Below are 71894 nucleotides of genomic sequence, written 5' to 3' on the forward strand. Positions count from 1 at the left end.
CTGGGTTTAACAAAAGCAACCACAGATGTATGCTGGTTAATTACCACATTTAATTGCTTAATGCCATTTTGAAATAGAAGGACAGTGGAACCTCAGTTCACAAACGTAATTTTGAAATTCTGTTCATAACCCGATTTGGCCATATACCGATTTAGATTTTTCCATAGGAATATATGTAAATGGAATTAATCTGTTCCCAAACACTATAAACTATATTTAACTTTTTATTTATTTTGTTTGTATCAAAAAAATATAAAGCAAAGTATGAAAAAGCCTTAATTGTGCAAAAATAATACAGTACCAAATATAAAAGAAACTGTACAGGACAGAGCGAATACATTTTTACATGTACTGCTAACATACCTTTCTTAGGGAGACTTCATGATGTGAAGGAATTTTTTTTTATTTTTTTAAAGGAATATAATGTTCTTTTAAAAATTCTCCAAGTTCACCAAGAATTGCATAAAGAATGTGAGGGTGCATGTCCTTGTTTTATTTTTACATGCAGCTTAATAAACTCCTGACATAATACCTGAGCACACCTTTATATTTCACGTTTCAAATATCCTTAGTCGTTTTCTGTCCCTGACTCTTTTGAAACAGCAACCTTTTTTTGACCAGGCAATCTATTTATGAGTTAGGACAGATCTGCACCGAATAGTTTTGCTATCAGCAATACCATGTAATATACTGTCAAATCCTCATTTCTCAAATGTCAACTGTGAGATATAGGCTTTGCATAACTATATCCACTTAAGGCTCTAATGGAAATATACAGAACTTTCCTGACTCCACATTAATTAGGTATTATCTGTAATAATTATTTAGTCATGTTTATAAGAATTTGGTAGAAATCTTCCCTGTAATGATTCATAGTCTCTCTGTTGCATTAAGAAACACAAGAATAGGATGTCTCATGCATGTTGTTTATGGTAATGTTTTCTAAATGACATTTTATTATAACAAGTCTTAATCAAATGACAATCAGTACACTGATTAAGCGCAATGGCAGTGTGATACCTTCGGCCTACTGTCTTACTACTGATCCACTGTCATCACTTCACCTTTCAGCCAGAGGCGGATCTGTGTTCGGTTTCTCACCCTTGTTTAGGATGTGATACCTTGTGATGATGTAGCTCCGCCTTCCTAACTCCCCTTTGTATTGTAGTATGCCTGATGAAACAAGAGATCTAGTGGAAAATCTTGCATGTATACCACTTGATTTATTGTTAAATCCTCATTTCTCACTTATCAGCAGTAAGATACCCAGTGCTTTGCAAACCTGGAGCTTTATCGGTGTACAGTACTTCTCTTCAATCAGGTTGAGGCCACAGATTTAAAGGAAATGTTGGAGGATTATGTTAAAGATTCAATTGTTTAAGCCTGTTCTTAATTATATAATGGACATTTTCAGTTTTCTGTTAAACAGCAGTACCATAAATGGATGCAGTTTTTAAAGCACATTTTATTATTTAATGTTTTTTTTTTTTTTTAAGTAGACCGAATTTTCATTTTAACAGTTTTTTAAAATTCTTTTTGTCCTCTTTTTTGCCATTATAAAAAAAATTCCCTAACAAATAAAACATTTAATAAAGTTTAGTAATGGGCTTTACAGGACTAAATCCTTTCCAAATTTATAAAACATTGCATGAATACGAATCGTCTAAGCAAAATTATAATGATGTTGACTACACAGTAAGACATATCATTCCACAGCGATTTTTTCATAAATTAGTTAGTTAAAAGAAACAAGCGATTGAATAGAACAGTAACAACCTCAATACTCACTTGACCTTGTGACAAAAATTATCTGAGAACAGAGGCACCTCTTTTCAACAGGCAAGGCAGGCACCAATTTGGGGACACAGGCCATTAGGTGGCACTCAAGTGCTGACAAACTTTAAACTTCAGCAGTGGCAATGTGCAGGCTTTCAGATTACTGATAAGATAAGGAAATTTTTGCATAGGGTTTTCAACATAGGGCGTTCTGCACTGTCGCCCACATTCAAGACCTTTATCAAGTTAATCAGCTTTTTTCTTTGATGCAACACACAGAACACAGTCTACACAAGGTTTTCATATTTACTGAAATATAAAGGCCCTTCTTCACTTCACTGTAATCAGGTATTATCTGTAGTAATTATTTAGTCATGTTCATGGGAATTGGGTAGAAACCTTCTGTGTAATGATTCATAGTCTCTCTGTTGTATTAAGAAACACAAGGACTGAACGTCTTGTGCTCTTTCTTTATGGTAATATTCTCATAATGACTTTTAATCATAATAAGTCCTATTTAAATGACAATCTTTACACTGATTGAGTGCGGTGTAAATTCTACGGTCTAATGTCTTACAGTAGATCCAGATACACTGTTATCAGTGTCTGGTCCCTGCCTGACTCTTGCTCAGGATGTGATACCTTGTGATGATGCAGCTCCGCCTTCTTAACTCTCTTTGCACTATTTTGCAATGCTGTATATTTCAACCAAGAAGAGATTTTTGGTTAACTGCAAAATCTGGTATCAGATTAATAACCATTTCATTTGCTTATATGTTCAGACCTCATATACCTTTTGACACATCCAGCCACTGGTAGTTATTACATTTTCTACATATTTTTATCATTAAATGTTGAATACACATTCAGTACATTGAAAGCCAGTGCCAATTATGCAACAATTTGCAGGGAGCCTTTATAATCAGCGTTCATCACCATTATCTTCAAAATAATCTGAAGACCTGCATATATTTACACTGATGTAGTTTAATGTTTCTTAGCTCTTGGGTGCCCTACTGGCGTAAAAGTCATCTCACGTTTTTGGCCTCTCAGGCTACTCGCTCATGCTTTTAAAATCACTGTGACACCAATTGAGAAAAAACATGGACATTTTCCCTTGTCTTTTTTGTTGTTGTTAATAATGGTGTGCCAAAATGTTTTTTAACTTTAAAAAACAAATAGGTCATTAAGAATGTATTGGCTAGTGGAGACAGATACACACATTAACATGTTATACATTGGTGGATGTGACTGACATAAAAAAATAATTATATATGAGCTTATTCTTTAATGAAGAAATAAATTTAGCCAACAAACCCTGTATCTACTATTTGAATTTGTATAATGTTTACATGCACAAAATTCTTTAGCATGGTATACAATACCTTCCTTACTGTACCACCTGTAATCATTTGCTCATTTCCACAGATTGTAACTAATCTACCTCCTTGTATACTATTTATATATGCAATTTTTACCTACATACCTACATGTGCAGGGACAATAAAGTTGAATCTAATCTAATTTAAACTAATCCTCACACTAACTAGATGATAATGCTGATCTTTAATCATAGCCTTACACCAAAAAAAACTTTGACTTTATATTATGTGAATAATATGTCTTTATCTATATATGTATTTATAAAATATTAACTTTATATCATGCGAATACTTATAGAGTGTATGGGTTCCCAAAACATATCTTGCCTAAAACATTTGAATAAAAAATCCAAAGCAGAAATTAATATTAATAGTTATTTATATAAGGTGGCACAATGGCGCACAATGAGCAACATTTGATTAGCATTTTTGATTCTCTTGAAAGAATCGGGGCTGCTGAATGTCTCTCTTAGCAGGTATTGTCAGTCAGGATCATGCTGTTCAACCAAGGCCTACTCCACACTGTAAGGGTGCATTCATGAGGCTTAAAGGAGGTGACAAAGAGGCAGAAGATTTAGCATTTGTAGGAAGACAAATGCATGTACAAATTAAACATGTGCATAAATCTGAACATTTTATGTAACTAACTTGTGAAATCGCTGGTTCTGAATTCATGGCACACTGGCTTCCAGGTTTTAAGTTGAACGACCTGACCATCAGAACAGTGAAGATGTACTTCTCACCCGCAACAACCTAAAGCAAGAAAGAAAATACTTTAGACCACATGTCAGTTAGACTTTTCCTCATATAGTAAAGTAACACATTAATTAATTTATCTTTTGTGAATAATTTATCATTGTCAGGGATGTGGAGCCTATCCTGGGTAAGCAGATACACAGACAGCAATGCTGTGCTCTTAAAATACAACCATAACTTACTCATAACTTATACTTGGGCCATTTTTGGTTCAAAATCTAAAAGCCAGTGTGCATGGTTGGTTGTAAGTAAAGTATTTGGGTCCCTGCTTGGTCGAGACATCATATTCCACAACCTGAGCCTTTAGCCTGACATCTTTAGCTTGGATATTTTTGTGTATTTGAGATCCAAATATCCCCGTATAGGAATATCTTACAGTTTTGACGCCAGTTTTGTTTGGACCCTGTTATGTTTACTTTTGGTTACTAAGTATAAAGTCAGATTTAGGCTAGGTGTATAGGCACAGTGTTAATTAGCTTCATTAATAATTAGGTAAATGGAAGCTTCTTGTTGTAAAGTAAAAAAAAAAACAGAAAAATATCTTACCTGTTTCTGAGCCTTGACCACTTTAACAAATTGGCTGGTGTATGGTTTGTTGCTCTCTTTATTATACTGAGTGACTGCGAACTGCAGAGCATCTCGAACATCTGGACAGTTTATGTCTACCTCGAATGGGGCTCCAACGATAGCAACGCTCGCCACAGCCACGGAGAATGCCAAGAGTAGGGCTAGAACCTTAACAAACATGATTACTAAGTTCCAAGCTTAATCCTGTGAAATGAAACTGCAGTTCCCTTGGGAAACTGTAAATATTTATAGGATAATACTAATAATAATGGGAGGAGCATGTCTGGAAAACACAGTGGAATGTGTTAGTCTGTTTTTTTTTTTTTATCATTTTGCTAAGGACAAATTGTACGTATTATGCCGATCAAACAAGAGATCTAATGGAAATTCTTGCATGTATACCACATGATTTATTGTTAAAACCTCATTTCTCACTTATCAACAGAAAGATACCCAGTGCTTTGCAACCTTAGAGCTTTATCAGTGTACAGTACTTCTCTTCAATCAGGTCGAGGCCAAAGATTTGAATGAAATGTTAAAAGATTATGTTAAACATTCAATTGTTTTAATTATATAGAGGACATTTTCAGTTCTCTGTTTAACAGCAGTACTATAAATGGATGCTGGTTTTTATCACATTTTATTACTATGTATGTTTTTTTTATAAAGTAGGTTTAGTTAAAATTTTTAACAGTTTTTTTTTTTAAATCTTTTTTTAAACACTTTTTTGCCATTATTAAAAAAAATACCCTAGCACATAAAACATTTAATGTAGTTATAATAATTTTTTTGCATAGGGTTTCCAACAGACTCTAGAATTGGCTGTCAATGTACTGAAAGTGTGTACAAATGATAAAACCATGAAAAACAAACACTGTGAACCACATCAGATGAAAATTGCTGAGCAACACTCTATTACCGACACACAACATAAATGTCAATCATTTAGTCAAAACAGCCGAATGTTTGGAGACATATTAAAGACTGGTGGTTGATAGTTGAAGGACAATAAGAGATAACCGTCAAATCTCAGATTGATGTTTGTTATTGACCAAATATGTAAGACCATGCAACAGTTGCTGGAAATGCACATTTTTGGCAGTCATTTTGGTTACATGCATCAAAACAGCTAGTGACAGTAACATCAGTGAAGCGAACCTTGGCAACGAAAGACATCTGTCAGCAGTTTATTTGCCGATTCCACACAACTTCTCTGATTTTTGTGATAATCAAAGGTCATTTTGTCTGCTTTATGTTCTACTTTATCAAAGTAAGATATAGTACCTTTTTTTAACAAGCATAACCATTGTACAGCAGTTAAACCTTCTATTTTAGCAGTAAATAACTTATTACAATGCCATGTGTTCTGAACTGTGACCTACAATATGTTCAGTAGACCTTTAACACTTTGACCAGCTTTACTTGTGATGCAACCCTGACCAACGTCAAAGGATTTTTATGCCTCCTGAAACACACTTTCCAAACACACTTTCATTACATATCTTTATTAGTATTCATTATTATTATTTTTTGTTTTATTTAGTGCATTGAATCCTGTCGAATGGTAGTTTTATCTATAACATTAGAAAATACAAAAAAAAAAAAAAACAGTTATTTTTATTATTACTGCTCTATTGTGTGTAGATTAATAGCAAAAAGGTAAATGTACTCCACTTTAACAATAACATTTATAAATTCAGAAAAGGTCTGAATACTTTCAATTCAATTTGATTTTATTTGTATAGTGCTTTTAGCAATTGTCATTGTCGCAAAGCAGCTTTACACAATCGAAAGAATTATTTAAGTTTGTATGTAATGTGAATGTGTACAGTATGAATCAAAATGGTCAGTTTGTCCCTGGTGAGCGAGCCGAGGGCGACACTGGCAAGGAAAAACTCCCTGAGATGGTAATAGGAAGAAACCTTGAGAGGAACCGGACTTAACAGGGAACCCATCCTCATTTGGGTGATGATGGATAGCAGGGATTGATCTGCACTCATACTGTGTGTTAGTTGGCAGGCAGTTCAGTATAACAGTTGATGTTAATTGATGTTAATATGGAGTCCAGGTGGTTATTGAAAACTCATGTAGACTTGTATGAAGTTCCAGTCCTGAACTATCGAACTGTCAAGTCCCCAGAGAAACAGTTGCCAACACCAGTCGAGGCCAGAACCATCTTCTAGATAGAGAGAATCATCCCCAGACACCAGTCGCATCCCAGAGAGACACACGGGGCATCCATGTGACGAGATCTCAAACCAGAAGCGGGGCACCAGGATGGGTCAGACAGGATAAAATAGAACTTTCCAAATAGAATGTACAAGTACTGCAAATACTGTACATGTTTTTTCACATAATCAGATTTTTGTCCTTGGTTAAAACAATGTGTCAGATAAATCATACCATATCCTATCTGCAGACATGACCTTGAGTCGCTCTGACTAGACATCGTACCACCTCTAAAAGAAACATTTATTTATAACCTTACCATTAAAATATGTGCATGAGTCATTCTACAAAAATTGTGGAAAGTGCTGTTTTGCTAATGCTAAAATCATTTAAATGTATATAACAAACACATAACTTGTATATGTTCAGAAACTATAGTATCTACATGTTCTTACTTTAATGTTCAATATTTAATTCAAGCATTAAAAAGAGCTTGTCACTATGATCATATATACATAGAAATGGAACCATATACTTCTTATCTAAAGATTTTTTTCATAAAATATACAGTATCTGATTGACTGTAACATCAATATCTTTTTATATAAGTGAAACACTAAAATCATGAAACAATAATAGATTACAATAAATAATATGAAATAAATATGTTATCCCACACTATGTCACTAATGTTACTGTCACACAGAAAGCGCTTTCCTTTAAAATACTTTTGACAATTTAAAATTGTTCCTATGTGAGAGGACACTAGATGAAGAGCACTGGACAAATGCAAAAGGTATGTCAAGTTTCTCGCTTCAGCTGCCAAAAATCGGATTACATCTAATAAATAATTGTTTTGACAGGATTAGAAATCATGTGGTCTTACACATGGAAGACATGTTGTTAAATAGTTTTTAGAAAGATTTTTCTCTAAATTGTCTATTACCAGGAAGAAAAGTAACACCAGTTAACGCTAGTTGCATGTATGTAACAAATAAACCGCATTAAGCCCTACTTTGTGTGGATTCATAAAGTTATTGCTATTAAACAATTCTAGGTGTGAAAGAAGAAATACATTTAAGGAGTTTTTTTAACACCCAAATTCCACTTTTCTGTAGAATGACCCATTTACTATTGAGAAAAACATAATGAATTTAGTAAAATAACATAATTGACCAACATATTTGATTAACATAATTAATCTTCTAAAATAAATCAAGTCCATTTTATTTTATTGCTTTTAACAATGGTTATTGTCGCAAAGCAGCTTCACAGAATCAAAAGAAAATGATGGAAATATGTATTAAATGTGAGAAAATAAATATGAGGTATTATACGTATTATATAAAGAGTTTCACTATGTGGATTTATTTAATACTACATTTTAACCATTAATATTAGTTTTAAAGAGTTACTTGTACTGTATTTCAGGACACATGATTGAAAATTACACGCGCGCGCGCACGCACACACGCACGCACCTATGCACGCACACGCGCGTTTTTGTTTATTCCGATTCATGATTTGTTTCATCTTGTTAAATGTGGCCAGTATTGTCTAAAACAACAACAATAAAACTTCCTTAAAACAAAAAGCAGCAGTCGTGTTATTATTATTATTATTATTATTATCCTACATATCCCATAATACAGCCTGTAAACATAGCAACGGAAACCATTTTGAAGAAATTACTTTATGAAGATGGTTTTATTTCTAACCAGGAACTATTTAATTTAATCTTTTTTCCTTCCCAGTATTTTCTTTTTTACTTTATTGGAAACCGCTGGCGTGTTTCGGTAACCTAGCAACGTGCTGACGTACTCGCGGAACTGCACTATGTAGTGTCCTAAATTATAGGAGTCGGCAGCATAGGTCTCCGGTTTGAGACACAGCCTAGACGTTTGCGGCTCCAAAAAAAAGCACTTCCGCTTCCGTGTTTCCCATGATGCATCAGCGGGGGAAATTCAATTCAAACACTTGGAGCTATGGGCGAGGAGAGATTCGGAAAAGAAGGGGAATTAGAAAAAGTTATGACTGTTATCCCAGAGCCGGGGAGTCAGGGCGAAGCTCGGGTGGAACATACAGCTGCTGGGGAGGAGGACAAGTCTAAAAATGGACCAGGGGAGGACACGAAGGAGAACAGAGACAGCACCCGAGCGGCAGAGAGCCAACAGGACAGGAGTGAGTCTGCTGATTTTAGATTGAACTTATCTAGCCAGGTGTTTAAACTAATCCCAGGTGTGTCACGTGGTGCACACTTATTTTTAACTAATTTAAATCCTAAAATGTTTATTCTGAACATGTTCACACTCAGCTTATTTCCCTTTTCTTTTTGGTACAATTCAAACCTGAAAATGAAATTAATTTGTATGCCAGTTTTCCATCCTGGATTTGTGATTCTATTATGATTTTTGTTTTAATTAGAATCAGAAAGAGTTTTAATGGCAAGCACAAGGAATTTGTTTTGGTGACAGAAGCTTTTAGAGACAATAACATGCACAACAAACACACAGAAAACATTTGGCCATTTGTCTACAGTAAACTCACACTGTCATGTTCAAGAAACCAGTCTGAGATGACTTTAGCTTTGTGATATGGCGTGTTATCATTAAGGGATGGACATGGTCCGTGGTCAGTAACAATACTCGTGTAAGCTGTGGCATCTAAAGAACCCCTAAGTGCACCAAGAATATATCCCCCACACCATTACACCACCAGCATCAGCCTGAACCGTTGATACAAGGCAGGATGGAATCATGCTTTCATGTTGTTTAATCCAGATTCTGACAATACCATTTAAATGTCAGAGCAGACATCGAGATTCATGATCAGACAACATTTTTACTGTTGTTTAATTTTGGTGTTCATATGAATTCACATGAGCCTCAGTTTTCTGTTCTTAGCTTACAGGAATCGCACACATTGTCGTCTTCCGCTACTGTATTCCAACTGCTTCAAGGTTTGCCGTGTACAGAGATGCTCTTCAATGTACCTTGGGTGTAAGAAGATGTTATTTAAGTCACTGTTGCCTTTCTATGAGCTTGAATCAGTCTGGTCATTTGCCTCTGACATCTAATCAACGAGCCATTTTCATTTTGAGAACTGCCTCCCACTGGATATTTTCCCTTTTTTTAGAACCGTGTAAACACTAGAAAAGGTTGTGCATAAAAATCCCAGTAGATCAGCAGTTTCAGAAATCGTCAGACCAGCTCGTCTGGCCACAACAACCAGACCATGTTAAAGTCAGACAGATGGATTTCTTTAAACACAGATGGCTAAAAGTTTTCTGATAAAAAAAAACTCACTGATTTGTTGGTCAGTATGAAAATGACTGATAATTTAATTAGCTGCTAATTGTACTGTAATAACCAGTAAAATTATTTAATATCACATTAGATACTGTCACGTTAAAGGTACTGTGGTACTAGAGCTTTGAAGAGGGTCCTATACAAGCATTTGAAATAATCAATGCTTTTATTAATACAAAAACAAACCAATCAGTTTGAAAAAGTAATATTTAAAAAGTAATAGCTATTTTAAGCATACCAAATATTAAGAGTGTCACGATCCTCCAAATCCTCGATTCGATTACATTTTCAATTCTAAAGTCACGGTTTGATTCGATTCTCGATTTAAAAAAGAAAAATTTGAAAGCACAAGCTATGCCATTTTAAGACTTTTATGCAATATAATAATATCTGACCTTTGTTCACAATGTACCACACACTACATTGTCAAATTTTAAATGTTTATTAACAATATAATGTAACAATAACTTATAATCTTCAGTCAATTTCCAAACTTATACAAAATAACCTGCCATCTAATTTCTCTTTTGTAACTGCTGTTTTCTTCACAGATGATGACATTCAAGTTCACAAAAAAAATTGCAGTTTCAAGTTCTTGTTAAAGAGGAATATGAAAAGAGAACTGCTAAAAATATAGCAAAAATATTAACTATTTACATTTATATGGGCAGAATTTTTTTTTTTTTTATAGTTTCATGTTCTTCTTTAAGAAAATGAGAATGTCCACATTCTCTGTGGAGAGGGCTGCTCTTTGAGATGTCACAATGTCCCCAGCTGTTGAGAACACTCTTTCACTTGCCACACTTGTTGCTTGTACAGCAAGATAACGTTTGGCAAGCTTGGACAAATTTGGGTACTGGTTCTCATTATCTTTCCACCATTTCAGTGGATTTGAATCCACAGAAATTACTTTAACCATTTTGTATAGCTGAATCTCATCTTTTACAACATCAGGCCATGGTTTGGTTTCTGATGATGATGCAGTGGAGGCTGTGCTGAAAAAATCACTAAACAGTTCACTGAGTGCTGTTCTCTTTGTTGGGGGGGCTGCCTCCACTGGTTGCTACAGTGTCTGTATCCTCTGCAGGGTTTTAGCTGGATCCTTCTCCTGAGGCATGAGACTGAAATAGTCACACACAAAACACTGTTGTTTAAGGTAGAAATTATATTTAAGTGTGACAACAACAAACAGAAAGGATATTGTGATTAGTCCTATTCATGAAATATTATGAATGTGAAATTATGTAAATACAAAAAACAAACTACTTTTTAACTTAATCACATTAGCCTATTAGAATTATTTACCTGTGTGGAGTGCTCTTGCAAGATTTTCTTTTCCAGACAATTGAAGATCTCATTCCGAGATATGTCATCCAGGTGGGGTAAAGTTTTAAACCTAGGATCCAAGGCAGTGCTCTCATTCAGGAACTGTTGAAGTCTTGGGTCTGAATACCTCTCTTCAAAATTTGCCTCTATAGCAGATTTAACATCCTTTACAATTGTTGAATCTGTGTCACTGTGTTTCAAAGATGTCGGAACTCCACAAGGTTGTAACTGTTTTCAGGGGCTTCAGTACCTGACATGCATCTTCCAGAACAGTCACATCTTGATCAGAGAGAGTGATAAGGTCTTTAGCATTTTTTTATGTCTTTTTCTGCAAGTGCAGAATAGATAGCAGCTTGTTGCTCTAAATAGCGTGTGATCATGTCATAGCTGGAGTTCCACCTTGTAATGACATCTTGAACCAGCGTGTGAGGAGGAAGCTGAAGCATGTCTTGTTTTGACTTTAAGACAGCGGCTGCAGTGGTGCTTCTGTGGAAAAAGTGACCACCCTCCTGACTCTGCCCAAAAGACGGGAAATCTGGTTTACTCCCAAACCCTTCTGGGAGGCCAGATTTACAGTGTGGGCAAAACATACAATGTGTGGAGACAATCCAGCTGCATGTGAGGCATTGACAATGTTCTTTGCATTATCAGTTGTCACAGGAATTGTTGCATTTTGCCTGTTCAACTTCCATTCCAGTACCACTTCCCTCAGCACTTCTGCTAAATGTTTACTTGTGTGGGCTTCATATATGGGGCGAGTTTGAAGTACTGGATTTTGAATTTCCCAGTCATCATTAATGTAATGCGCTGTGACAGTCATTAAGCTCTGTGTTGCTCTGGAGGTCCAGCAATCTGTAGTCAAGGCTACTAAATGTGCACTGCCAAGACCTTCAATAACTTTCTCCTTCACATTATTGTACATGGAGGGTATCACCGTAGCTGTGAGATGCGTCCTACTTGGGATTTCGTAGCGCGGTTCTAGCACGCTAATTAAATGCCTAAAACCGGAGTTTTCTACCACTGAATAAGGTCGCATGTCCGCGGCTATAAATTCTCCTACCGCGCTTGTAATTGCCTTTGCACGTGGTGAGTTACTTGGAAGTTTTATTCCAAATGAAGACGGGAGAGTAGTTTGTTACACTTGTCGGTTTAACAGACAAATTATGTTTTTGTGGTGCCTGCGGAGATGCCCTGCCATGTTAGTCGTGCTGCCGGTGGAATAATGTGGTATACGTACATAGCAGAGCTTGCAAACTGTGTTTTTTTGGTCGACAACACGAACATTGTCAACATAACTCACTGGAAATCCAAAATACTTCCACACCGGCGACTTCAGTGAATGAGGAGGGGGTTCAAGTTCTGTCGACGAGTCTCCTGCGTCTGCAGTTGCCATGCTATCTTTTGGCTGTTGTAGCTGTTAGTTTGAGCACTTCACAGCACTTCGCAGCACTTCAACAAGCATGTTTTTTTTTCTTTTTTTTTTTTTTGCTTGGCAAGAAAAGCTGACGTGACATGGGGGCGTGGCGGCATCGACAATTCCATTTTTTGATTCGATAATCAAGATTGAGCATGAATTTCGATCGATTTCGATTTAAAATCGAAATCGTGACACCCTTACCAAATATCCTAAACTAAATGAAATACATTTGTGACTTGAAGGTCTTCACATGACGTGCCAGCAGGAGTCTGATGATAGGCAAGTGTCTGCGCAGCAGTCCACATGCGAGACCGACGATGAGGAGATCGCGAGGAGAGCCCGGGAGGAGGGTCGCGTGGACGTGCTATTTCCAGGGAGCGTGACACAAGATGGCTGTTGCAGATTTGTCTGTGAGCTTCTTAAATGTGTCCTTTACCAGAGACAACAGTTGCCCATGACGTATGACCAGATGGTCTTCTTCCAAAAGCAGCAGCTCGCTAACACTCAGGTGAGAGAATCAAAAACACCTAAACAGAGATTAAGCCAAACAGTACTGTAAAAAATCATATATATATTTTTTAATTATTAAGTACAAATACAAGACTAATGAGGACAGAACTAATATTTTCTGCCCACAGTTGGAGGAAGGAGTCGTTAGGAAATCCATCAAATCAGGACACTGCCAGCGGACACTGCGAGACCTGGATGAGGTGCTTGGTCACTTGGAGGTGCTCTTCTCTCTCAGTTACGTCCCCCGTGTGCTCTTCATGCTCGGAAGCTCTGGGATTCTTCCCACAGAGGTTTACGAGATCAACATGGAGGCTTTGGTGCAGGGAGGCAGTGACAGGAGTTTGAGAACTTCCCTGTGTTTGAGGCGGCTGTTTCGCACCCTTTTCGTTGCGGATTTGCTTTCTGACGTTAAGCCAGTCCGCCTTACAGGCACCACGGTCATGGCGCTTGCTCATCGGGACTGTGGCGTAGAATGGTTCAAGCCTAAAGTTGATTTCAGACTTCCCGCAAAGGTAAAGAGGCAGGTGATAGTGTTAGCCAGTGATGGGTCTGAAAGTGGCCAAAGGAAACCTGACATTACAGACTGTGATGATTATATCTGGTTTCAAACCCCTGTGACTATTAAGGGTTTCAATAAATGACAGGACTAAAGCCAGGTAATATCATGGTGCTAAAATTTCAGGGATTGATGGATTCCACCTGATGGAAAATCTCAACCGACTCAGTTTTATGTTTCAGGAATTGAAATTTAATAAAATGTCATGCACTCACATACGGTTGTTAAGCAGTTACTGTCAACTTTAATGTGTGTGCCTACTTACATTGTACTTACATTTTATTAAGGAAAAACATATCTTTATTATGGCAGAAAATAGATTTACAATGTCTGTTAACTCTCTGAGAGAGCAGTCAAAATGTGTGATCAACGTAACATGTCTAAATTATATGACCATCTGAAGTTTTACTTTTATACCATGTAGTTTTATTTTACCCAAGGTAACATGTGCAACTATTCTATTAAAGTATGTTTTATGATAAACTATAAAATGTCTAGTAGTAATTATTTTATAGTGAATATAAATGGTTAGACATTTTTTAGGCAAATTAATGAACGACTACTAAACAAACAATTTGTGATCTAAATAATATCTAGATGACTTTATAGTAAAGCCATTTAAGTACCGTGTACAAAGGAAGCGTAAGCAAATTATTTATCCTTCTTGCTTTCTACACTCTTTACAAATTGCAAAAAGTCTTGAGCAAGCAGTTCTGGCTCCTCAAAGGCTGCGAAGTGCCCCCCTCTGGGCATATAGGTGTATGAGCGAATATCTGTGAATCTTGTGGCGGCCCAGGCCCAGGGACAATGCAGCAGTTCATGTGGAAACGCTGCCAGTCCAGTCGGTACGTAGACCTTTATCCTGGCGACAAAACCAACACACGCAAAAGTTACTCCATGTAAAAGCAGCCACAACAAGTATACAAATCCCCTTCTCAGTGTACCTCAGTTTATCCTATAGCCTGGAGTTTATCCTTTGGATAAACAGTATTTTGTCACTGTTGTGTAGTTTTCCACTTACACATAGTCCTGCCTGCTCTGATAGTTCGACAAATTCTCTTTGTAGAAGCGCATTGATGGGATGATGGAGGCTGTAGTCCAGTAGATCATGATGTTGGTAAGAAGATCATCCAGACTGAACTTCCTACATGAAGGCAAAAGTGAAGATAAAGTCTAAAGACATGATAGGTGTTCATGGGACTATAAGCCCTCCTCAGTGCATTCACTGTTGTAAGCACTCACATTTTTAAAAAATGCTCTTTTACCTTGTTAATCCCCCATCCTCAAGGTCCCTGTTCTCAAAATCAGTCCAGGTGCTGAACTTCTCAAGGATGTACGCAGCCAAGCCGACTGGTGAATTATTCAACCCACAACCTGTCAGAGAAGACAACTCCACCCAATTAGCCTAGGCTACAGTGTGACATTAACCAACACTTACCAGCCACATTCTTAACTTTAATCTTTTCCACAGTGTTCAATCCTTACTGGTGCACATGCAAGCTTGCAGCCATGCCGTTTTTGTGGCTGTGCAGAACAATTTAAGATAAAGTCACAGTATGATACCTGCAGTGTCAGGTTTGGTAGCTTGGATGTGCATGTATCCAGATTCTTTCAGTAGTTCATACACGGTCTTTTGCATGTAAGGATAGATGCGCCGCACATCTTCTCTGGTGAAGCCGACCAGGAAGGGCAGGTAACGGCCGATGATGAGAGACAAGGTGGTTTTAATGCCTCCTGCTCTGGCATTGATCATGTTAAGGTGCAAGCCCTTAACGCACCTTTGGTTAAAGAAAGCAGTGACAAAAAAAAGAGCATATTAAAATTCCTGAGATGTTAAAATGTAGGCAAAAGGAATAAAAAGCTTTATTTATATACAGAAACATTAATTAACAATGTCTTGAGGTGATTTTTAAATAGATTTTGGTTTGTGTCATAATTAAAATGTAAACATACCATGCACAATGGCAATGTAATAATTTAAATTAACATTTCCATGTGCAACTTTGGGCTCAAAATTCAACTATTTATTTAACTACATTTACATTAGCAATTTGAAATAGTACTACTGAGATTTCATTTACACATGCATTTTGAATGCCTAATGAGTACCTCTATCTAAATTGTAATGTATTTCCCAAATTGAATTATGTTGCTTTTGTTTATGCAATTATGGTGTCAAAATTATAATTAAAATGTTATGTTATATGCATTAGTACTTATTAGCAATGTGTACTCGATGTAATTATTAAACTGACCACCTGATAGCAAAGTTTAAAGGAGAAAACGTCGCCTCCCACTTTGCAATAACACGCACGCTTTTGCATTTTATTTTTCAAAGCCTCATTCGTCAGCCAGAAATCAGGGCAGGACTATTTCACATGTTTTTTTGTTTTGTTTTGTTTTTTTTCCTTAAACACATGGCAACTGCCTAAAATATTTTGGAAGGCTGATCGTAAATTTTTAAGTTTTAAAATCCACTAGGAGGTCACCAATTCTCCTTTGCTTCACAATAAAAATCATGCATTGTGACCTGACTGTGTGAGCTACGAGTCGGGCTGTGGCATGGAACATTTGTGTATGTACTTCAATTCTGTGTATTATAATATCTTACTCAGGTTTCATCTGGGCCATGTTGCTGGTGATTAGTGCTCCCCAGTCTCCTCCTTGTAGGTAATACTGACTGAATCCCAGTCTCTCCATCAGCTTGTGAAAAATACGGGCAGCAGCCACGGAATTAAATCCTGCGACATTGAAAATGGTGAGAATGCAGGTCACAGGAAATGTGTTTAAACAAATGAGGTTGGCGCTGTTCCCAAATTGTATGCTTATAGTTTCTGCATTTTCTTTTATGAAGAACATGTACTGTTCCTTTTTGTGCTTTAGTTCTTGCTTGTGGCATTACAAAAATACAGTATGGCCTTGTTTAACATTTTTATTTGCCAAATGTACTCGCCTGTTGTAGCAATAAAGTTAAACCTTTAAGAACTGTGTTCATTTTGTGACTTGTGTAAATTCTTTCTAGTCTTACCCTGCACTTGTGGGGCTTCAGAGTACCCATAGCCTGGGATGGAGGGGCAGATGACCTCAAAGACGACGTCTCCATCAGTCTGAGTGAGCATGGGCAAGATCCTGTAGAACTCAAAGAAGGAACCGGGCCAGCCGTGCACCATGATGAGGGGAAGAACTTTCTGCCCAAGACGCTGGACGGGCTTCACATGAATGAAATGCACATCTATACCTAAAGGGATATAAACGTGGAGTCAAGAATCTTTTATCCAAAATAAACAAACACACCGTTGTCGTTACTTGTATTTCCAGAATGTATCAAAAAAAAAAAAAAAAAAACGTAGCATTTGATGGATAATTTGTTTTCTTGCCAAAACTTTCCATAAATCTAAGTGTGTACGTCAAAATGTGGAGTCAAAAATCCAAAATAAACAAATACTCTTACTTATATTTCAAAAATGTGTCACAAAAAAACACAAACTTTGCTTTTGGATAATGTATAATTTTGCATAAATATAGGCTCACCCTCAATGTTAGTTTTGAAGTGTGGGTACTTGTTGAGCACCTTAACCTGTTTCTTCCAGTCAAATTCATGCCTCCAGTATGAGGTGACTTTTTGGAGATGGGTAGAGTTAAAGCCATAGTGAAATCTGGCGTCTTGCAAACAGTCTGTGTATCGTGTCTGGTCAATGCGCTGGTAAAGATCCTGAAGTCAAGAAAGGAAAACATAGCATACACGAGGATTTTATTAATATTATTATTTTACTTGGGACGTCTACAATACTGTCTGTATCTGGGGGTTATTCGGTATAAATGGTAAAGATGTTAAAATTTCTTCTACCGCTATCATTTCCTCAGAGGTCTCCACAACGAATGGCCGTATCGTTCTGTCCTCTGTTAGGGGCTTCTCCCCTACCCTCCACCATCCATCTCCAAATGGGATTGTCTTTGTCGTCTTTCTCAATGCCCGATAGAGTAAAAGACCTCCAAGTCCAGCTGAGGAAATGGCCAGGATGTATCGTTTTTGGGGGTCAAGGCTGGAGACGGCCTGTCTACAGAAGACCACGAGATAATTGCATTGAGACAAAAAAATAGTCCAAGGCAAAGGACTATCAGAAAGAAAGAAACTTTAGTAAACTGAAGAATTTCCTTTATTTTTATGGGCTCATAATAATTCCTACTTTTTAATAAAAGCACCAGCCTATATTATTGCAGTTTAGGGTACTTGTGGACCTTTTAAGTGGGGACAGAGACAACTAGACATGGAATTAAGTTACTGTCTGTAAAACAAACAAACAAAAAGGTCATAAACTGAATTAAGCTAAACTAAACTACTAATGCTGGGATGTACAAAATTATTTCTTGGCTATGAAACAAAAACCAAAAGGATTAGAGAAGTATTATGAACTGAAATTCGAAAAAATATTTATTATAGCTATAGATCTTCCGCCCAAGCCGTGTACTGTAATGTTTGCGCCCGTATATACGGATTTGTACGGTAACTGCATGCGCGAGAAAAACTTTCAAGACCACGTTCAGTTTTTTTTTTTTTTTTGTTAAATTAACCTACAAAGATTTAAGCAGATATAATAATAATAATAATGTACATTTAAATGTGTACTTATGAAACCATCAAATGGTTGCATTCCCTCTCAACGCCCTACAAGTTACCGTAAAAACCCGTCTACGATCGCACATCAGATTGAACTTGAGCCCATCTAAGTCTTAATCTTAGTAAACATGACCAAGTTGTCTGTTACTCACTGAATATTTTCGATAGCCTGCATCATTTTTCTCTCAGCAACCGATGCTGATGCAAGACGCGTGGATTAAAGACTATTTTAATTAATTTCTCTGCTGGAAATGTAATAGTTGGAGGAGATGTAAAGAGTTGGAAGCGATCTGATACGATACAAAGTTCCCGAGGTTCACACGCGACTTTTTTTGTTCACCAAAACGAGCGCCTAGGGGTTACCGTAAAACCCTGTATATATACACCAACACAAACGCACACAAACGGCTGGTTGAACTAACACCGTCTTTAATCTAGCCGAAAGTAGATTTTAGGGTGCGGCTTTTGTACAAATATTGGAAAATCACTTTGCCTTTTAAACAAATTCGTAATTTTTTAATAATTAACAAAACACATTTTAGGAGAGGCAAAATCTATAATTTGGTTAAGGATTGTTTGGACAGAAGAACAACAATAGTATTTAGGTGAAAACAGGCTCAGAAGTATCAAGTTAGAAATTTAAAAATGTAGGGTAGAAAATGGGACTCCGCAGGGTGTGTGTTAAGTCCCACTCTGTTCTTTTTAGATTAGATTCTATTCAACTTTATTGTCATTGTGCAGAGATCATGTACAGAGCCAATGAAATGCAGTTAGCATTTAAACAGAGGTGCATAAGGGGCCTATTTACAATAAACACAATGTGAAATACACACAGAAGATGCATTTTGTAATAGTTATGGTTTACTGTAAATAAATAAAATAAAAAATAATTTAAAAACATGGAAACAGTCGTGAGAGAGTTAGAACTTTTTGTTTTCTGGAAGTATATTTTAGATTTTTACATTTTTTTTTATAAAGAGAGCATGTGAGATATGTAATTAATAAATGCAAAAATGTCAAGACTCCTTGCAGGGAAGGGGTGGGGGCTAGTTTTGAGTCTCGGAAGTGTATGTACTGCCCTTATGCAGTATAAATTGCATTATTGCTCATAGTACAGATCAGCAGCTTAATCTGTGTTGTCAGCCCTGGATATGCTCAGGTCCTAAGAGTGTGTCTAGAAAATGTTAGAACCTCCCTTGTATGTGCTCTCTAGGTTGAAGTGGGTGAAATGCCATTGTGACTATGCAGAAAACAGCTAGTGGTTATTATCAATCTAAGAGGGCATAGAGAAATCCACCATGCCCTGGAAAGGAGATCAGTTGGCAATAGAGATGGGGGTGTATGGAAAAGGTTTTGGTTTGAGTTTTCTGGATATTTGAAACTCCGTATTTGATCACCCTGTGATTTTGCAAGTTCTCTTACTTAGAAATCATGGAGAGGTCTACTATTTTCAGCATAGGTGCATTTTTACTGTGAGAAACAGAACTAAAAAGAAAAATCCGGAAATCACATTGTATTATTTTTTTAACAGTTTATTTGTAAATTACTGTGTCAAATAAGTATTTGATCACTTGCTTATCAGACAGATTTCTGACCCTCAATGACCTGTTATTTTGCTTTTAAATAGTCCAGCTACACTCTGCTTATGATTCTAATTTAGTAGCACCTGTTTGAGGAAAGGTTTGTCTAAGGATCTAATAAACCCCATCTTTAATGTTCTGAATAAGGGAAGGAGGTTTTTGCCCATATGTCACAACCTTATCTTTTACAATGGGGAGTCACTGATCAGGAAGGAAGCATTTAATGATTTTTATTTTTTTTTTAGCTGGGACTGGACTGGAAAGTCAGCTTTAAAGAACAGGGACGTTAAGGTGGAGAGATTTATAGGTTGCAAGGAAGTAACTTGACGTAAATGACAGAACTCCAACGAAAGGGGCAGAGTGTTATGAAGAGGGAATGTGTTGAGAAGATAGGGTGTGTGGCAGGGCCAGATAAAGCAGACCAAGAGTTCGATACACAAGACAAGACCAGTGAAGGATCCATTAGACATTTATTATTATTATAATTATTATTATAATAATTATTATTATTATATACTTAATTTTTTTTTTATTATTTATTGGCACCCCGTCCAGGGTGTACCCTGCCTTATGCCCAAGGTCTCTTGGGATAGGCTTCCAGGAGTTCCTCTGTACTCTGCGCAGGATAAGCAGAATACAGTGAATAAATAACCTGTCTTAATTTTTTTTTTGTGCTTTATAGTGTCTTTTGATTTTTTTTTTATAAATTTTTCGCTTGGCTGGATTAGAGAGAGAAATCTTCCTTGCCTCGCCTGCTGTCAAAGTAACAGTGTAGGAGGAGTAACAATAGAATATTAAAAGGGGTACGAAGTCCTTGGCATTGTGACTTATCGAAGTGTCCTTGATGTCTTTTCTTTTTTTTCAGTTTTGTTGCATTACTGAATAAATCCAGTCTTTTAGCACCAAAAATGTTAATATGGATTACAATTAGCGGATAACATACACTGACGTAGCCTGTTTCTTCATGACAGCAATTTATTTACATTTTAGTGGCACTAGTGAATTTGAACCAGAGCTAAACTTGTCAACTTTTATTTAAGACCACTGAGGACCTCTAGTGGTTCATGAAGCACATTGCAGTGGCCAGGATCCCACTGTTGAGGGTTTTAGGAATAGTGCAGCTGTTTTTAATAATAAATAACACAAATTAACAACAACAGATAAATAATATTGATATGTCAAAATCAATATCTAATATTATTATTATTGTTGATAATTTTGTTGTCATCCCCATCATCATCATCATCATCATCACTATTGTTGTTTTAGTTGTTGTTATAGGTGATTTTAATGTTGTTACTTTCATCACGATCATCATTATTGTTGTTCATGATTTTACTGTTTTGTTGGTGTTATTTTTTATTATAAATGTTGAATTTTTATCATCGCTTTCATCATCATCATAATAATAATCACTATTATTGTTTTTGTTGTCATCACCTTCGTTTTATTATTATTGGTTGTTATTTTACTCCTTCTCAACAACCCCATCTCGCTGCAGGTTTAAAGCAAGGGATGCTGTTGTTGTTGTTGCATACTGCTCATTCTTAGAACTTCATGTAACTATAGTGTCACTAATACCTTTTTATCACAACCAGCATCAACCTTTTTCTCAATTTCTGATCCACACGGGCACTGGCACACTGGATCGGACTACACGGGTCAGCCTTCACACCCCATGTTCATCAGTGAGTCTTCCTTTCAATTCACCAGCTTTCCTTCCTTGGATTACTTTTGGTATGTCCTGACTGCTGCAGACCAGTAACTTCCCACAGGAGCTGCAGTTTTGAAGTTGCCCTAACCCAGTCGTCTAGCCATCCCAATCTGGCACTTCTCACAGTAGCTATGTTTTATATATCTCGTTATGATAGTGGCTGATGGTGATTGTGGCTGTAATCACTGTTATGGCAGGAAAAAGAGGGACCTACTCAATATTAGGCAGGTGGTCAAAATGTTATGGCTGTATGAGTCAAAATGATCAGATTGTCACTGATGACCAAGCTGAGGAATGATGGGTGGCAAGAAACACCTCCTGTTTTACATTCTTTTTCTTTTTGCTGCATAAGCTATTTATACTTTTTATTTTATTTGCACAGATGTTAGTCCATCTCATTCCTTCTAAATGTCTTGATGTACAAATGTTTGTAGTTTATTGTCTTTCTGTACTACTGTGTGCCATAAACGGCCTCCGCCCTTGAGTCCATTTCACTATTGGAGACTCTGGTACAAAACTATTTGTGGGAATTTCAGTCCTGAAATATTGAGCGACTGCAGTCACAAAACATCAGAGAAACGTTTTCTGCATCAGCAGAGTCCAAGACCATCTTTATGGTCAAGTGGAACCATGCCCAGTCACCACACGCACCCAAAGAAGACCACACGAGGACCCATGAACAAGACAAGATCACCAGGATGAGTCAGACAGGTCTGGGGGGGAAATGGGGATCTAATACATGCCATAAAACAACCCAGTTTAATGCAGGTACACACACACACTCAAGTAGTTTTATTTTCTTTAAGATAACATGTGCAGCTATTTTATTAAAGGGTGTTTTATTATAAACTACAACATGTCTGAATGTAATTATTTTACAGTAAAAATAAATTGATTAGACATTTTCCCGGTAAATCAATAAACAAATAAAATTTTTGTGATCCATATAATATCCAGATGACTTTAAAGTAAAGCTATTTAATTAAGTACTGTGTACAAAGGAAGTGTAAGCTAATTATTTAGCCCTCTTGCTTTCTACTTTCTTTACAAATTGCAACAAGTCTTGAGCAAGCAGTTCTGGCTCCTCAAAGGCTGCGAAGTGCCCCCCTCTGGGCATATAGGTGTAAGACCGAATATCGGTGAATCTTGTGGCGGCCCAGGTCCAGGGACAATGCATCAGTTCATGTGGAAACGCTGCCAGTCCAGTCGGTACGTAGACCTTTGTCCTGGAGACAAAACCAACACAGGCATCAATCACACCATGTAAAAGAAGCAACAACGAGCATACAAAACGTTTTCCACTTACACAGTGTGCTGCAAGTTTTTCACATTCTCTTTGTAGAAGCGCATTGATGGGATGATGGAGCCTGTCGTCCAGTAGATCATGATGTTGGTGAGGAGATCATCCAGACTGAACTTCCTACATGAGGGCAAAAGTTTAACACCATTTTTGTATTTTTCGATTTTTTATAGAAAATTGCTGTTAAAAACAGTCACAATCTGACAGTAGTGTAATGTTTTCCATTAAAGCAGTAATGTGCTGTAGAAAACGATGTATTCTGGGAAATATTTTGCACGGTTCAACAGTAGTATTCTGTATTTATTTAATACGGATATCTTCTGTATTTTCCAATGCATAGTGGTCTAGTCTCATTTGCTAATGTTTTAAATAACGGTACATTTCAGTATTTTTTGCAAACCGATCCGATCTCATTACTGTTCTATTGCAGTAATTTGTTTTGTTTCTTCCTCCTCATATTTTAAACATAAGCCACAGAAATGATCTTAGTTAAAATTGATGGTTAACACTTAACATGAAACAATTAACACTATTTAACATTTCAATGACAATTTAAAACAATGTAATAAGGCTTGGTGAGAGTAAAATCCATGAAAATATAAATGCTCGAGTTATACTTGTCAGCACTGAAGCAAGTCTTAAACACATGTTCACAAACTGAACAGCTTGCTAAGCATGAACTTCATGCACTGCTTCTGGTAATACAACCTTCATGAATAAAATACTGTCAAGAAAAAAAAAAAAAATTATCGTTCAGTTTGTTGATGCAGATGCCGATAATCACAGAGTTAAAGAAGAAGGGCTTCCTCGTGCGTCCTCTTCAGAATAAAAGCTTTATAAATAATTAATGACGTTTGCGGCAGTTCATGTATACTTGTCTAAAAATGAACTTTAAACATGACTTTAAATGGCTGCTTCTAAAAATTATGTTTAGAAAAATAAGACAAAACTAATTACTTAGATAGAACAGTAATAAGATTTGATCAGTTTTGAACTTATACACTCCAGTTGGGTTACAAAAAATACTGGAATGTACCGTTATTTAAAACATTAGCAAATGAGACATTGCAAAATACAGAATGCATTGCAAAATACAGAATACTGCTGTTGAACAGTGCAAAATATTTCCCAACATACATTGTTTTCTACAGCACATTCCTGTTTTAATGGAAAACAGTACTCTACTGTCCGATTGTGGCTGTTTTTTAACAACAATTTTTTACAGTGTAAGAAAACAGCTCCTGAATGGTTCAACAGAAATGCATTTTGTGGAGTTACATTATCGAAAGTTGTATGGGTTAAAAAGCCTTTGTATCTCGAAGCCCACTTATTGAACAAGCTTACACCAGCCTTAAAACATAATACTAAAACAAGTGCGTTAGAAGCTGCGCGCAACCATCCATGTCAAGTAAGAAAACTAATGTTGTAAGGAACGAGCAACATTTAATTTATGTCAAATCAGTTGTAAAGCTGTTGAATAAAGCCAAGTTATAAAGTTTTCCAGTTACTGTATGAGTTGTATGAAAAAAAGAAATATAGAATTGGGAAATTTATAAAGTCTGGATGCTTACAGGATCGCACTATTAATTGAATCTGCACCTAGGTATGATTATAATACTGTATTGAGCCGTATTCCCATCCATACTTTGAACCCTCACATTGTTACAAATACTCCATTACCTTGTTAATCCCCCATCTTCAAGGTTCCTGTTCTCCAAATCAGTCCAGCTGCTGAACTTCTCCAAGATGTATGCAGCCAAACCAACTGGAGAATTATTTAACGCACAACCTGCCAGAGAAGACAAAAATCCACCAATTCGGCCTAATGGGCGACGGTAACCAACTCTAATTTACCACTTTAGCCTTTTGTTCAAACATTACTTGGTTGCCAAACAATCTGAAATAAAAGTCACAGGATGATACCTGCAGTGTCAGGTTTGGTAGCTTGGATATGCATGTATCCAGATTCTTTCAGTTTTTCATACACATTCTTCTGCATGAAAGGATAGATGCGGCGCACGTCTTCTCTGGTGAAGCCGACCAGGAAGGGCAGGTAACGGCCGATGATGAGAGACAGGACGGTTGTAGTGCCTCCTGCTCTGGCACTGATCATGTTAAGGTGCAAGCCCTTAACACACCTTTTGTTAAAGAGAGGAGTAACAAAAAAACAGGATTATTAATTAACCATTTCTCTGTGTAATTTATGCAAGAGAACCAAGTAAAAGCAACAGTGAAATTTAAGGGTAATAATTTTAATTAGACAGATAAATTTACTAACCTGAGTAATAATGAATTTGTATAGGTCTATAAGTTTATTACTTGCTAAACTCTTTTGAAAGGCTAATCCTGAAGTTTAATGTGTTATCACAAAGAGTTTGCCACTTTGCATTAAAAATGTACTGTGACTGCAGTGTGTGAGTTACAAGCCAAGGTATGAAACAGCTGTGTGTGTACTTTATTACAGAAGAATATAATATCTTACTCAGGTTTTATCTGGGCCATGTTGCTGGTGATTATTGCCCCCCAGTCTCCTCCTTGTAAATAATACTGATTGAACCCCAGTCTCTCCATCAGCTTGTGGAAAATACGGGCAGCATCAATGGAATTAAATCCTGCAATATTGAAAATGCTGAGAATGCAGGTCACGGGAAAGGGGTTTAAATAAATGAGGTTGGCGCTGTTCCCAAATTGTTTGTTAACAGATTCTGGATTTTCATTTAAGAAGACAGATATGTATTGTAGGTGCTCCTGTTCCTTTTGTTCTTGCTTGTGGCATTACACAATGTATTATTTAATATGGACAAATATGACCTAGTTTAACCCTTTAATTTGCTAAATGTACTCAACTGCTGTAGTCATAAAAGTTTTTTTTTTTTTTACAGGCACAGGCGAATGTACCGTGCCTCAACAGGGGTCCTTTTTAAAACGAAGACGGCCATTTCAATCCCTTTCTGATAAGAGAAGACTTAACTACATAGAACCTTTTAGAATTGTGTTCATTTTGTGACTTGTGTAAGATCTTTCTAGTCTTACCCTGTACTTGTGGGGCTTCAGAGTACCCATAGCCTGGGATGGAGGGGCAGATGACCTCAAAGACGATGTCTCCGTCAGTCTGAGTGAGCATGGGCAAGATCCTGTAGAACTCAAAGAAGGAACCGGGCCAGCCGTGCACTATGACGAGGGGAAGAACTTTCTGCCCAAAACGCTGGACGGGCTTCACGTGAATGAAATGCACATCTATACCTAAAGTGATATAAATGTGGAGTCAAAAATCCAAAATAAACAAATACTCTTACTTATATTTGTCACAAAAATGTGTCACAAAAAAACACAAGCTTTGCCTTTGGATAATGAATAATTTTGCATAAATATAGGCTCACCCTCAATGTTAGTTTTGAAGTGCGGGTACTTGTTGAGCACCTTAACCTGTTTCTCCCAGTTAAATTCATGCCTCCAGTATGAGGTGACTTTTTGGAGATGGGTAGAGTTGAAGCCATAGTGAAATCTGGCGTCTTGCAAACAGTCTGTGTATCGTGTCTGGTCAATGCGCTGATAAAGATCCTGAAGTCAAGAAAGGAAAACATAGCATACATGAGGATTTTATTAATATTATTATTTTACTTGGGACGTCTACAATACTGTCTGTATCTGGGGTTTATACAGTATAAATGTTAAAGATTTAAATTTCTTCTACCTCTATCATTTCCTCAGAGGTCTCCACAACGAATGGCCGTATCGTTCTGTCCTCTGTTAGGGGCTTCTCCCCTACCCTCCACCATCCATCTCCAAATGGGATTGCCTTTGTCTTCTTTCTCAATACCCGATAGAGTAAAAGACATCCAAGTCCAGCTGAGGAAATGGCCAGGATGTATCGTTTCTGAGGGTCAAGGCTGGAGACGGCCTGTCTACAGAAGACCAAATTCAAATTCAAATTTTATTTGTCACGTACACAGTCATACACAGTACGATATGCAGTGAAATGCTTTTTCGACTACCAGTGACCTTAAAATAAAAGCTTAAACATAAAAATGTATCCAAGGCAAAGGTATTCAGGGTCACAGGGACCTGGAGTTTATCCCAGGAGGCTTAGGGCACGAGGCAGAGTACACCCTAGACAGGGTGCCAATCCATCGCAGGGCACACACACACACACACACACACATTCACACTCTCATTCACACACTACGGGCAATTTTGGGAACACCAATTAGCCTAATCTACATGTCTTTGGACTGTGGAAGGAAACCAGAGTACCCGGAGGAAACCCACCAAACACAGAGAGAACATGCAAACTCCATGCAATCAAACCTGGACCCTGGAGGTGCAAGGCGACAGTGCTAACCACCTACACCACCTTTGCCTTGGCAAAGGACTATCAGAAAGAAAAAACTATCAGAAACAAAAAACTGCAGAATTTCCTTTATTTTTCATAGGCTCATAATAATCCCTACTTTTTAATAAAATCACCAGCCTATATTATTGCAGTTTGGAGTACTTGTGGACCTTTTTAGTGGGGACAGAGACAACTAGACATGGAATTAGGTTACTGTCTGTAAAAAAAAAAAAAAAAAAAAAAAAGGATTACCTAAGTTAGTTAAGCTAAACTCTTACGCGTAGTGCTCTCATGTACAAAAAATATTTTGTTGGCTATGAAACAAACAAACAAAAATGATTAGAAATGTATTATGAACTGACAACCGCAGGCCTAAACAAATATTCAGTATAGCCATAGAGATTTTCTTCCCCAGGCCGTGTACTGTAATGTTTGCGCCCGTATATACGGGTTTTTACGGTAACTGCAGGCGCGAAACAACTTTACAGACCACGTTTAGAGTTTTGCCTCGTTATATTTACATAATTAAAACATGTTGTTTTGTTTGACGAACATGCAGAAAGATTTAGAGCAGAGAAACCAATCATAATAATATAAATTATAATAATAATAAAAAACATTTTAACGTGTTCTGCGTTCCCATTAAACGCCCTACTGGTTATCGTAAAACCCCGTATATGCTCGCACATCAGATTTAACATGAGCTCAGTCTTAATCCTAGTAAACATGAACAAGTTGTCTGTTACTTACTTAATATTTTCGATAGCCTGCATCATTTTCCTCTCAGCAACCGGCGCTGTTGCAACACGCGCGGATTAAAGAGAATTCGTAATTAATTTCTCTGCTGTAAATGTAATAGTGACTGAGGAGTTGGAGGAGATGTGAAATGGTCCAAAGTTCCCGAGGCTACACAGACCGAACGAGCGCCTAGGGATTACCGTAAAACACTGTACACACGCATATTCAGCGGGTTAAACTACACCGTGTAACTTGACTTTTATACAGTCGTAATTTTAATTATTAAAAAAATAGACACACACGTTTTAAATTATAATGGGCAAATCGCATTTTGCCAATGATGGAACTTTATGGAAATAGGAAAGAAATAATGACCACATAACCCGGGCAGTGCAAAGTGAAAAAAAAAAAAAGATTATTATTTTTAATAGGGAATACACTGAAGATTTCGTTTTTCAGAAAAACTTTACAAGAAAGGAAATCAATAATGTTTTCTAAAAAATGTATAGAAATAGGAGAGATTTAGGACTGCGTATATTTTGATGAGAGAGTAACATGGAGAGAGCATGTGAGATATGTGATTAATAAGTGCAAAAAAGGCCTCAAGGCCTTAAGAGTGTGACTAGGAAATGTTAGAACCTCCCTTGTATGTGCTCTCCAGGTTGAAGTGGGTGAAATGCCATTGTGACTATGCAGAAAACAGCTAGTGGTTAATTATCAATCCATTGTCCTTGAAAGGAGATCAGCTGGCAATAGACATGGGTGTGTACTGTATGGCAAAGGTTTTGGTGCAACTGTAGTGTGGCCTATTAAGAGTTCTCTGGATATTGGAAACAGCAAATGTTGATTTGAAATGATTATTTATGCATCTTTACGGTCAAGCATGTTGAAAAGAGAACTGACTTAGCTAGAGAATAAGACAACAAATATATATATCGACAACATCTATAAAGATAGTGAACAGGTCTTCACAGATGGGTACGCTTAGCAACACATACAATTATTAGTACTGGTACTGCAGCCAGAAGCTACCAGGATCTAGTGAATAAAATCTTGTTAGCTACCTTAAGAATAGTAAGACAAGGGGAAAGAATTCTCCTTTCTGTGGGTTTCAGGCCATTTGGGAAAATGAAAGATTGGAAAAGCTGGCAAAAACAAAACAAAAAAACAATAAGAAAAGTAGATGTTAAAATCAGTATCAAATTATTCAAGTCAAAGGGGAAAGGTATAGTGTGTAATGGCGACATTAGCTGGTAATGACTTAAAAATAAGACATTTGCTTTTAATACAGGATAAAGTATATATGATAAGGAGGGGGCAAAATTGGAAAGGGGAAGTATTAATTAGCAGACTAAGAATTGGACAGTGGCCTCGCACCTCCAGGGTTGAGGACTCGCCTTGATTCCTGCCTTGGTCTATGTGTTCTTGGTCTTGGTTTATGTTCTCCTCATGCTTGGCGGGTCTCCTCCATGGACTCTGGTTTCCTCTAACAGTCCAAAAATTGGCTGATTAGGCCAATTGGCGTTCCCAAATTGCCCATAGTCTGTGTCTGTGTGTTTATGTGTGTGTGTGTGTGTGTGTGTGTGTGTGCCCATAGTGTGTGTGTGTGTTTGCATGTGCATCCTGTCCAGGGTGTACCTTGTGCTACATGGTTAAAATGGATTACAGTTAGCAGATAACATATGCTGAAGTCCCTTTTTCTTAATGACAGCAATTTATTTACTAATTCTAGGCATTTTTACTCACTTTATTGTAGTTGATTCTTTATTCTTTACCAGCAACCAATAAGTGAATTAGGCTTAGAGAGGCAATTCATCTGAATCACTAATCCAAATATTACCAATCCAAGCATCTCTACCTCCTACTTTTATTTTCCAAATAAATTCAGACCATAGGAGGATAAAGAAAATAAATTATTGCAAAAGCTCCTTAATTTATAAAACTTAATAATATAAATATATGGGTCTATATGGATAATATCTTTTAAAACATTTTAAGCATCTTAATTTAAATTATTTGCATTTAATTCATATATATTTAATATTTTTTTCCCCGTGAAGGTCAGAGGGACATTTTAGTGGCACCAGTGAATTTGAACCAGAGCTAAACTTGTCAACTTTTATTTAAGACCACTGAGGACCTCTAGTGGTTCATGAAGCACATTGTAGTGGCCAGGATCCCACTGTTGAGGGTGCTAGGAATATTGCAGCTGTTTTTAATAATAAATAATGACACAAATAAACAACAACAGATAAAGGTATTGTGTACATGGATTGTAGTGTAGTGTAGTTTTCATGCATTCACAAAAAATGTAACATGATGTTGTGTATTACATGTTTGCTTAAACTGTTCATGAAATAGTATGTGTTAAGCTTATTTAAATAATAATAATAGTAATAATAAAACATTCATTACATTTCACTACACTTAGGCATTTGGCAGACGCTCTTTTCGACTTACAATTTTATCTCATTACACATCTGAGCAGTTGAGGGTTAAGGGCCTTGCCCAAGGGCCCAACAGTGGCAACTTGGTGGTTGTGGGGTTTGAACCTGGGATCTTCCGAACCGTAGTCCAATGCCTTAACCACTGAGCTACCCCTGGTAGTTCAGTAATAATTGTTATATAATAATAATAATAAATGTTGTTTTTGACATATCAATATTTTATTATTATTATTATTATTATTATTATTATTATTATTATTATTATTATTATTTAAATAAGCTTAACACATACTATTTCATGAACAGTTTAAGCAAACATGTAATACACAACATCATGTTACATTTTTTGTGAATGCATGGAAACTACACTACACTACAATCCACGTATACAATACATGGATTGTTGATGTGTAAACAACAATCATGGAATTACATAAATTACTGTTTATTTCTTGTATCGAGCAGTATTATCTTACATCATTGTCCCTGAGATGACCACAGCCGATGCGCTTCCCAGTCTCACAAATTACTCTTGACTTACTCCCAGTATTTTATAAACTGGATCAATACTGTTACCTCATAGTTACCTAGGAGTAGAGACTGTAAGGTGGGGATTCTCTTTCACAGAAGGTGCTTGACCGTTGAGCCTGTACTTTTGCCCCACTGACTGTGAGGTGATGTCAGTTGTTTCTTGTCAAATAACTTTAGCTCCACCATTCCACTTGTTTTTTATTATCATTATTATTATTATTATTATTATTATTATTATTATTATTATATTATTATTATTATTATTATTACTGTGGGGCAAAAAATTATTTAGTCAGCCACCAAATGTGCAAGTTCTCCCACTTAAAAAGATGAGAGAGGCCTGTAATTTTGATCATACTGCAGGTATACCTCAACTACGAGAGACAAAATAAGAAAAACAATCCAGAAAATTACATTGTAGGATTTTTAATGAATTTATTTGCAAATTATGGTGAAAAATAAGTATTTGGTCATGACAACATTTCATCTCAATACTTATATACCTTTTGTTAGCAATGACAGAGGTCAAACGTTTTTTATAAGTCTTCACAAGGTTTTCACACACTGTTGCTGGTATTTTGGCCCATTCCTCCATGCAGATCTCCTCTAGAGCAGTGATGTTTTGGGGCTGTCGCTGGGCAACACGGACTTTCAACTCTCTCCAAAGATTTTCAATGGGGTTGAGATCTGGAGACTGGCTAGGTCACTCCAGGACCTTGAAATGCTTTTTATGAAGCCAATCCTTCGTTGCCCGGGTGGTATGTTTGGGATCATTATCATGCTAAAAGACCCAGCCACGTTTCATCTTCAATGCCCTTGCTAATGGAGATCTAATTGAGCCAGTCAGCTAATAAGATCTCTTAGCTAGCTGGTTCTGGTAAAGTGTGTTGTTAATTTATGTTGTGTTGTTAATGGTATGCATGTTGCATTGTTATGTTGTTGCATGTATGTAGCACTTTGGACCTGGAGGAACGTTGTTTCGTTTCACTGTGGACTGAACTGTATATGGTTGGAATGACAGCCTTCACTCAGGTTTTCACTTATTTCATTTCATTCATTCCTTTACATGGATCAGATGTCCTGGTCCCTTTGCAGAAAAAAGGCCCCAAAGCATGTTTCCAACCCCATGCTTCACAGTAGGTATGGTGTTCTTTGGATGCAACTCAGCATCCTTTCTCCTCCAAACACGAAGTTTTATTTTGGTTTCATCTGACCATATGACATTCTCCCAATCCTCTACTGGATCATCCAAATGCTCTCTAGCAAAATTGATTGAGGCCTGGACATGTACTGGCTTAAGCAGGGGGACACGTCTGGCACTGCAGCATTTTAGTCCCTGGCGGCGCAGTGTGTTACTGATGGTAGCCTTTGTTACTTTGGTCCCAGCTCTCTGCAGGTCATTCACTAGGGGGTGTGGTTTTGGAATTTTTGCTCACAGTTCTTGTAATCTTTTTGACCCCACGGGGTGAGATCTTGCGTGGAGCCCCAGAACGAGGGAGATTATCGGTGGTCTTGTATGTCTTCCATTTTCTAATAATTGCTCCCACAGTTGATTTCTTCACACCAAGCTGCTTACTTATTGCAGATTCAGTCTTTCTAGCCTGGTGCAGGTCTACAATTTTGTTTCTGGTGTCCTTTGACAGCTCATTGGTCTTGGCCGTACTGGAGTTTGGAGTGTGACTGTTTGAGGTTGTGGACAGGTGTCTTTTATACTGATAACAGATGTCATTAATACAGGTAACGAGTGGAGGACAGAGGAGCCTCTTAAAGAAGATGTTACAGGTCTGTGAGAGACAGAAATCTTGCCTGTTTGTAGGTGACAAAATACTTATTTTCCACCATAATTTGCAAATAAATTCATAAAAAATCCTACAATGTGATTTTCTAATTTTTTCCCTTATTTTGTCTCTCATAGTTGAGGTATACCTATGATGAAAATTACAGGCCTCTCTCATCTTTTTAAGTGGGAGAACTTGCACAATTGGTGGCTGACTAAAAACTTTTTTCCCCACTACATTATAAATGTTGTTGATTTTGTTGTCATCACCTTCATCATCATGATCATCATTTTCATTATCATTATTATTATTATTATTATTATTATTATTGTTGTTGTTGTTGTTGTTGTTTTTGTTAGTATTTTTGTTGTTGTTTGTTGTTGTCACATTATTATTATTATTAATAATAATAATAATAATAATGTTTATAATTTTTTTTGGTCGTCGTCACCTTCATCATCATCATCACCATCAGCAACAGCAGCAGCAGCATCAGTATCATTATAATTGTTGTTGGTGATAATTGTGTTGTTTTTTTGTTGCCGTTGGCTTCATCATTATTGTTGTTATTATAATTAAAAAAATAATTTTGTTGTCACTGCTTTTTTCATTATTATCATTATTATTTTTACGATTGTTGTTGACTTTGTTGTTGTCGTCACATTCATCATCATCATCATCATCATCATCATTATTATTACTATTAGTAGTAGTTATACTGTTGATTTTGTTGTCATCATCGTCCTTATAATTGTTGTTGTTGTTGTCATTACCTTAATTATTATTAATTAGTATTAATAATAATAATAATTATTATAATTATAATAATATTGTTATTATTGTTATTTGTTGTTTATTTTACTCTTTTCCAAGAACCGCATCCTAATTACCCGTGTAGTGCACTCGGTAGAGGGCGGCAGCACGCAATTCCTCCCCTACGTAGTGCGCAGTGTACGCCGTTGCTACCCTACCGCATCACGACGCTCTCGGGACTGCAACCTAACCCATGATCGACCCCCCGTGTTCGGGGGCGCACCCAGATCTGTCCAATCAGAAAGCGACTTCCCGGTCTGACGCGTCCAATCAGGCGATGTGCGCGACGCACGCTACACACGGCGTACCATCAAGGCAGGTTGAGTGCGCGCACGCACAGGCTCCACTCTCTCTCTCGCTCTCTCGGTATATATATTTTGACAGCTTGTCCAGCTGAAGAGCTCATCTCGCTCAGGAGCGCTTTCACTTTCTCTTGCGTTTCCGAGAACACTCGCTGTGAGCCTGGGGTTGTCTCACGCCAAAGCGGTTAGCCAGAAGCCCCTGCAGCACGGCACCATGAGCAAAAAGAAAAAGGAGTGGAGAGCGGAGAAAGGTGAGCGTCTTCTGGCTTCATCACACTTCAGGCTAGCTAACGCGCTGCTGCACCTGAAAGCGCGAGCGCGAGCGCGGCTAGCAGTTTGGCTTCCATGCTCACGTACCTGTCTGTCTCAGGAGTGTCCCAGGTGCGGCTGTGAACGTGTGTGCAGGTGCTGACACCGGGTTAGGAGAAGCCTGCTAACGTTACGTGTCACTACACGGACAGGTTGACGCTGTCACACTACATTAATTACACTGACAGCCTGCTTCTCCTGCAGGTTTAAAGCAAGGGAAGCTGCTGTTGTTGTTGTTGTTGTTGTTGTTGTTAGTGCTGCATACTGCTCATTCTCAGAACTTTATGTAGCTACTAAAAGCTAAATGCACACCTGTTTTCCTTGCTCATATCTCTCTCACACACACACACACACGAGCTAATTCAATAATTCAACTCAATTTAGCACTTGTAGGAATGCTCATTGTCCATCAGAAATAAATTTGAAATATATACTGATCAGCCATAGCATTATGACCACTCACCTGATATATATATTAAATAATAATAAAAAAAATCTGTCACAACCAGCATTAATCTTTGTCTCAATTTGATCTATACTAGCACTTCTATTGGATCGGACGGATCGTGGATACACGGGCCAGCCTTCACGCTCCACCTGCATCAGTAAGCTTTCACCAGTTCACCAGTTTCCTTTCCTTGGATCACTTTTAGGTTGTCCTGACCGCTGCAGACCAGGAACATTTCACAAGACCCGCAGTTTTGGGGTTGCTCTGACCCAGTCTCCTAGCCATCACAATCTGGCCCTTCTCATAGTAGCCACATTTTCACTATCTCGTTACGATGGCAGCTGGAAGTGGCCAGGATATATTAGGCAACAAGTGGCCTTTTTTTTTCTGAAATTGATGTGTCGGAATCAGAAAAAATAGGCAAGCGTAAGAGTTTGGATGACTTTGACGAAGGCCAGAGTGCGTGGGCTAGAGGACTGGATCGGAGCAAGTCCAAAACTGCAGCTCTTGTGGGATGTTCCTGATCTAAAAGTGATCCAAGGAATAAAAACCGGTGAACTGGCAAAAAGGTCATGGGTGTCCGAGGCTCACTTGGAGAGTGAAGGCTGGCCCATGTAGTCCAGTCCAATAGATTTGCTAGTGTAGATCAGATTAATGAAAAGGTTAATGCTGGTTGTGATAGAAATATGTCAGAACACACAGTGCATCACTGTTATGGTGACAAAAGAGAGACCTAATCAATATTATGCAGGCGGTCATAATGTTATGGTTGATCGATGTATGAAGCAAAATGATAAGATTATTTCTGAGGGTGATGATGGCAAGAAACACCATCTATTTCACCTTCTTTTTGCTGCATTAGCTATTTATAGTTTATATTTATTTACAGATATTTTTATATTACAGTTGTTTACTTGAAGTTGTTTTGCACTAACGGACTAATTCTATTTATTATCATTACAGCAGTTTTATTTTATATTATTTTATTTGTACTGATGTTGGTTCATCTCATTCCTTCTAAATGTCTTGATGTACAAATGTTTGTTGGTTATTGTCTTGTCTGTTAAATTGCCCCCCTGAGGATAAATAAAGTTTTTAAAATTGAATTGAAGGAAAAACTCCCTGAGATGGCAATAGACAAAACCCTTGAGAGGAACCAGACTTAACAGGGAACCCATCTTCATTTGGGTGATAACGATATAGGAGTTATAGGAGGGTCTATGTTAAGTATAACAGGAGATGTGTTTAAGTTTCACTATTGGAGGCTCTGGTACAAAACTGTTGTGGGAATTTAAATCCTGAAATATTGAGCAACTGCAGTCACAAGACATCAGAGAACAGTTTTCTGCATCAGCAGAGTCCAAGACCATCTTCATGGTCAAGTGGAACCATGCCCAGTCACCACACGCACCCCAAGAAGACCACATGAGAACTTCGTGAACGTGACAAGATCACAGAGATGAGTCAGACAGGTCTGGGGGGCAAATGAGGTTCTAAAAGAAGGCATAAAACTATCCAGTGTTGTCCAGGACCAATTTAATTCAGGTGCACATATACTGTATATAAGCCCAACACCAGTCTGATTATTGGCTTAAAACCCGAAGCTTTCGATTCAGACCTTTCTCTCTGAGCAGAAGAGGAGGTGAGTAAGCTGGACAGGTTTTCAGGATTTAAGTACCAGACTCCCCCATATCCCCCTCCCTCTCTCTCTCTCTCTCTAAAATGAAATATGACAAACAAAATGCATCTTTTTTTTAATAAATATGGCTGTCCTGTGTCTGAAAACTTACATTTACAGCATTACGTTTGAACTCAACTTAAAGACGTAAAGAGCTAACATTGTTAGCTCTTTAAGTCTTTTTGTTGATTTTAGAGAGAAAGAGAGAGGGGATGGTGGGGCGGAACTAAGTCTGGTAATGAAACAACCATTCATACCTGTTATACTGTGATCAATAACGGGAACAAACTTACCAAACTTTGTCTCGGTTTATTCCTAAACACCAGTTTTCTCAGGTCTCTTGTCCGGCATCGGGAAGGTTATCATGCCCAAAATACGTGAAGCTAGCCGAATGCATGTTTTTTGAGCTGGAGCACAGGAGATGGAGCTGTCCATGCCTTCCTCCATGCACGAGTGTACAGATTGGCTGGTGTTGCCGTGATTGAAGGGAGACACGGTGTGTGGTCACTCCCACCCCATCCTGAGAGCATGGGCAGTTTTGCTGTCTTGGCTCTTGGACGTTCATGCTTGTGTGATCTGTTGCACCACACAGGACATTTAAAAAAAATTAATCATCATCAAATTGATAGTTTTATCATTTTCTTGGTCTGCATTGCAAAGTAGTTTCAAGTAATAGAAATCTCATTTAAATGATAAGGAGTTTGTATGCGGTCAATGTGGTAACGTTAAACATCCAAGTAGACATGTTAATAGCTTTGTCACTCTGCAGCTGCTGCTGTTTTAAATGCATTTAGGCCAGTTCTGTCCTGTTTATTCAACACTTTTCAATGCAGGCATGATGAAGCCAAAATTACTGTTTGTTCTGCATAGTCATTTTCTCATCTCGCTACTGGTCTCTTCTGCTTTAAAAAAAAATAAAATAATTTTTATTTATTTTAATACACTACCATGCAATAGTCTTAAGCCCCCGCCCTCCCCCCATTTCATCATATTTTGCTTTTCAAGAGGCAGACTTAAAAAAAAATAAAATAAAATTTTACTGTAGTCTTGAAATAGTTCTCCAGGTTCTTGAAGGACATTTTTGAGGTCTAATTTTTTGGCAAGGTTTTAAAACTTAAAAAAAAAAAAAATGTATTCCTGTACCTGAGCAGTTACAGATGTACAGTGATCTTTGACTCATTAAAGCCCCATCTAACTTAAGACATGCACCAGTGAGAAACAGGTGCAGATGATGACAGATGACCACGTTGGTGATGGGTATATTGATAATGCTGATTGGTTGGAACAAACGAGAGGGGAAATTAGTTTTTTTTAAATATATCTTATCATAAAATTTGATAATATATCAATTTTGAAATCGTATCCTTAGCCACTTCGTAGCCTGTCGCATACTTATATGGAAAGTAATCAGATTCAGACCCCCTTAAGTTTTTCACTCTTTGTTATATTGCAGCCATTTGCTAAATCATACAAGTAATTTTTTTTCCTCATTAATGTACACACATTGTTCACATTTTTGCAGGTTTATTAAAAAAGAAAAACTGAAATATCACAAGCGCCCAAGTATTTAGACCCTTTGCTCAGTATTTAGTAGAAGCACCCTTTTGATCTAATACAGCCATGAGTCTTTTTGGGAAAGATGCAACAAGTTTTTCACAGCTGTACTTGGGGATCCTCTGCCATTCCTCCTTGCATATCTTCTCCATTTCTGTCAGGTTGGATGGTAAGGATGGCCATTTTTGGTGGATAGCCATTTTTGGGTCTCTCCAGAGATGCCCAATTGAGTTTAAGTCAGGGCTCTGACTGGGCCATTTAAGAACAGTCACAGAGTTGTTGTGAAGCCACTCCTTCATTATTTTAGCTGTGTGCTTATTGTCAATGTCTTGTTGAAAGGTAACCCTTTGGCCCAGTCTGAGGTCCTGAGTACTCTGGAGAAGGTTTTCGTCCAGGATATTCCTGTACTTGGCCGCATTTATCTTTCCCTCGATTGCAACCAGTCGTCCCGTTCCTGCAGCTGAAAAACACCCCCACAGCATGTTGCTGCCATTACCATGCTTCACTGTTGGGACTGTATTGGACAGGTGATGAGCAGTGCCTCGTTTCCTCCACACATACCCCTTAGAATTAAGGCCAAAAAATTCTTATCAGACCAGAAAATCTTATTTCTCACCATCTTGAAGTCCTTCAGGTGTTTTTTGTCCTGCTGTCCAGCTTACTTTTTAGGGTGTGTCCTGCACTGAGGAGAGGCTTCCGTCGGGCCACTCTGCCATAAAACTCTGACTGGTCGAGGGTTGCAGTGAGGGTTGACTGTCTACAACTTTCTCCCATCTCCCGACTGCATCTCTGGAGCTCAGCCAAAGTGATCTTTGGGTTCTTCTTTACCTCTCCCACCAAGGCTCTTCTCCCTTGATAGCTCAGTTTGGCAGGACGGCCAGTTCTAGAAAGGGTTCTGGTCGTTCCAAACGTCTTCAATTTAAGTATTATGGAGGCCACTCTGCTCTTAAAAACCTTAAGTGCAGCAGAATTTTTTTTGTAACCTTGGCCAGATCTGTGCCTTGCCACAATTCTGTCTCTGAGCTCTTCAGACAGTTCCTTTGACCTCATGATTTTTATTTGCTCTGACATGCATTGTGAGCTGTAGGGTCTTATATAGACAGGTGTGTGGCTTTCTCAATCAAGTCCAATCACTATAATCAAACACAGCTAGACTCAAATGAAGGTGTAGAACCATCTCAAGAATGATCAGAAGAAATGGACAGCACCTGAGTTAAATATATGAGTGTCACAGCAAAGGGTCTGATTACTTAGGACCAAGTGATATTAGTTTTTTTTTTTTTTTTTAAATGTCAACAATTCTGTGTTTTTCTGTCAGTATGGGGTGCAGTGTGTACATTTAATTAGAAAAAAAATGAACTTAAATGATTTTAGCAAATGGCTGCAATATAACAGTGAATTTTAAGGGGGTCTGTATACTTTCCGTACCCTGTGTGTGTGTGTATATATGTATATGTGTGTATATATATATATATATATATATATATATATATATATATAAATATATACGCACACATGAGGGTGTTTTTCTGCACAGGGGACAGGACGACTGCACTGTATTAGGGAGAGGATGAACGGGGCCATGTATTGTGACGTATTGGGCAAAAACCTCCTTCCCTGGTCGTGGCTGGGTCTTCCAACATGACAATAACCCAAAGCACATAGGCAGGAAAAGCAAGGAGTGTCCCCGTAAGAAGCATATGGACTATTTAAAAGCAAAATAACAGGTCTTTGAGGGTCATAAATCTGGCTGATAAGCAAGTGATCAAATACTTATTTGACACAGTAATTCACAAACAAATTGTTTCTCACAGTGAAAATGCACCTATGCTGAAAATTGTAGACCCCTCCATGATTTCTAAGTAAGAGAACTTGCAAAATCACATGATATCTCTCTCTCTCTCTCTCTCTACATATATATATATATATATATATATATATATATATATATATATATATACACGCATACCCTGCGCGTCAGTATATTTGGCATACAAAAATAATAATATAGGGGTAAAAGCTCAGGGTAGGCATTGGACTATGGTTCGGAAGGTCCCAGGTTCAAATCCCATGACCACCAAGTTGTCCCTGTTGGGCCCTTGAGCCAGGCCCTTAACCTTTAACTGCTCAGATGTATAATGAGACAAAAAAAAAAGTTGCTTTGGATAAGGGCATCTGCCAAATGCTTAAATGTAAATGTAGTATCTATGGAAACACAAACATGTTAAATCTTCTTCAGTCATACTTAACGAAACTGGAGAATACAGAGTGAAGAAGGTAAAATCGGTCTGCGTGCCACGTTTTAAGGTTTCCTGGAGTGCTGCATGTGTAACAGTTGATTTCTGAAAAACCATTCTTCTACTACTACTTTATTTTATTTTATTTCTTTATTTTGATGTTTTCCTTCAATGTGTGTGACAAACTGAGTTTGGTGTGGTGGGGGTTTGTGTACATGTAAAGAAAGCAGGGCTATCTACATGTTATGCTGACATCCAGTGTCTGTTGCCTTGATTTGCATGAAATCCTAGTCACGTACTGTCATTGTCCAACGTCTATCTCACATGCAGGAGATACAGTACGATCACCTGATCTTGTGTGAATGTTTTTTTTATTTATTTATTTCTTATATATTATTTATGAGGTCGACCTTCAGTTATCTGTTTACTGTATGTGCTATTATCTCCTACTGTGTGTGTGTGTGTATGTGTGTGTGTGTGTGTGTGAGTACAATTTTAGATTTGGGATTTATAAACAGACCATGAGTGGGAAGGGAATATAGTGAACTCTAGAATTATTGGCACTCTTTAAGAGAGCAGTCCTGTTCTATTATTGGCAGCCTAAGAAAACAGTGCTTCTTTATTTTTGGCTCTGTTTCCGCGCACTGTTCTCACACAGAGCGGTCGATTATATCGTTGTGTCAAAATCAATCAGTGGACACCGGCATCTTTGCAACAAACTTTTAAACAGGGTAACGAAGTAAAAGAAATTGGTGAAGACATTTCCTCTGTCTCTCTCATCTTGCAGAATTCAGAGAGAGCCTGGAGAACAACAGAACAGTTCACACAGGTTTTTTTTCTTGCCATACAGTCACACTGAAAATTATTTATCTTATGATGGGCTTCAACCAGTTCCAGCCCGTCTCTTAACTCATTAGGCCTACACCTGTTCCAAAAGCTTGCTCACGTGTTAAATGACTCTAGTAATTTATGCGTTCGATGCTACGTTATTTACTTGCTTAGGAGATTTGAATATTATATGGTAACAGTGGCTAAAAAAAATTCAATTCAATTTTCAATTCAATTTTATTTGTATAGCGCTTTTAACAATTGACATTGTCGCAAAGCAGCTTTACACAATCAAAAGAATTATTTAAGAATTTATGTAAGAAATGTGAATGTGTATGAATCAAAATGATAAGATTGTCCCTGATGAGCAAGCCGAGGACGACGGTGACAGTCGCAAGGAAAACCCCCCTGAGATGGTAATAGGAAGAAACCTTGAAAGGAACCAGACTCAACAGGGAACCCATCCTCATTTGGGTGAAAATGGATAGCAGGGATTGATCTGCATAAAACTATGTGAGAATGGAAGTTCAGTATAACAGGAGATGTGTTAAATTAAATGGAGTCCAGTTTGTTCCTAGAGGCTCAGGTAGATTATAGGAAATTCCAGTCTCGAATTATTGAGCGACTGAAGTCACAGGTCCTCAGAGAACAGCTGTCTGCATCAGTTGAGGACAGGATCGTCTTTGTGGAAAAGTGGAACCATCCCCAGTCACCACACGCATCCCAGGCAGACCACACGGGGCATTAAAAAAATTTTGAGTGACGTATCGCGATTCTTCTGTGTGGCGATTCTGACTTCAAAATATATATTTTTTTACCTTTAAAAAAAATTTTTTTTTTTTAAACATTTGTTTTTAAGATGGAGGTGGGGAGGGAGTTGCAGTTCCTCTATAATTCTATAGGTGGTGCACTATAAACTATTTACACATTGGCAGATAGCAAAGCACCCTGTTTGGTAGGAGCGTTATGTTTCTAAAATTGTGATACTTACAGAATTGCAATATAAATCGAATCACCACATAGGTGTTTTGATATTTTATCGGGTGTTTCCTGGTAATGCCCGTGCCTAATAGTTTGGTTTGTGACATTAAAAAAAACAGTGTTATGAATGTAATGAGTGTCTTTACATTGTAAATAAAGCCTGTTTCCCTACTCCCCTCTTTTATTTATGTATTGTTTTCCCACTTCATTTTGCAGAGCGCTTGCTTGGTCTCGGACAAGAGGAAAGACGCAAAGACTATGGGGACAACTACCTGCCTTTGGACAAGATTCTCACCTGGAGACAGCACCACTGTGGAGGTAAAGCAGCATAAGGCAGCAGGAAAAGTAAACCAGTGAAGAGCAAATACAAATCGATCTCAAGGTTTAAGAATGAGATTTCCGATGATTCTGATTTATGCCTTAGTATTTTATTTAAAAAAAAAGCCCATATACAGTATAGCAACCTACAATTTTGCGAACCATCTACAAATGGTCTTTTAATTTTTTAAAAAATTTTTAATAAGGGATTATTTATTTTTTGATTTATGTTGTGTTGATTTAGAAAAGTAAGTCAAGGAAAATAGCAAAAGCATAAATGTTGATTATTTTAATTTATTTAATTTACGAACCTATTTCAGATGTAGCTCTGTGGTTAAGGTGTTGCACTACTGATCAGAAGGTCCCAGGTTCAAACCCCAGCACCGCAGTTGAGCAGTTGAGCAAGGCCCTTTACCCTCAACTGCTTAGATGTATAATGAGATAAAATGTCAGTTGCTCTGGGTAATGGTGTCTGCCAAATGTAAATATATTTTCTGTCTTCATGAGGCTTAGTGGGGTGGAACTGGAACAACTCGTGTTACGGGGGGGGGGGGAAAATGAAAGTGGAAATTTATGAAGATTGTATTTAGGTGACGGTTTCAGGAAATTAGATTATCTTCTGACACTGAGGTTGTAGAATAATGGTGAAGATGTGTTGTGTCAAAGAAATTGTGAGACATCAGTAGAAATAATCACGATAGATAAAAACAACAAACAGTACACTGCATCAAGTATTGCCTAAGGCAGTGTTTTCTGCAAACGTCAAGTTCAAATGCTAATTCAAACGTGTTTGTGTGCACAATTTGACTAATAATAATACATTTTGTTTATAAGAGCTTTTCAAACACCCAAGCACATGTTACATTGAATATAAAAGGTAAGAAACTAAACACAGCAATTAATAAAGAATTGAGTACAAAATCAATAAAAAATAAAATGGTAGACCCATCATCAACATTTTATTGTGTTTTCGGGTACAATATACACTTTAATATTTATCAAAATGAAAATGAAAAACTTTTTATTTATCTAGTAAAAAAAAGTGATTTTTTATTTTTGACTAATTTACAGTACTGTGCAAAGCTCCTGAGCCCTTCCCCCATTTATTTATATTATATTATGTCGATAAATTTAAAGAAAAGCGAACAAGAGTTAAACTGCGGCAGACTGCAAAGTGCCTCAAGATATAATAAAAAAAATTGGTTGCTTATGCAACAGCCTCAGCAGCGACCTCATTTCCCCTCTCGTCTGTTTCAACCACTCAACATTCAGCATCACCAGTATTCGAATCACTGGCATAATTATCTGTCATCGCCTGCATTAAAAAAAAAAACTACAGGAAAGTCTGACTTTTGGAAAACTAAATATTAAATATATCATTTTAACACAAGAAAAACGTGAGGAGAATGACACCAGGAAAACATCAGGACCAGACAGCATCTCATGTCAGGTTTTTACAGCCTGCGCTGACCAGTTAGCACTGGTGTTCATGGAGATATTCAGAATCAGAATTACTTTATTGATCCCCGTGGGGAAATTCTCTTTCATTACAGAACAAACTCCTGATGAAAATAAAGATGGTAGAGAAGATTAAATAAAAATAAAACAATAAAGTAATTAAAATAAAAATAATAAGAATAGAATAATATAAACATAAAAATAAAATAAAAATAATAAAAATAGTCAAATAACCAATAAAAGTAAAACCTAAAGCAGCAATTATATGGACATTAAATTATATTGACATTATTATTATCAACAGACGTATACACAGTATACATGGTTATTAAGGTGAATTGTGCATATGTGTGTGGTTTATGGTTTGGTGTGATCAGATATGCGAGTTAAATAGTTTTATTGCGACCGGCAGGAATGATTTCCTGTGTCTCTCAGTTGTGCAGCGTGGAAGTTTTAGCCTGTTGCTAAATGAGCTCCTGTGGCTGCTTATCATCATATAGTGTAGTGGGTGTGAAGGAGTGTCAAGTATTGATCTTATTTTGGACAATGTTCTCCTCTCCAACACCTTGTTGAAGGAGTCCAATTTCATTCCTACAACTTGACTGGCCTTTTTAATGATCTTGCCGAGTCTGTTAATGTCCATGACCCTCAGGCTGCTGCCCCAGCAGACAACAGCATACATGATGGCACTGACCACCACAGACTCGTAGAACATCCGCACCATCGTCCGGCAGATGTTGAAGGACCTTAGTCCAGTCCATTTTTTTTGTCCAAGTACACTCCCAGGTATTTGTACTCCTCCACCCTGTCCACACCAACACCCAGAATGTTGACCAGGGTCGCTGGCACTTTGGTCCTCCTCAGGTCCACTACCAACTCCTTTGTTTTTGTCACATTGAGCTGAAGATGGTTCTCCTTGCTCCAAGTGACAAAATTGTCCACCACAGTTCTGTATTCACTCTCAACCGCATATTCAACCGATATTCAACTGCACCTTGTCACAATCAGTAATCCCTTCATGCTTTAAACAGTCTGTTATTGTTCCTGTCCCAAATAATCCCCATCCTGCCTGCCCTAACGATTAGCATCCTGTAGCCATTACCTCAGTTGTAATGAAGTGCTTTGAAAAGCTGTTTAGAGACTTCATCTCCTCACTACTTGATTCAGTGGAACCCGCTTCAGTTTGCATAGTGTCAAAATAAATCGACCGATGATGCCATCTCACACCTTCTGCACACACTCCTAAGTCACATGGACACCATGGCGGGGTAATTAATGTTAAATGCTGTTTCTTGACTAAAGTTCAGCTTTTCACACCATCATTGCCGCCAAGCTGAAGGACCTGGGACTCACCTATGTGTCAGTGGATCTCCACCTTCCTGACTGGTGGACCACAGGCATGTCTCAGCCTCCCTAATCTTAAGCACTGGAGTCCCTCTGGGTTGTGTCCTCAGCGCCCTGCTGCACTCCTGACAACATTGAGAAGGCCTACCTGCAGGAGATATAAAAATCTGCGGAACTGGTACCAGGTGAACAACCTCCTCCTGAACGTCGGCAGGACAATTGAGTTGATAGTGGGCTTCAGTACAAAGTAGGAGAGCAACCAACAGCCCCCTGGCATCAATGAGACCCTTGTGGAGAGAATGAGCAGCTTCTGGTACCTCAGTGTTCACAACACATTCACAACAACTGTCAACTGTCATGGTCCTGTCACATAAACACTGCGGTGAATCAGACCCGGCAGTGTATCTACCACCTTAGACGCTTTAAAGACTTTAGACTGCCTTCCAAGGTTATTTAGGAACGATTGCACCTGCACCACTAAGAGCTACCTGATGAAACATCACAACCTGGTTTGGGAACAGCACCATGCAGGACAGGCGAGCTCTACAGAGAACTATCCGCACCATGTTCCCTGACTTGCACTCTATTGATCGCAAGTGGCGCCAAGGCAGGGGGGATAATAAAAGATGCTGCACATCCTGGAATATTTCTTGTTTTTACTCGTATTTTTCATAATTATTTTTATTAGATTTTATGGAGATTTTATCTTTTACCTGTTTTTCCTTTGTACGTTTTATTTTTATTTCTGCAAACTTCAGTTTGATTTTAGTGTGGCTTTGATTTGATTTAACCTACCTTACACTTTATTAAATTTCTCTGGCATGTAAGCATTTCGCTGCACATCGTACTATTGTATGTGACAAATAAAATTTGAACTCAAAGCACTCTTTGTGTAATTGATGCTAGGAGAGTGTGCTGTTCAGTGTTGTTGTTCTCGAAGCAGCTGGTGTTTGAGCGAATGCTCTGTACAGCAGAGAGGCTGGAGCTCCAGGAGGATGTCAGTAGGAGGCCATTGCAGTGAGCTGCTGTCAGGTTGCTAATGATGGTCCTGTCTGCTTCATTCCTCAGCAGAGGGCGGTCAGTTTCAGTTGCTAATGTGTTAGAAAACAGGTTTAATAGTCAAACGTTTCCTAAAGGAAACCGAAGCTGCTAAAATGTTTTGTCTGGAGGCACTGATATTTTGCTTTTTTCTTTGGTGAGCTGAAATACACTTAAAATGTATATTTAAAAAAAAGAAATCAGATGCTTACTATAGATTATTTGCTTAATATACTGTATATAGTATAACATGATTAGGGTTTTTTCACAATTACAAAAAAAAAAGGTTGTTCCTGATTTTTTTTCTTTTTCTGTGAATAGCTTCTGTAGCTGATTTGTATTTAAAGTTTAAGATCTATAATTATGTATAATTATCAAATAATAGAGCATGGTCTCTGAGCGCACTGTATAGTAGTAACTCAGTTCATATCGATTGGGTGATTAATAAAGGCTAATTTATGCTTTATCTCAAGTACTGTTTAACGTCATAGGGAGCGATGTGTATTAAGGGAAAGTCTAGGGAATCGTGTGGACATTAAAGGTGCGTGCCTAATGTTTTGGCTGTGTTTGAATTTAAATCAAAATATTAAATAACGTATTTTTAAGGTAAATTTTAATGTTTAAAAAATGTTGTAAAAAATTATTTTCTTCAAAGAATGTTTTTGCTCTTACATCCTTCTATTCTCTTTTTATTCACTCACTTGTTGAGCTGAAGTGAAATCGATACAGTGTATTGATTTTTCATGTACGTGTAATATTTTAGAACCAGAGCACGGTTTATGTTGCATTTTTCACAGGGCGTTTATTGACAGAATCATTAAAAAAATATATATACTGTATATATATATATATATATTGCCAGAAATCCAATAGCTTTTAACATTTACATTCCATCGTAATAAGATAATAAGATACAGGAACTGTTATAGACTTTTATATCTATGTTTAATGTCGACTTAGTGGAGAAGACAAAGTAAAAAGAATGGTTCCTTTGCTTCCCTTAGATCCAGACGAGGAAGAGGAGCAACCTGTCTCGCTGTGTGACAAAGTCTCTCTGTACAAGGGAGACATTACAATCCTGGAAGTGGATGCCATCGTGAATGCTGGTAAGCACTTTGGATTTTTGTTTTTCAATGCCAAACCTGCTGAATATGAACTTGCTTCACTTTTAGTGTTGCAGTTCAGGCCTAGTGATGCACCAGTTTGTTGTGTTTGACTGCCCCCTAGTGTCTGTATGCCTTTACTTACACTCACTAAGAGCACGAGGGGTCAGTTTGTGTTAAGTGGATGCTGTTTAAATAAAAGATGTTACATTTTTGGAAAGAATTACAGCTTGGCATCTGAGTGGACGGTCATGAGTCTGAGAGAGCGATGTGATGCCGGAGTATGAAAATTGAAACGGATCGAGTCTGTCTAACATTTCCTAAATCATTTTTATACAACAGAGCAGAATATTCTAGTTAGGAGTACTGTTTGAGCGCTTCTTTAATAGATTTTGATATAGCAGTGACTTTTAGAGAATATAAACAATTAACAACAGCGTTTATTGTTAAAGGTCACATATTATACTCCTCGTTAAAAAAGTCTTATTATAAGTCTCAGGGCAGAAATGTAATTGGTTTAAACCACACCTGTGTATACGAACGGTGGCTGCCGCGTGTATCCTGTGATTGTTTGTTTGGTGTGTAGCTTCTGCACGGTCCTCAGAAATGAACACAATGGACCGCCAAGGTGCGATATGCATGTAAACAGAAGGGGCGGTGTAGCAGGGTCTGCAAAAAAAAGAAAAGAAAAAACAAATGGTTAAAAGATGAAGTTGTGCAACCAGGTCAGTACTTATCACTGTGAGACTTATTATTGTAAAGGTATTTATCCCTGCACTGTAAATATACTAAGTTGTCGCTATGTTTGTGTGCTTTATGTAAAAGTGTCCGATTTAATTCAGGTTTGTGCTCATGACTTTTGCCAGTTGACTGGTTTAATAGCAAGTATATTTCCACCCATAGATGTAAAACATGTCTTTTATTTTTCTCATTTGAAATGCGATTCAGATTTTGATTTTATTTCTGTTTTATTTGTTTTACAAACATGCTGTTTCAGTGTACAGTATATAGATCTTAATAAACTGACTCTGAAAACTGCTTTGAGGAAATGCATATTTCTGTTCAATCTGAACACGAGGACTGGAACTATCCATGTTTAAAAACTTATGAATTATTACCCACCGCTTACCCCAAACACATTTGTGACTCAAAAATTAAACAAAATAAGACGAGAAGAAAGCAGATTTAAGCATTAGGCACTGATCTTGCTATATAACATTAAAATAGGGGCAGGTAAAAAATCTGATTTTCTAAAACAACTAAAAAGTAAATTTCGTAAAACTTAAATGTCTTAGGTTTTGGCTAAAACTAACTGCATTACTTCTTTCCTGTCCGTCGTTTGAATCATTCCCATTTTGCTCCTTGTCTTCCACGATCAGCCTCATGTGAAAATGATTTGTCACGACAATGTGAAAGTAGTTTTTGGGTTAGGCTCTGTTTTTTTTTTTCCCTCTCCACACCTAAGCCTGAAGTGTGATGATGTACAAGTTTTGTGTGTGAGGTCACTATGATGAGGCAGATGACTCTTTGTACACAGTGACTCAATTCACCTTAACGCATTCAATATTTAACTAAAAATGAGTGAAAATGAAAATGTTCTCCCTTTTTTGTTTTTGTCAGTTGTCTCAGAGAAAACTCAATTTTTTTTTTGATTATGTTCCGTCATTGAAATCGTTCATGACCTGAGCGTTGACTGGGAACAGGATGATGACTGCTTTTCCTAGAGCTGTGGCTGGTTTCCCGGGTGGTCCACCGTGATCGACGGGCCTTGTCTTCGATTTAAAGCGGATTGTTTCTGGGTTTTTTGTGCATGCTGAAGGCATCGTTTGAATAATACATAGCAACTTGTCAAGCGCTCATAGTGTTTACTCTTCCCTCATTCAGGAAGGTTGATTACTTGTTTCGGATGTGTATGAGCTTGTTATTCGCATATGCTGACTAAAGGAATGTGTTTCGGCTTCAGACATGGGTTATTGTCTCCCACGAGGCTTCACATTATGCGAAGAATAACAACGCTTCATTATTCACTCATTACACATCAAGGAAGTTTAAAGAACTAAACAGGACAGACAGGTGAAAGAGATTACTCTTTTTTTCAGATTTTTCACGTAAATGCAGTCTTTAGTGAGGACGTTTTATTTTATTTTTTTCCCCCTTGAAGTGTTTATATAGCCTTTATTTATGCTTCATAAAGCTCCAGACTTGTGCTATAGATAAATGACCTGTAAGAAAGTATGATAGCAAATCAATTATGAAACCGACTCTGTATTACAAAACGCGTACAGACACATTATCGAAGTTGGCACTTGCTTAAATAGATAGAATTAATACAACTGAGAAAAAGTTGTTGATGGGTTTAAAGGGTTCCTGCTGATCTTTATGACTGGCTCTGACAAAAAGCTTAATGGAGAATCATTAAATGCCGTTAAGTGCTTTTAACATTCGCTAATGGGCTCGTTACCGTGGTTTAAGCCCGTAGAGTCATGCTGTATTTTCACGACTAGCGGAAACACTTTAACGCTTTATATTTCAACAGGCGTGGCATTTTAGGGGAAAATTGTAACGACTTCAATAAAGCCAGTGCCACACCTGGTGGGGAGAAAGTGCTAGAGTTTCTTAAATAAAAATGGATAAAAGTTTTTTTTTTTTTTTTTTTTCTCGATTTTGTGTTTAAATCAAAAATGGGGGGAAAAAAGTGATAACAAGCGCTCACTTGTGACCGTGACACGGAAGTTTTGATCTCACATGTTGTCCTGGATACCATTTTATTTTAAAACATATTTTTTTCCTGAAGAAACATGTAACTTTATGGAAAACTGCACTTAACCCAGCCTAAAACAGGGTTAATCAGCTGCACATGGCTTTTAGAGACAGGCTTTTAGACATTTATCCTGAACAGCGCCAGAAAAGAAGCTTTCTACACAAAAATTCTACACAACTTTTCTTTCGACAAAACGACGATCTTAAATAAATAAATAGATAACAAAACGAACACAGAAAAAATATATTCACGGATCTGTCATAACATTAAAACCATTAACATAAAAAAAAGACCCAGGTTTTGGGTTCCGAGGTGGCTCTGATCCCTCTGGGTATGCCTCTGCAGGTCCTCTGGGGTGTGCTGCAATTTTTGGCACTAGACTGTTGGCAGTGGATTATTCGCACGCTGTGGGTTGGAGGCTCTATGGATCAGACGTGTTTGTCATGCACATCCCATGGGTGCTTGATCGGATCGGGATCTACAGTAAGGAGTTCGGAAACGTGTGGATCATCAACCATTAATTCATCGCCCGCTAAGCCCCATACAAGGCATGCTGTGATTCACTGAGTGTTCGGTCATAGCCAGCATTGAATTTTTCCCCTAGCAATTTATTTATTTATTCATTGTTTAAGTTTATTAATTAATTTATTTTTATGGGATTGGACCAGTCCTCATTGGCATGGGTGAGCCTTGGGTATCCATGATCCTGTCCATCAGTTTACTGGTGTGTATAATTGATAGACAAGGTAATGTTTTAATTTTAGCAGTGTGTATTGTGTATCTAGAAATAAAGAGATGTGATGTTACTGTGCATGAAACTTATATATAGTGTTTGGCGTTTTTATGGTATATTGATAAACTGACATTTTTCTTGTTAAAGCAGAAAGCAAGAGTTTGGTGAGGTGTTTCTGTAGAATAAGGCAAAATGTCATCTGTTATAGGAAAACAATCAACTTTGGGGGGTCTTATTTATACAGTTGGCATCACTGATTTGTTTTCCTTGAATAGTACCACAACTCCACACACATTAGTGTACGAAGATGTGTGTGTGTGTTTTTTATTTTTAATATATAGTCTTTATACAGTATATCGTCTTTTGCACATTTGTACTTTTTGAGGCCCTATTTAAGTTGTGTTGGTGAAAGCCTCTACCCGAAGGCTAAACTCGATAAGGAGCAGATGGCTGAGAAAAATACTAAGCATTTTCTTCTTTAGCCCTTTTGAGAGTTGCGGATCAATCCGGCAATTTACTTGCTTGCTAATCCATAGCTCAGCTGATGGATTCAAGTACCTGAAAAGAGTAAACTTCCAGGAGTTATTTGAACATTTCATGTTTTCCTGTCATTTATTTATGTCGAGTTCCAGTTTGTAACCATGACACACTTTTTTTTGTTACGGTGATTTGGATATATCTTTGGCTTGTAGAGCTTGAAAGTGTGAGAAAAGTCACAGGACACACTAGCTGTAGAATAATGTAATGTGAACCTTCAGAATGGGCCTGGATTAATTTTTATGTAACCTTATATTTATAATCTGTATAAACTACAGTTTCTACATGGAATTTAATATCGGATGGAATAAAAATAATGCTGTTGGTTTATTTTATAAGGCAAACATTTTTAATTCTTGTTGACACTCCAGAGTTTAGAGAGTTGTACATGTATTCTACAACCCTGTATACACTCCACAGAATTGAGATTTCACAAAAATCCATATAATTGGCAGATATCACTGTTTAGTTTACAAAAAAGGTGGCTCTAAATGAAAGTAGATTTCTTGTTCTGAGAACTTTATGACATCAGAGTGTTTGATAAGGACGCCATCGTCTATACTTGTGAACACAAACATTAACAGCATCCTTAGTAGCTGCCTGGTCAAGTTAAGTCTGAGTTCAAATGATTTCCTGCTAACCGTGAAAATTTTATTTGAAAGAGAAGCAAATGAATTTATTGAAAACACAACACGAGTCATATACTGTAGCTGAAGTTGAGCTCTAAAAATTCACACACCATATATACAGATGATTATTATTTATTTAATTTGTTTTACTTTATAAAATTTTTTTCTTAAAGCTCACATATTATACATCATAAAAAAATTATATAAGACATAATTGATAGGTAACTCATATTATGCATTCTAGCACCTTGATTATCTTTGTGTCTGTTGCTTTAAATGAACTGACCCCTGAACGGCCCCTTTGAGGAAGTCCATATTTCTAGACAATCTGAATGCAGGGACTAAAAACATTTGGGATTTTATCAAGCATGTTACACATGTTTATGCTTTTTTTTATTTCTTATGAACAAAAAAAAAATGTTGGTTCACAACATCATCTTCATTATTTAGCGATGTAGTTAAAGTTAAACGAAACGAAGCTGAAGAAGGCTGGGTTAGCAGGTAGCCGCTGGCTATTAACAGCTAAAATACAAACTAAAGATCAATAGATTAGCCTTTAGCGGATATCCTTAATGGTACACTGTTTTGGTTGTAACATACAATACAGTGGTACCAGCACCTGTCCTTGTTCTTTATATGGAAAAGCCATTTACCATTTGTGTAATTGTGCATGGCAGATGTTTAATTTTATGTTAACCTCCATTAAGGGAGATTCATTAAGAGCGATCATCACTTTGCAAATCAGAGTCTCCAACAATATTGTTCCTGATTTTCAAATCTGGAATTAATTCAGAATAAAAGCCTAAGTGTGTGTTTCACGCCAATGTTGCAGTAAAGTTTAATAAACAGTGTGTTATGAAGCCCTAAAGGGACAGCGTTCGTTGTTTTATTCAAAACGTGGCACACTAAGTAGTTTCTATTCTAGATGAAACCTTTTTTATCAGACAAATTTTGTCATATTTTAAAATGATATATAATTTTTTTCTCCTTGCAAATAGTGTTCAATGGAAAAATGTTATTTAAAAACATGGGATTTTATATCACCTGTTTCAAAGTAAATTCTAAAAACGAAACTGAAGCGGAAAAAATGGCAAGAAATATTCTTTAATAAATATTATAATAATAAAAAGGCTCCATTTTGTGGCAGGTAGATATGACTAAACCTAATCTTAAAAGTAAAATTTATTTAAGATCACATGATTTGATTTGGTAATGAACGTTATTTTCATTATTTGTTATAATGACTTGAATTAATCTTTTGATGGTGTTGTTTAAACATGTAAAACGAGCAAAAGATTATCAATTGTTTACTTTTCTTTGGCAAAGAAGCTATGTAGCTAACAGGAAAAAGTAACACCTAACGTTTTAAATACAATTCATAGGTTTACCGATTTCACGTCCTTAACTGATAGTTAAAGCAACCAATGTTAACCAGCAATTAATGAGAGCGTTTTTTTCCTCAGTTTAAGTTGTATTTAAACAGTTCTAGCGACAACAAATTAGTTAAGCAAGACAAATTAAAGAAGCAGAAAAATAGTTTATACAAACAGAATTATAATAATAATAAAAAACAGTGAAGCTGTTGCAAATAATGCTGTTGTCACTCTGTCAACTGACCGTGTCTAGTAATGCGCATCATCTACTGTGTCCTCTTGTGTTGTACAAATATTAGGTATATGAGTTGTGGGGAAACATGATGCAAAACATTTTGTTCTTCTATATTGCTTATCCTGTGTACAGCGTCGCAGAACACCAATTAGGATAATCTGCATGTCTTTTGACTGTGGAAGAAAACTGGAGTACCTGGAGGAAACCCATCAAGCACGGGGAGAACATGCAAACTCCATGCCTACAAACCCGAGGGAGGAATCTAACCCTCGACCCTGGAGTTGTGAGGTCACAGTGCTAACCACTAAGCCACAGTGTCATTGCAAAACAAAGCGAATCGATTGTTAGGTTTTGAATCCCAAATGACTAGCTAACTAAATTATTTATACTTCTTTTTAATTTAGATTTTATAAAAGCAAAGATGAATGAATACACGATCTGCATAATCTTTTCAAGGCGGAACCTGGAGTATCAATTGTAATGCTAATGTAATGCTACAGCTTGTAGCAGCAAAGTGTTAGAGTTGTGCTACAGACCCTTATTCAATGTGTAGTGTTGTTGTTTCTGCTTCGCATTTTGTTTACCGAACGAATGGCATGTGTAAGGGCAGTGCATAATTGTTGGTGAATTTTCAGCTGGGATGCTTCAGCAGCTTTTATTTTAACACCCTTCAGTCCCACAACATCTGTAGGGTGACTATTCGTCAGTCCTGCACACAGAGGACCGGCGTTCGTACTCCGGTGCTGTAGCTTTCATGCATGAGAAATGCTAGGCAGCATGAAATTAAATGGCAATGGCAAATTAATTCTGGGCAACTTCCCTGCGCATGCTGAGTGAGGTTAGGATTCAGGCACGCAGAACTGGCTTTTAAATCACTCTTCGGATGGCCAATTATTCTTGCATGGAAATAAATTCCTAGTCAGTCGCGCTAATTGAAATAGCAAGTCATGTCGAAGCCGCTCTAGGTGTGGAAATTTTTAATTGCTCTCCCTTGTATGTTTTCACACACACGTAGCACTGTGCAAAGTAAACAGAATAGGTGGTAAATATTTCATACCGTCTCACATCCTAGGTGTGCCAGGTAAGCTAGTTTTTAAATGTTGTTTTTTTTTAAACAGCTTTTTGATAGAATTTGTCAGACTAAACAAGAAAAAAATTAGATGCTTCTACAAGGCTTTTTACGCCATTATAGACGTGTGTTATGCAATACAGTCAATTTAGCAGCACACTATTTGATAACTGTTCTAAGTGGAGAGTTTATTTTTTTTTCTTTTTTTTTTTTTTTGCTCTCAGTGACAGAACAGAGGCCATATGCTGTAATGGTGACTAATGCACAATCCACAAAGCTTAATGGAAAGCACTTAGCATCCATCTTTAAGCGATGATCGATGGATTCACTTTTCTAATTATCAGTTGGTGAAGAGAGGGGGAGAGAGAAATCCGAGGCCATGCCCCCTTCAGCAAAAAATATGTGGCTATTGGTTTAATCTTAATCAGGAAGTGAGGTGCAAAAAAGTATTTCTCACTTTTTGCCGCTTTAATTTGACGGTAAATTATATATTTATATACTAGCATTTATATACTAGCATTTATATATTAGCATTATTTAATACTGAATAAATAAAATATATTTATTCAATTACATAGTTAATTATATATTTGGGGTTAGTTATAGTAGTGTACACAGTCTCAGGAGTAAAACAATAAATAAAAGATAATCAAAATTAATAAAGTACATTTCTGGAAATTATAATCAATATGAAGCAGGAAATGGTAATTAAATTCACAAATTAATCAACAATGAACAACTTTATTCAAATATTTTAAAAAAAGCATTGATTATTAGTTTTATAAAATAATTTTGCAATTTTTTTTAACAATTATTTGCATTTTTGCATATTTGTAATTCAACCAATAAAAAATTCTGAAGAAGAAAAAGTGTTAAAAGCAACATTCACTAATCACTAGTCCAGTCAGTATATCACTTGTATTTACATTTCTGGAGTAAAAGTCAAATTATACTATAAGCTTTGTTTGTTTTGTTTATTTATTAGTTTTTTTTATGTATTAGAGACATTCCAAATTTCTCATGAATGAAGAAGTGAAACCAATTGGCATTTACAAATGACCTCAAGCACAGTATGGTGAATGAGTAAACAAGGTGGTTCGGAGCCCATGGCAGTTGTTTTCGTGAACATTTAGCGAGAGGCCGTCTGATCCTTAAACAAAAAATGACAGATAACTTGTGTGTGGGAACTGTACACACAATTATTCACCAACACCAGTAACTCATTACAGGAACTCGCCCGAAAGCTATTTCCACTTGTCTAAAGGGCATTAAAGGAGTTCCTGGAAGGCCAGCGTTTCGGATGTAAAGCAGGCAGTCCGATCATGTCTCCAGCGTACTGAGAAATCTTTTTACCTTGACACTATGCAAGCACTAAAGTGCACTAGCACCAATCAAGCACTATCAAAAGTCCCGGTTTTCCTCGAATGCTCCTTTTTATATATAGTGTTGTTTTTATTTTTCCTGAAATGGACCTGCATGCTCTTCAAACTAAATTTGTGTTTCTTGAACATATATTGTACAATTTATTTTAGGGAAAACAATTCATGAGAAAGGAAAATTAAAGGAAGAGTTAACCATACTGGAGAAGGATTGAGAGATATGAATTCTCTAGCCAAACAATGAAGTGTCCCTCCATTTCTCATCCCTTGCATCCCTCCATTTAGTGCGTACTCAGAAGCTTCAAAGTCAAAGATTTTCTTTGCCAGTGTAACTACACTTGACTAATATTACTATAAAACTCCTTTTACATAAAGGTGCCCTGTTGCTGATTGGCTGGATTTGTGTTGTGTGGCATGGTCTGCACCACTTCCTTTGTTTTGTGTGTGTGTCTGCACCACTTCCTTTGTTTTGTGTGACAGCTGGCAAACTGTGAAGAGATATTCGCTGAACAGTAGATTGGATTGAAACGATTGAACGATTGAAACTGCTCCTTTAAATGTATTACATTTAACAGCTACATATCTTATGATCCACCACAAATTTGTATAGGTTTTACAAGATAAAAGATAGCGTATATTATGACAAAGGTTATAATAATTGCTCAACATTCCATCCACATTACCACTCGTTTTCTCTCCTATCCGCCACCGTTGTTTAAAGTCCCGATGGCGTTGTGTTTAAACAGGCTTCAGACTCGGAGTCTGATCTAAGGTTTAGCGGTCAAGTCATGCGACTTGTACAATTAAAAAGAAACGATGCTTCATTCTTATGAAAAATCAATCAAACAATGTTGGCATTGAATCCTATGAGCATGCTCGATCCAAATGCGATTACCAGCTTTGAATAAGTCAACAAGTCGGGCTAGCCAGAGAGTATTAGCTAATTTGCTAATTTGGCAGTCGTTCTCTCTGTGATTTTTGCGTGAGAACGGCAAGTCGGATTTAATAAACTTGATAAGAGTCATTTGTTGCTTTCCTATTCTGTGAATTTAATAAACTGTTATTAGTTGTGTGGTCATAAAATATTCACAATGAATTACAATATATTTATAAAAAAAAAAAAAAAAAAAAAAAAAAATATATATATATATATATATATATATATATATATATATATATATTTTTTTTAGGTTGGACTTGCTTAGCATTGCTTGCTAGTCCATTAAATGTTTAGTAAACACTTTGAGAATTGAGAATTTTAGAGTCTGAGATTTAGGGTAGGGAGCTATACTCAGACATTTCCACTGAATGTGGGATTCCTGGATGATGGGTAAAGCACCTGCAGTTGTACGCCATGCCGTTTATATTCTTTCAGTATTATAACTGGTTAGTCCCCTACTTTCACACACCCTTTGCACTTCTTCAATTGGAACAGCTTCATGTTTGTGAACCTAAGCAGCTCGTTTGCACCTTTTACAATATATTACACTGGATTATACGCTAGTAAAAAATATATATTTAAAAAAAAAAACTTTGTTATAGAAAAATAATCAGCGACAGAGTCGCTGTGTTCTTTATCAGATGATTGTTTTCCTGTTCTGAGGTCCTCTCCTGTCACAGTAATTGGCCAGTGTTAACACTAACACACTTTTTAAAAACTTATTAAAGAACAAGCACAGTTTGTTCTTTCTGAAGTTGAAACAAAAAACCATGCACTGCATACTAATGCCTGGTTAATTAAATAGCCGTGATGCGTTTCATTGTTTTCAGGCAATGACGATTTACAAAGGGCATTCAAGTCAAATGGGGCCTTTTAAAATAACCGAACACAGTTATGAAAGTAAAAACTCCCTTTATTTCTCAATATAATCCCCTGCTACACTACTAAACTTATCCCACTCTTTCATTAGTGCTTGGATACCATCAAGGTAAAAAGTTTCCTCAGTATGCCAGAGCTGTGATCAGACTGCCTGCTTCACATCTGAAACGCTAGCCTCCCAGGAGCTCCTACAGTGTCCCAAAGATGTGGAAATCACTTAGAGTGAGGTCATGACTGTACAGGGGGAAGTGGCAACAACTCCCAGCCGAGTTCTTGTAACGTGCAAGTTTTGTTGGTGAATGATTGTGTACACGGTTCCCGCAGACATGCGTCTTTTCCAGACGTTCGCGACAAGTATTCCGCCGATTTTCAAGGATCAGGCATTTCACTCTGTGAATGTTCACAGCAACGACTGCCCTGGGCTACGAACCGTTGGCACCGGATCGTCATTCACGGACATACTGTACGGCCTTCTTTAAAATGTTTGCACCATACAAATGATTTAGTGCAGCTGAGAGTCTCGTGACATACTGTGGTCAAAGTCTTCTTTAAAAAAAATAAAATAAAAAATACAGCTTCACTCGGGGAGAAGTTTCATCACAAGTCCCGATTTGACTCGAAAACCCATTGTATAAACTGATGTAATGTGCTATAGGTTCACAGTTTACTAATGCACAGTTTAATATTTGAGTTAATGCCTCAGACAAATATATTTGTTCTTGTTACTTAAAAGCAGGCGCTTAAATCTGACTTTTTGATGTTTATCCCATTTTATTACTGTAGATTCATTGAGCACTTGAGGTCACATCGTGGAACCTTTTGGAGTCACAAATCGGATTAATGCAAAGGCTGCAGAAACTGCACAAAAACACAAATTGAGATTGTGTTTTCAATACCCTTTTTTTCCATGGAACCTTACTTGCTTTTGAGCTTTGAACTGTGAAACATTTGAAAGAAGAGAGAGAGAGACCTAGAGGAAAGCATAATGTGACTGTGCCATCTCAAATGGATGTGTGGGCGGAAAGAACAACGAGTAACATTTAGGTCCTGAAAGCGTTGCGCGTTTCTGTACATGTGTGTGTGTCCATCTCCTCCACAATTATCTGTGTATGCCACCCACTGATGGATGAAAGTCAAGTAAATCTTTTTTTGGACCCTAAACTTGAAACACATAAACGGATGTGCTGCAACAAGCTTGAGCTTTTGCTTGTCGCCTCAAGGAGGCAGTGTGCATCCACGGCAAACTTCACACCTAGCCACGAGCTCGGGTTTTACTCGCATTCATCCAAGCTGGCTGTCATGCTGCTATCATTGTTCATTTTTGTTTGATTAATTTTTTTCTTTCTCTTTTTTGCTTAAGATGATGCTTGAAAAGATGAAGAGCTGTTTAAAATTCATAGGTTGAAGTGGGTGTTGTGCATGTGCCTTGTCCCTTTGTCTGGTTTTAGTAGGAAGCTGGATGTCCTGTTTAGATGTAATATAGTAAGAGACAATTTGTAGATGGAAGAATGAGTTGTAAAGAATGGTTGAAGGAAAAAAAGACGAAAAATTGATGTATTGAAAAACTGGCTGTATTGAGAAATTATCCACTAGTGCTATACCAGATCTTTTAGTTGAGTGGAGAAGACTGAATATTTAAAACTGATTTTTCTTCACCAATATCATGTTATTTCTGTTCAGAGACCGCATCAGTTCTAAATCGTCTTTGAATAGAAGTGTAATTTATAGTGAAAGTCAAATGAACCCCTTTTTTTATTTTCTTTTTTGGCCTTGTTTACCTGGCGAGGAGTGGGGTTTTTTTTTCTTCCTCTTTTTTTTCTTTAAATATCTGATCTCTCTTTAAAACAATGGTCTCATTTCTACTGGTATTTTTGCCAGAGAACAACAAATAAGTGCTGTTCTTCACCACGCAAGCAGAGGCGGAAGGTACCTCTTTCTTACTGTCCAAAAGTGTATGTTTCATGTATCTGTACTTTACTAGAGTAGTTTTATTAAAGGATCTTTTTTACTTGTATTTCACTGCATCCTACAGCAAATATCTATACTTTCTACTTCAGTACATTTCTGCATGGCGTCATGCCACATTACCACAGCGGTGTGTAGCATTTTAAGTGGAAATATCGATCACCTGTTGTCTTTAGTATGTCATTGTGTGATTTGCCTTCCCTCTGTTAAAAGCAGGTGTTTGAAATAGGAAGTGGAATTGGTTGCAGGATATAAAGAAAACAGCACAGGTACAGGAAGGTGTTGTACTTTTACTCAAGTATAAATGTAACTGGAGGTCTTTTACTCTTACTTAAGTAATATTTCATCTCTAAGTCCAGGATTTGCGTACCTTGTACCACTACTGCACGTAACTCTTGGGTAGCAAAGAAAAGTACCTAAATACGTAATAAAATCCTGTAATTGGTCCATGGTTTAAAAGAAATATCTACCTGTTAAAAGAAACGTGCCACAATGAGTTCCCCCATGAAATGCTCCCTCAAATGTGGAAGAAGTAGCATCAAGCATGCTATGAGTCGTTCTTTATTTCTTTCCTTTAGTTCCTTAAAGTTTGGTAGCTGCTCTTACAAAACAGAAGCTTTCACCAATGCCAAAAAAAATAAGAAAGACTTCAGAGTTGCTAGGTTGCAGGTCTGTAGTGCCCCCCCTCCAATATCGGCTATTCTGAGCATTCTGATTGCAGGCAGTGACCACTCCAGGTAGATGGAATCTGAAAGCCATGCACTTTTACAGAGGAAGGTCATATTCTTAGTAGAAAGCAGTTTACTTTCTCAGGAAAACCTCTTAGCGCACTCCGATTGGAAATTTCGGGTATGGCTTCCGGTCATGCTGATGAGAACGGGACAGAATTAAATTTTCTTTTGCCCCAAAGTAAAGATAAAAAAATATATATATTTTTTCTTATTTGGCACATTGTGACCCAGAGATGATGTGCATATACGTTGAAAATGTCTTTGTCTAACTTTGCAGATTTGTCTTTTGTAGTGGTTAAGTTGAAAGTCTTTCCAAAAAGTCCATGTTCCTTTTTTTTTTTTTTCCTGACAAAAGAGCTCTTTAAAGCTGAATCCTCACAGGCAGTAAATAAATAAATGCACTGTATTTTTTAACTGAACTTTAATTATCATACCATTATTATGAAACTTTGGCTTGTCTAAGCAGCTCATTATTGAAATGTAGACGTGATATTTAAATCAAAACGTAGAATAAATTGTGTGTGCGCTTTTACAGCTTCATCTCGCACTCTAATATGTAATTACATGCAAGATTGTCGCCTAAGCAAATTGCTGCTTCTTTTCTTCTAGCCTTGTCTCTGATTATACATGGAAAGTGATATTTAAATATAAGGATGTAACAGACCCAGTTTACCGTAGTGAACTTTTAATTGTAATGGCATGTCGATGTCATGTCCAGCTCAGCACTTTTTTGCGGTTATTTATGAATTTATTTGGATTAAAAGTTTTTTTTTTAAGTGCTTGTCGGCTACGTTACATAATGGGAACGTGTATAGAAGCGCGCTCGGGAACAAGCTAAATAGTAACACGTGTCCTTGGCGAAGAAACTGCTGAGGTCTGGAATTTCGAGATATAGCAAAGGAAGCTTATAGAGCGTCGGTAGCCTTGTATTGACAGCACCACAGTATATGGGACGTGAACTTTCGCTCCAGCATGCTGATGTTCCCCAGAGAGCGCAAGAGCTGGGTGGAGGTCTAAAGCTCAATTTCTCTGCAGTTGTATCCTTGTAGTTAGACGAAACAGAGAGCGAGAGAGAGAGAGACTATAGAAAGAACAGGCACATTTTCCACCAGGAAATTTGGATATGCTGAACATGAAAGATTTTTGTTTTAATAATAATAATAATAATAATGATGATGATGATGATGGTTTAAATGTCAAACAAGATTTTATCTATTATTTATTTATTTATTTTTTAACACAGGAAGGGTTAAGCATATGTGATGGTTAGGCCTGTATTTGATCTGAACTTGTCGTGAAAATTATTGTTTGCAGTTACAGCTTATTGGTCCTTTGAAACCCTTATAATATTTGTACTGTTCGAGTCAGTTTCACCTGGTACACACAGAGGCACAACGCTGCCCTTCACACCATCGAAGCCGGTCAGAGAGGTATATTAACTGATTTAAACTGTTAGCTCTTTAGTAGAGCATACCAGAAAACAGAAGAAAAAAAATTGCACAACTCCCTGCTTCATTACATCACCACCACCACAACCACCATCATCACCTCCTTGAACTGCTGACACAAGCCAGATCGGGCCCATGGATTCATGCAAGATGAGAATTGAGCAATTTTAGTACATTGTGCCCTACAATAAAACATCTGTTATGTTGCTAGATTAGGAGCGAGATTGCTTTCTGTATGTACATGGCAGTGGTTTAAGAGTTAAACCTTCAAATATCCTGAAAGCTGCAGCCTCAGGCTAACTGGATTTGAGACCTTCGGGCTTTTGTGGTAAAATTGCACAGCTCATGCCAAGATGAAACGGCTGAATAAGTAACTTAAAAAAAAAGCCTTCAGGTAAGAAATATGAAAATCAGTGAATGTGTGTAATAGATTTTAACATAAGTTTCTTATGTTAAGGTAGAATGAATCCCTCACCACGGAAAGGCAAAGAGCACACACTTATACATACACGCACTAATTTACTCCTGCCAATTTGGATTTATATTAAATATCACTGATGTTATGAATTAGGACTATTGGGAGATAGCAAGTTAGAAATTAGATTCTTAACCTTAAGCTATACGTGACAATTTTTAATGTGTAAAATGTAATAGTATTTATTCAAATGTGACATAATGCAGTATGCTATGGATAAATAAACATTAAAAGAAGCATCATGATTTCATAAATAATTAGGACATGTTCTGAGCCTCATCAGACAAAATAAATCCCACTAATGGCCACTGCTGTTGCAGTTATGCTCGTTTTGTCTTTGTTTACTGTGCAAATTAGGAGGACCATTTAAAAGTCTAATGAAAGTCCAGGCTTGATTAAAGTCGCCTCAAGCCAGGGGAGGCATAAAACAAACTCCGAATTGTGTCATATGTTGTCAATCAACACTAAGTGCATTTATTTACACTGACCCTAATATTACAATAATAATACTAATACTACACTTAGGTAAAAATGCGTCATGTGAACACGGGTTGGAACAGTCTGACCTGATTTGGCAATGAGGGAGGTGGTGTAAACTTTTTGTTATAATCTGTTTTGTAGGTAGATATTAGCCATGTAAACACTTCCTTCAATTGTTTCTTATTGGTCAGAATAAATACACTCCGCGTGTTTGTTCCACATTGGGGTAATATTGGATGACGTGAGGAATTTCCACAAAGGAAATTTTGCTTCTGCTTCAGACTGGCTAAAGCTGTGAGAACAAACAACTTTCTCCCACCTGTCTTTAAATTCATCCTCTGGTTTGGCCTCGCCATTTCATATGTAGTACAGCTTCTAACCAATCATAGATGAGACTGAATCCTTGTAAACAGTCGTAACGCAGAAGACGGGATTTATCGGATAACATGTGAAGCTTAACCAAAGCTCACATTTAGAGGGGAATGTCTTCTTCTTTTTATAAGTTAGATTCTTATTAAATTCTTTTAGCATGTCAATGCACATCTCTTTAGATTGTCCATGTAAATGTAGCTAGTGCATGTTACACATTCTTTTAGGTATGTAGGTATTGGGCCTTACCGGTTATTGCCGTTGATTTTAGGTTCATTGCCCTTGCCATACTTTTTTGCTCAAAATATCTGATCGTAATCTATTCCCCTTATTCCCCCCCTCAACCTCTCTCTCTCTCTATACCTTTCTGTTTTTATTTCAACCAAGCTCACCGTTTCTTCTTTTTCAGGTTTTATTTCACCAGTCCAAGCAAACAGGTGTTGAATTAAATTGAAAGACTGCCATTTGCCATTTAACCTGTGCTAGAGAGAAGAAAGGCAAAAAAAAATTGGCGTCGATCCTGCTACTCTCGCAAACAGGAACACCGAGAGGTCTCGGTTGCTTGTAGGAGTGTTTTTACAAAGTGTATTTATAGCACCGTTTTCAGAGAACTGCGCCAAGACTAGCGAAAGAAAAAAAAAAAAGTAGGAGGCACGGTAATGACAGCGAAGGGAGTCGGGCTCACTTTCAGTCTCCTTTAAGGACACGTTAATTGCACTTCTTGTACAGTCAGCCGAGAGTGGAGTGTTGGTATAAGGCAATTATGGCAACTGCATGCCACAAATAAAAAAAATCACAGGAGATCAAATGAGTTCATTTAGATTTATATAATGTTATCAAGGAGAACTGTTCCCTCAAAAGGCACTAACATTAAATCTACTTCTGATAAAGCGAAACCGGTAAAGAACAATTACCAAAAGACAAACCAACATGGACGTACAATGGAGTTTGTCAGCTAAAGTTGATGTTTAAAAAAAAAAAAAAAAAAAAAAGTACAGCTAATAATTCTCCTTTTTATATTGATTATTTTAATTAGTGTTAATCTAGAAGGGAAGGCAGGGTTAGTTAAATAAGTAAGTGATTATTAAAAAAAGGCTAAATCAAGATAAAACAATCATGTACTTAATGTACACTTTATTAGGAACACCCATACACCTAGACGTTCATGCCGTTATCTAAAAAAAAAACATTCATGTTGAACTGGTGCAGTGCACAAAATCAAAGAAGGTGTAATCTCTGTGACTTGTAAGGCATGATTGTCGATAACAGGTTTGGGTATTTCAGAAACTCCAGGGAATTTCACCCACAACTGACTGTTGTTTACCCAGAAAGGTGTGACAAGGAAGAATAAAAAAAACCCTGTCTGAGTGACAGTTCTGTGGGTGGAAACTCTTCGCTGATAGATTGTAAGAGGTCAAAGGAAAATGGACAGATTAATTAGGGGATTAGGAAATTTTTTAGAAACTTAAATAACATTCTTTAGCAGAAACACATGTTGCATCACATGCGCAAAAGATAGAACCTTTGAGTTAATCTTTTTCTTTTAGTTTTCAACTCTTTGAAAGAGTAGTCTGTCGATAATGAATTTATGATGTGAAATTTAGCAGTATCTGTACTCATCACATCAGCTCATCTGATACAAGCAACCGTATCATAGATAAGGTCACAGAGATAATGTTTTTTAATTAGTTTTGAAGTATTTAATTTTTTTTATTTTTTGTGGACAGTGAGTGTGTATCTATGTTGTTCTTACATTAGGTCCTACACTGTGATTTGAGAAAAGTATATGTAGGAATTTCTTAGCTGTAAAGTGTTTAAAGCATTGGTTGAATACTTTACACCATCTCGTACACGAGAAAAAAAAAAAGGTTCTCAGAAGCTGCGGTGTCTGACAGGGTCCACCCACGTTCCATCATCTCATTCTTGACCAGCTGTGCTGAAATAGTCAAATGACTTGATTTGTTGATGTGGGAGTGACTAGCCGTGCCTAAAGTTCTCTAGAGATGTCGGCCATGTTTGCTATATATTTTGCATTTCTAGGTCGTTAAGAGGGGTGTGTGTGTGTGTCTACTGTGACTGACAGGTCTTTGTCATAACCTTAGAAGTTAGCCTGTAATTTGGAATACTAAGAACGATAAAAATATTAAGCAGGTTACCTTTATAGTAAAAGTCACTATTTGTTGTTTAGTTTTGATCAAGATTTCAATTTCAGTTTCTAATTCAAATTTTATTTGCCATTAAATAAATTGCACTAGAGAGTACAATTAAATAAATTTGAGTAAAAGTCATATAAGAATATAAAATTTTTACAAATGTTAATTATAACTAATTTAGGCTGGAAATTTTTACAATATTTACAAGAGTTACCAAAATAAAATAGAACTCAACTGCGGTGAATGTACTGTACACTGATTAGATATAACATTACGACCACTGACAGGTGGAGTGCATAACAGTAGTACCTGAAATGGGTGGGATGTTGGGTCCCAAGTAAACATTTTATCCTTTAAAAAGGGGGGATAAAAATTTGACAAACGTAAGAACTTGTTCGGCTTTACAAGCACCGTATTGTGATGTCTAGACGATTGGGTCAGAGCAACTCTGAAACGCCAGGACGGATATTGTGAAATGTTCCTGGTCTACCATGGTCAGGACCTGGTCAAAGAAGGAATACCGGAGAGCGGGCGACTGGTTCATGGGTGGCCAAGGCTCACTGATGCACATGAGCAACGAAGGTTGGCTCGTGTAGTTTTATCCGATAGAAGAGCTACTGCAGCTCAAATAGCTGAAAAAGTTAATGCTGGTTCTGGATGGCCTCCAAATTCTCGAGATCAATCGAGCATCTGTGGGATGTAATGGTTAAACAAGTTTAAACCATGCTGGCCACCTACCTTACAACTTGGAGAACCCACAGGATCTTGTTTCAGAGTCCATGCCTCTGCAGGTCAGGGCTGTTTTGTGGCAAAAAGATGTTACGTTATGGTTGATCAGTCTTTAACTGCTTCCTAAGTTGCATGAAATTTCTATTGTGATCAGTACAAAAAAGATAAAACGATACTGGATGCATTCTGACCCAAGATGAATGCATGTGGAGAGTTTAAGCTTTTACAGGCAGATAGTGCCACGCCTAGTTTGTCACACATTAATTTGATTTTTTAATTTCCCTCTAGTTTTTTAAAAGGATTGTAAGCCTTCCATGTGACAAGGGATTTCTTGCTTGACATTTAAAAAAAAAGTGAGTAGTTGAACACATGCCCTAGAAGCAGATGTTTTTGTAATTGTGTCCCAGATCCCGCTGATTGCTGTTGGACCTTATGAAAGTGATGGAGCATAGACGTGCCGTGCCCTGGATAAGAAACGAGCTGCATGGAAACCAGATGTATAGAGATATTTTATCTACAATTAATTCATCATCTAATGCTAATCTATTATTGACCATTTTCCAAGTCCCAAGGCCAAGAGTGAAAAGAAACTGTTAGTTTCTTCAGGGTTAGAAACACGAGGCATGCTCATGGAATGTGATTTGTGCCAAAAAAAAAATATTATACAAAAATAAACTAATTGAAAGTAAATTAAAAAAATGCAAAAAAAAAAAAAAAAAAAACTTAATATTAAATACAAAATAAAAAGTTTTTCGGTTTTACTGCCGAGATTCAAATTTTTTGTTCTTCAGCTTTTCAGTTTAGCTATGGAATTTTACGTTTGCCCTGCTGACACATGTGTACCGTGAGGGCGGGAGTTACAGGACTGCGTTCTCATTGGCTCCTGCTCTCTCCTGCATTATCACCGGCCAGCTGTTTAAATCTCCACTACATTCTCAGGACAAAAATTGTTGTATGATCTATGCATAGAACAAAAGTGTTTTATGCGCAGTTATTTAAAATCTTGATGGTTCAGCTGTAATCGTTGCTGATTCCTTAAGAGGTATAACTTTTTTTTTTATGTAACAACACTTGTCATTAGCTTTGTATTTTTGGCTTTAAAGGTCTTGGGTCATTAGCTTTGCTGATCCAAATCCATTTTTATATACATTATCTTTTATTAAGATATAGCCAGAAAATACAGAATTGATGTACATAATATTAAAAAATTATTTTCACAGAAAAAGAAAAATCAGTATTTAGTGAGATTTTCTTTTTCACTTTAGACATTTATATATTCTTTTGGGGACACTGCTTTGAACTTTTCTCAAACAGTCCTTCAGGGCTTCTTTCAGCCCTTCCCAGAGTTCTTCTTTACACCTAGGCTGTCTTTTTATTTATTTATTTCTTCATATGGACCCATACTGCCTCTGTGGAGTGTACTCCATGTTTTTTTCTCCTTAGTATAATTTCACTGTGTTAACATGGTGTTTGGGCTTATCACCATGCTAAAAAAAAACAAAACTATTCCGATCAGACGCTTTCCAGAAGGAATGGTGTGATAAATTACAACCTGTCTGTACTTTTCGTCATTTATGATCCTATCAATGGAGATACTACCACCAACACCACTGGCAGATATATAGCTCCTAAACCATGACACGCCCTCCACAATGCTTCACTAGAAGCTTGCAAGGAGTTATTATTCGACCTCTCTTTAGCTCTCTTCTTACATACTGTCAAAGATTTCTAACTTCTATGCATATTACTTTTTTTTTCTCCGTTTTTCCCCACTGATCTTCACTTCAGTCTTCACTGTTTGCTTTAGCATATTTGCTTTAGCCTCTTCTCCTTGTTCCCCTCTGTGAAAAGTGCTTTCTTGGCTACAGTCCTTCCACAGAGGCCATGCCTGATGAAGCTTCTTTAGACTATGGATCAACTAAGCTGCCAGGTGTTGAGCCAGGTCCTTGCTGGACGACTTGTGGTTTCTCGAAGAAGAATAAACATCTCATCAGAATTTGACAGTTTTCTTGGTCGTCTACTCATATTTTTTCTCTTTGACCTTTTCAGATATTTTCTTATTTCTTTAACAGCTTGAAAATCATGTCCTCAGTATCCAGCTTGTTTGCTGATTTCCCTTTGAGAGTGGCTTTGATGATGCACAAATTACAATTTTATGCCTGTCACGTTGTGTTCAATGATCTTTAGCATTTTGAATTACATGATGTGACTGAAGCTTTCCAAGAATTAAACTCGTACAATATAAAGTATGCATGTAATGCATAACGGGAACAAAACACTGATTTAAGATGCAACTTTGGACCCATGCAGTTTAAACCAAAGGTAGGTCAGCCTATCACTAAAAAGCTTTTCACATGAGTTCAATTAAACTTTGGTTAAGACAATTTTGTTTTCCCGAGAGAGTTTAAGAGCTACATTAAGGGCGACGGGAGGTAACACTAAATACGTCATGTAGGATGGTAGAAGCTAATTTTGTTGACATTTATTAGGTTGAGATTTATTAGGTTTTTCTGGTTGTATTCCATAAGGCGGCTGGGAAATAAATATATATTTACATACACCAATCAGCCATAAAATTAAAACCATCTAGGTTTTTGTTTTTTGCCAGCAGAGCAGTTCTGGGCTCTGGGGGTGTGTCTCCGCAGAGCCTCTGGGGCGTGTCTCTGCAGTACTTCTAGGGGCCATTTGTATATTGTGTGTGTGTGTGTGTGTGTGTGTGTGTGTGTGTGTGTGTGTGTGTGTATAATTTGTATATCACCCCCCCATGTACTTTCTTTTTTATTACACCTTAAATTTTCCTGTCAAAACCAATCATAAAGTATAAAACATCCTGTCTTCATGTGACACATTCTTTAACAAATTCATTTTATTTGGCTCAAATGTGACCATTTTTTTAATTTTTCTTTGCCTAACGTTGTGGCAGCTTGTTCAGGCCTCTGTTAGCTTTGGAGTTTGTGCTGTGTTATTTCCTTCTAGACGATTCTGCAGAGTTATGACATTGAACGGGATTAAAATCAGCACTCAAGGACGAGTCCGCTAAGGCATATCTGTTTTCTTATTTTAAAGGAAAGAACACTTGTGTAGCTCCTGTGGCAGTGATGGCTGGATCATGTGCTATTGTGCTGTTGAAAGACACGCTTCCTTCCTCCCTCACGCCGAGGTTTCTGGCAGGTTTTAATCAAGGACAGCTTGGTATTGCATACCACTTATTTTCCAATCAATTCTGACAAGGTTGCCAGTGCCTGCTGCTACAAGCTGCACACTTTATGTGGATCTGATTAGTGAACAGTGTATGATTTGCCTTAATGTTATGGGTAACAATTTTTAACGTCATCAGATGTCTTTTTAAAGACAGAATTCTGTGGCACAGATTTATGTTTCTTACATTCTCAAACCTTTTGTGTGTGTTTCTTTCTTTCATTATTTTTTTTTCTTTTCTTTCTTTATTCCCTCATTTCTTTCTGTAACACATCGTCCTGGACCTGTGATTTGAATAAGTTGAAGGAGAGTTCAAACTGCGCGAGTCTACAGAAGTATTACTGCCTCTCTTTTCCTTCCATTTGCTTTCCTTGTTATATCTCTGGGCATTTTTGGTGCAACTCGTCATGCCAAATTTTTTTGAACCACCTTGAGAGATGACTGTAACAGTCACAGTGATGACAGTAAAAGGGGCTGCATCATTATGCGTGAAGCAAAGCCAGTGTTAAGTCCAACTGCAAAGAAATGCTTGGATTTGAGCTTGATCTATACTTACATGTCGTGTGAGACAGAACGTGTTTAACCAATCAGAAGCAAACAGTGCTGCTAGGAATGTGTCTGAAAAACAATTCATTCTTGTTTCGTACCAAACATTGTGCAATTTGTTCAGTCAAGGGAGAAAAAAAAATTCTAGACCCTTGAATAAAGCACTCAATTTCGATACTGCATTGACAAGAAGATCATTATGTAGAAAAGACAGAGGTAGGTTTGAGCGTGTGTGTGTGTGTGTGTGTGTGTCTGATGGTCTTGGTGTTGACAGCGGCTAGTGGGATGTAGGTTTGGCTGCGTAACTGCAACTGGCGCTGAGATGCATTAGTTTGAAATGGGAAGCAACTGAAAGTCAGAGGGATAGAAGCTCAAATAAATGTACCTTGACAGTGAGCAGGCACAGCCAGATGGCTGTCACATCACTCTTTCTCCAAATTTACAGAATGCTGGCTTGCACTAGGTTTTTTTCCTGTGTGTGCGTGTGTGCGTGTGTGCGTGTGTGTGCGCGTGCGCGTGTGTGTGTGTGTGTGTGTTTTAAACGATTTGGCGTGTACTACATGGGTTTTAGGTTCTGGCAGCAGCAGCAGCACCACGCAGCACTTTAGATGTTTTAAATCAAGAAGTTCAAAGAGACATCACACTTGAATACCTGTGTGTGGTACTGTAAGTGTGTTTTACCCTTTTAACGCTGATCATTACAGCGTTTTGGGATTTGTCGGACCTTAAACGCATTAACTTTGGGAGTTTTTAAAGTTTATTTTTATGTCTTCAGTAGAAGTGTAACACAATCTTAATGTCTATTTGCATCTCCAAAATGTGAACCTTACACTATTCCAGGGAAGAAAACTTGTGCAGAACATCACTTCTAAACGTCCTTAAGACAGAATTGGTTTGTAATTGGTTTCTTTATACTGTTTAATGTGGCCGTCATTGATGACTAGAGTGGAGTGTCTGCCATAAATAAACTACTGTATATTATTGTACTTGGCAGACATTTCCACATAATATAGCTTCATCAGATTTATTTTTAGTTTTGGATTGAGGTTTCTTACCTGCTACGCAGAAGGCCTGGGTTCAAATCCCTGCCAATGTCTACAGTCTGGTTCTGTATGCTTGGCCTCTTAGTGCCAGTCCAAAGACCGGATCGCTTGCGAGTGTTGAGTCAGGAAAGGCATCCGGCATAAAACCTGTGCCAAGGTACAGTATATGTGCAGATCGGGTGGTCCGCTATAGAGGCTCTTTAATGGGAGCAGCCGAAAGAACATGACTTTTGCTTCTGGCTTTGGTAAATTCCAGAAAGATCATAAAGGTTCACTGGACACGCTATTAAAATTTAATATGATTTTGGGAGGATACAGTGTCTGTGCCAATCAAAACTGGATTCTTTAATGGAGCAATCCTTTAAAAAAAATAATAATAATAAATTTGTCCTCCTTTCCTTCCCCCTCTCTTACTTGTACAAATATCCTTCAAGATATATAAAATATAATGTGTAAAATAAATCTAGAGCTGCACTGATGGCAAATTCAATTGTATGTTTTTAATAAATATTGGCCTATTAAGAAAGTTTTTTTTTAAAGGGGTCATACAGGCCTACATGCACTTTTTTAAGCCGTTTGGACTGAACTGTGTGTTAGGAAAATGCGTACACAACCACTCTACGATGATAAAGAGCCGCCCAGTGGTTTTCTTTTTATTTATTACAATAACATCCCCCTTCTGAAATCAGGCCAATCACAAATGCCTGTCGATGTGACGCCACACCACAAGAGGCCGCTCCTACACTAGTTGATTGACACTGGTGTTTTAGCAAAGACCCGCCCCAAGTGAGAAGACGCTGTCGGCCATTGTTTTTCGCCGCTGGAGCAAAATGGCGCCTAAGCGAGTGTTGTGTACAGTTGTTGGGTGTAATAGTGAACACAGCAGTTGTCATTCACTACCTAGGGTTAGTGACCTAGGGTACCTACCTAGGGTTAGGTATCTGAGCCACTGAGGACGCAGTGGCTGAATTTAGTTTTTAAAGCTACCGTCCCCGCCGATTTACC

The 71894-nt window shown here is 37.4% G+C and overlaps 5 protein-coding genes across 7 annotated transcripts in view; 2 read left to right on the forward strand and 3 right to left on the reverse strand.

Moving 5' to 3' along the window:
- Positions 1-3139: 3139 nt before the first annotated feature.
- Positions 3140-4684, reverse strand: LOC128529029 (cystatin-like). The gene is made up of 3 exons (XM_053502327.1): positions 4461-4684; positions 3807-3911; positions 3140-3702 (listed from the first exon to the last, which is right to left on the reverse strand). Exons 1-3 carry the CDS (start codon positions 4659-4661, stop codon positions 3628-3630), a joined length of 381 nt encoding a protein of 126 aa, XP_053358302.1. The 5' UTR covers positions 4662-4684; the 3' UTR covers positions 3140-3627.
- Positions 4685-8613: 3929 nt separating this feature from the next.
- On the forward strand, positions 8614-14250 carry mad2l1bp (MAD2L1 binding protein). Its single transcript, XM_053502417.1, has 3 exons — positions 8614-8831; positions 12944-13209; positions 13340-14250. The coding sequence occupies exons 1-3, from the start codon at positions 8636-8638 to the stop codon at positions 13850-13852; spliced, it is 975 nt and encodes a 324-aa protein (XP_053358392.1). The 5' UTR covers positions 8614-8635; the 3' UTR covers positions 13853-14250.
- ephx5 (epoxide hydrolase 5) lies at positions 14204-18751 on the reverse strand. Its single transcript, XM_053502415.1, has 9 exons — positions 18538-18751; positions 17615-17825; positions 17299-17479; positions 16796-17005; positions 16379-16508; positions 15331-15545; positions 15033-15141; positions 14789-14911; positions 14204-14629 (listed from the first exon to the last, which is right to left on the reverse strand). Exons 1-9 carry the CDS (start codon positions 18561-18563, stop codon positions 14419-14421), a joined length of 1416 nt encoding a protein of 471 aa, XP_053358390.1. The 5' UTR covers positions 18564-18751; the 3' UTR covers positions 14204-14418.
- A 3714-nt stretch (positions 18752-22465) lies between these two features.
- LOC128529082 (epoxide hydrolase 1-like) lies at positions 22466-28254 on the reverse strand. The gene is made up of 9 exons (XM_053502416.1): positions 28063-28254; positions 26674-26884; positions 26360-26540; positions 26013-26222; positions 25462-25591; positions 24903-25117; positions 24660-24768; positions 22986-23099; positions 22466-22905 (listed from the first exon to the last, which is right to left on the reverse strand). The coding sequence occupies exons 1-9, from the start codon at positions 28086-28088 to the stop codon at positions 22695-22697; spliced, it is 1407 nt and encodes a 468-aa protein (XP_053358391.1). The 5' UTR covers positions 28089-28254; the 3' UTR covers positions 22466-22694.
- Positions 28255-33949: 5695 nt separating this feature from the next.
- The window catches only part of macrod2 (mono-ADP ribosylhydrolase 2), a 617779-nt gene continuing 579834 nt past the window's right edge, over positions 33950-71894 (forward strand). For all 3 annotated transcript variants that reach the window (XM_053502322.1, XM_053502324.1, XM_053502323.1), the window contains exons 1-3: positions 33950-34172; positions 42173-42274; positions 47119-47220. In XM_053502322.1, the coding sequence (XP_053358297.1) occupies positions 34136-34172; positions 42173-42274; positions 47119-47220 (241 nt within the window). In that variant the 5' untranslated portion in view covers positions 33950-34135. The remainder of the gene's footprint in view (positions 34173-42172; positions 42275-47118; positions 47221-71894) is intronic.

The sequence above is a fragment of the Clarias gariepinus genome, chromosome 8 (genome assembly GCF_024256425.1).
Source record: "Clarias gariepinus isolate MV-2021 ecotype Netherlands chromosome 8, CGAR_prim_01v2, whole genome shotgun sequence".
Lineage (NCBI taxonomy): Eukaryota > Metazoa > Chordata > Actinopteri > Siluriformes > Clariidae > Clarias > Clarias gariepinus.

Bases quoted from the DNA above. Each gene is read 5' to 3' on its own strand.
- LOC128529082 (XM_053502416.1), bottom strand. From the start codon at position 28,088: ATGATGCAGGCTATCGAAAATATTAA. The intron at 25,592-26,012 runs GTAAGACTAGAA...TCAATATTGCAG, and splicing joins TGAAGCCCCACAAGTACAGG to GATTTAATTCCATTGATGCT. The intron at 23,100-24,659 runs GTAATGGAGTAT...GCCCTCATGTAG, and splicing joins GAAGATGGGGGATTAACAAG to GAAGTTCAGTCTGGATGATC.
- ephx5 (XM_053502415.1), bottom strand. From the start codon at position 18,563: ATGATGCAGGCTATCGAAAATATTCA. The intron at 17,480-17,614 runs GTAGAAGAAATT...TCTTGACTTCAG, and splicing joins CCTCTGAGGAAATGATAGCG to GATCTTTACCAGCGCATTGA. The intron at 15,142-15,330 runs GTATCATACTGT...CTTCTCTGACAG, and splicing joins TACCAAACCTGACACTGCAG to GTTGTGGGTTGAATAATTCA.
- mad2l1bp (XM_053502417.1), top strand. From the start codon at position 8,636: ATGGGCGAGGAGAGATTCGGAAAAGAAGGGGAATTAGAAAAAGTTATG. The intron at 8,832-12,943 runs GTGAGTCTGCTG...TGTGACTTGAAG, and splicing joins AGAGAGCCAACAGGACAGGA to GTCTTCACATGACGTGCCAG. The intron at 13,210-13,339 runs GTGAGAGAATCA...TTCTGCCCACAG, and splicing joins AGCAGCTCGCTAACACTCAG to TTGGAGGAAGGAGTCGTTAG.
- LOC128529029 (XM_053502327.1), bottom strand. From the start codon at position 4,661: ATGTTTGTTAAGGTTCTAGCCCTACTCTTGGCATTCTCCGTGGCTGTG. The intron at 3,912-4,460 runs GTAAGATATTTT...TTCTTGCTTTAG, and splicing joins TGGTCAAGGCTCAGAAACAG to GTTGTTGCGGGTGAGAAGTA. The intron at 3,703-3,806 runs GTTAGTTACATA...ACCTCCTTTAAG, and splicing joins CAGAACCAGCGATTTCACAA to CCTCATGAATGCACCCTTAC.